Raw genomic sequence first — 71,427 nt, forward strand, 5'->3', positions numbered from 1 at the left:
TATTTTTCAGTCAAGCAGATTCATTGCTATCAGAATATTTTTGAGCCAGGTGTGATGGCTTGCACATGTAATCCCAGCTGTCCATCAAGCTGAGGCAGGAGGATCACTTGAGCCTAGGAGTTCAAGGCTGCAAGTGAGTTGTGATCACACCACTGTACTCCATAGTGGGCGACAAAGCAAGACCCTGTCTCTTGAAATATATATATATTTGACCCTAACTTTGTAGATGTTGACCAGAAGGTAGAATTCCTTAATTCTGCAGGACCAGAAGCATGAGTAGTATACTTCAGTATGTCAGTATGGCTAATATTTTAAGAATTGTGGTGTGAGATAACACAGTTAATTTGTTCATAGGCCGAGGAGTGACCTTCCTGTTTCCTATACAAGCAAAGACATTCCATCATGTTTATAGTGGGAAGGACTTAATTGCACAGGCACGGACAGGAACTGGGAAGACATTCTCCTTTGCCATCCCTTTGATTGAGAAACTTCATGGGGAACTGCAAGACAGGAAGAGAGGCCGTCCCCCTCAGGTAACTGTCTTAAATACAAGGGCTCTCAGTCAGCAAAGGAAAAAGCACCACTTGGGCATTGTGTACATACCCTACAATTTTTTATTGAGTTCTTATAGTCACCCATTCTATTTACTGTGGATCTTTATGTGAAAGTAATCCAGGATAATTCTTTTATATTTAATAATTAATATATACAGATCATTCTCTGTATATTTCAATATTTTAATCTTTCCTATACTTTTGATCATCTATATAATTAATGCTTATCATATTTCCTTCAAACCATTAGATGTCCCTGGGGCTCATAGCTTTGGTCAAGTGTCTGACCATTTTTGCCTAGATGGAGAAAGCATTTTTAATAGAAAAGCATGAATGGAAGGAAGGACAAGTCAGAGATGAAAAGGCCAAGCCCCCATATTAGGGTGAGTCCATTGGGCTCATTTCTAGAGAACTTGACATTTGATAGACATTAACCTCATTGAAATGACTGGGAATGCCCATGTTGTCACTTTGGCTGTGGGTTCTTGCAGTTGTCTTTCGGGCCTAACCTCACTTGCTCACTGGCCTTCCAGTGTCCATGCTCCCCTTTTGTTAATTTGTTTATTGCTGTGTCCCTAGCACACAGAATAGTGCTTGGCCAATAGTAGGTAGTCATTAAATTTTTTTTTTGAAATGGAGTCTGGCTCTGTTGCCCAGGCTGGAGTGCAGTGGCCGGATCTCAGCTCACTGCAAGCTCCGCCTCTGGGGTTCACGCCATTCTCCTGCCTCAGCCTCCTAAGTAGCTGGGACTACAGGCGCCTGCCACCACGCCCGGCTAATTTTTTGTATTTTTAGTAGAGACGGGGTTTCACCGTGTTGGCCAGGATGATCTCAATCTCCTGACCTCGTGATCTGCCCGTCTCGGCCTCCCAAAGTGCTGGGATTACAGGCGTGAGCCACCGTGCCCGGCCCTCATTAAATATTTTTTAGATGAATGTATTAGGTGTTCTTTAATCATATTAGTTTTATACCATTACCCTATTTTGAGGACCTGTAGCAGTTTTTTTTTTTTTTTTGAGATGGAGTCACGTGTTGTTGCTCAGTGGTACAATCTCGGTTCACTATAACCTGTGCCTCCTGGGTTCAAGCGATTCTCCTGCCTTAGCCTCCCAAGTATCTGGGATTACAGGTGTGTACCACCATGCCTGGCTAATTTTGTATTTTTAGTAGAGGTGTGGTTTCACCATGTTTGCCAGGCTGGCCTGGAACTCCTGACCTCAAGTGGTCCGCCCACCTCAGCCTCCCAAAGTGCTGGGATTATAGACATGAGCCACTGCACCTGGACTTTTTTTTCTTTTTTTTTTTTTTTTTGGAGACAAAGTCTCGTTTTGTTGCCTGGATTGGATTGCGGTGGCGCAATCTCAACCTCCACCTCCCACTTCAACATCCCAAGTAGTTGGGATTACAAGTGTGAGCCACCACACCTGGTGCATTTATAGTTTTAGTAGAGATAGGGTTTCACCATGTTGGCCAGGCTGGTCTTGAACTCCTGACCTCAAGTAAGCCACTCACCTCGGCCTCCCAAAATGCTGGGATTATAGGCGTGAGCCATTGCGCCTGGCCAGCAATTTCATGTTTTATATATATATATATATAGATCAAACACATATTGCTCTAGGATTCAAAGCCCCTTACATTGTTGGCTCTACCTTACTTCTCTGACTTTGTTCTGCTTCAAATGTTCTCTACTGTAGAGGTTAAGACTACAGGTTTTGGAGCCCAATTGCTTGAAGGCTCTGCTCCTTCTTAGCCTTTGGAGTTTAGTCAAGTTATTTATCCTCTAATACCTAGCTCAAAAAGTTGCGGGAATTAAATCAGAATGATACATATAAAGAATTTAGTAGAGTCTAAGATCTAGTAGACAAAAATATTAGCTAATGTTATCATCATCATCATCAGTGTTAGACCTTGTTCAAGTCGTTCTTTTCCTGGAATGCTATTCTTTAAGAACTAGATTAAGAAACAAATACTACACAGTAATTCGAATTCAATTATTTTTCTTTATCAGGTACTGGTTCTTGCACCTACAAGAGAGTTGGCAAATCAAGTAAGCAAAGACTTCAGTGACATCACAAAAAAGCTGTCAGTGGCTTGTTTTTATGGTGGAACTCCCTATGGAGGTCAATGTGAGTACATTCAAAAAGTGAGGGAAGCATAATGCCACCCATTGTTGACTACTCTTACTGGATTTCTTTTAACCTTCACATCTGGCTTCTCTACATGGGATAGTCGTTTATGGGGATTTTCTTTTGCCGTGGTTTAAACATGGTCAAGAACATGGTCCTGCATGATGATAGGCAAATCCTGTATATGGTTCTTAGTACTTTTATCTATATTTATCTAGGGGCTACAAAGGTAACTTATTGAACCCAGAAAAACAGTCCATTTGGGCTCTAGGAAATAGGAAGTCAGAATTCAAGGTTACTCTTGTCTGTCAGGACCTTGGGTCTGTCTCTCTTTCCGCATGGTTGCTTCTTTCTTGGTGTACACAGGCTTTCTTTCCTTGGGGCTCAACGGCCAAATATTACAGTCTCAGCTCTTGTATTCCATTACTTCCCAGTTCAAGGCCTTGGAGCTTTATTATTAGAGCGGATGTATAAATTAGGAAGGGATTTAAGGAATTAAAAAAATCATAGTTTTGGCCGGGCGCAGTGGCTCATGCCTGTAATCCCAGCACTTTGGGAGGCTGAGGTGGGTGGATCACAAGGTCAGGAGATTGAGACCATCCTGGGTAACATGGTGAAACCCCATCTCTACTAAAAATACAAAAAATTAGTCGGGCTTGGTGGCAGGCACCTGTCGTCCCAGCTACTCAGGAGGCTGAGGCGGGAGAATGGTTTGAACCCGGGAGGCGGAGCTTGCAGTGAGCCGAGATTGCACCACTGCACTCCAGCCTGAGTGCAGTCTCACTCCAGCCTGAGTGAGACTCTGTTTCAAAAAAAAAAAAAAAAAAAATTCATAGTTTTGGCACACAGTCTTATGGTTATTTCTTTTCAGCTTTGCCAGAATGGATATAGGGTTTGGCACCAGAAAAGCTTGAATCTAGACTCTGCTCACAGAGTAGCTATTGTGTTCAAGTTGCTTAATTTTTCTGTGCTTTAGTTTCCTCATCTATAGAAAAAGATTACTAAACCTACCCTGCAGGGATGTTGTGAGGATTGGGTTGGATAATGTATATAAAGTGCCTAGTATTATCCGTAGACTGCAACAGCAGTTCAGTACAAAGCTAAATTATTATTACCATCTCACCGCAGTTATATTGAGCTTCATTTTTCCAAATGTCTTTATATATCCTTGGAATATTTGCCCTTTCATTATGTCTCATCCTCCCTATACCTGTTTACTTTATAGAAAGTTCATATTTCTGTTAGATTCTTATTCGTACTCTGCGAAACCTTGATACTTTCCTCCAGCCCAGGAAGTAATTTCTTTCTTTTTATTGTCTTGAGACAGAGTCTCGCTCTGTCGCCCAGGCTGGAGTGCAGTGGTACAATCTTGGCTCACTGCAACTTCCGCCTCCCAGGTTCAAGTGATTCTGCCTCAGCCTCCCGAGTAGCTGGGACTACAGGCGTGTGCCACCATGCCTGGCTAATTTCTGCATTTTTAGTAGAGATGCGGTTTCACCATATTGGCCAGGCTGGTCTCGAACTCCTGATCTTGTGATCTGCCAGCCTCAGCCTTCCAAAGTGCTGGGATTACAGGTGTGAGCCCACACCCAGCTGGAAGTAATTTCTTTCCTGGTGCTATTGTCCTCCAGTAGTGTACATTTCTTCCTTTCCTTCCTTTACCTTTCCCCTTCCCCTTCCCCTTCCCCTTTCCTTTCTCACTCACTCTGTGGCCCAGGCTGGAGTGCAGTGGCGTGATCTCGGCACTAGACAGTCACTTCAAGTATTTACTAAAATTGGGTGCTTTAGATTTTGTTGACATTTTTCACTTCAAATGTTTTTCCCACTAGATTAGGAGTGTCATGAGTATCTTTATCATTATTACTTAGCATATTACTTTGTACTTGCAAGTATTTAACAAATATTTTAGAATAACAATACAGTTAACGTTGGTACCCCAGACAGATAAAAACCCAGCAAATCTTATCATTGTTTTTTATAGTTGAACGCATGAGGAATGGGATTGATATCCTGGTTGGAACACCAGGTCGTATCAAAGACCACATACAGAGTGGCAAACTAGATCTCACCAAACTTAAGCATGTTGTCCTGGATGAAGTGGACCAGATGTTGGATATGGGATTTGCTGATCAAGTGGAAGAGATTTTAAGTGTGGCGTACAAGAAAGGTAATCCACAAATTCAAGAAGCTAATAAAAAAGACCAAACAAAGGAAGGGTGGTAACTAAATAATTGTCTTTATTTATTTATTTATTTTGAGGCAGAATTTCACTGTCTCACTCTGTTGCCCAGCCTGGAGTGCAGTGGCATAGTCTCGGCTCACTGTAACCTCTGTCTCCTGGGTTCAAGTGACTCTCGTGCCTCAGCCACCTGAGTAGCTGGGATTACAGGCACCCGCCACCACACCTGGCTGATTTTCGTATTTTTAGTAGAGATGGAGTTTCGCCATATTGCCCAGGCTGGTCTCAAACTCCCAGCCCCAAGTGATCCGCCTGCCTCACCCTCCCAAAGTACTGGGATTGGAGGCATGAGCCACTGTGCCTGGCCTGGTGACTAAGTAGATTTCTAAGAGATGAATAAAGCCTTGGGAAATTGGAAGAAGAAGGCTTATTTTATCTAGAAACTTGGATTAAAAAAAAAAATCATTACTCTGGGATTAAAGCTGGTGAGGAAAAAAAAAGTCATGATTTATCATATAACCACAATGGGGAAGACTTGGGAAAGTAAAAGAAGAAAAATATCTTCTATCATCTTGATGTAGTCTACTTTTGGTGTATTCCTGATGTTTTGCATTTTATTGTGTATATGTGTTGATTATACTCTGACTATACATATAAAAATTCAGCAAAAATACTGTATGAAGTGGTTGTCCATGACTTAATTCTACCTTCTGCCTATTTTGATTTTTTATTCAATATAAATAATTCTGTTTACCCACTTTTATACAGGTAGCTTCTCACCTCAATATCTGGAATTGGCTTTTTTTTTTTTTTTCTTTTGAGACAGGGTCTAAATCTTTCACCCAGGCTGGAGTACAGTGGTGGGCTCTTGGCTCATTGCAACCTCCACCTTCCAGGTTCAAGCGATCCTCCGAGTAGCTGGGACTCTAGGCGTGTGCCACCATGCCCAGCTAATTTTTCTGTTTTTTGTAGAGATGGGTTTCACTGTGCTGTCCAGGCAGGTCTCGAACTCTTGGGCTCAAGTGATCCTCCCTCCCACTTTGGCCTCCCAAAGTGCTGGGATTACAGATGTGATCTACCACGGCCGCTCTTTTTTTATTTTTAAGATAGGCCCTCACCCTGTCACTCAGGCTGGAGTACAGTGGCACCATCATAGCTCACTGCATCCCTGAACTTCTGGGCCTCAGCTTCCTGAGTAGCTAGGGCTACGGGCATGTACCACCATGCCTGGCTAATGTTTTTATTATGCATAGAGACAGGGTGTCACTGTGTTGCCCAGGCTTGTCTTGATTCCTGGCCTCAAGTGATCCTCCTGCCTCTACCTCTGAAAGCATTGGAATTACAGGCGTGAGCCACTGTGCCTGGCCTGGAATTGGTTCTTTAGGATAGATTTCCAGAAGTGGAATTACTGAACTTAAAAGTGTAAATAATTCATGCTCCTCAATATACATTGTCAGATTCTCTCCAGAAGGGTTCTACCACACTTCTATTTGGAATGTTTGAGAATGTGATGTCACTCTTAAGTAGAATTGAACAAATAAAAATAGTAGCTGGACTCAAAGATTGGACAAGAATTCTAAATTCATAAAATATTGAGAATAGAAATCTTAGAATATATTTTGTTTGTAATTCAAAGCCTAATGGTCAGAAAGCAAAATAACTTTCAAGTACTTTCACTGTTTTAAGGATCTTTTAGATAAATTACCTAGCGGTTTCTTTGCCCATTGGGAAACCTCAGTCTTCCAGTTTTGTGTCCTCAGTACCTGACTTGGCCTCAGGTGGTTGCTGGTGAATGTTGATGGACTGTGGAAGTGTTAGGTTAGGTGGAATACTATGTAGGCTTGTTTGGATTATTCATACTGACTTTTTTTTTCCCCTCCTCAAAGATTCTGAAGACAATCCCCAAACATTGCTTTTTTCTGCAACTTGCCCTCATTGGGTATTTAATGTTGCCAAGAAATACATGAAATCTACATATGAACAGGTGGACCTGATTGGTAAAAAGACTCAGAAAACGGCAATAACTGTGGAGGTAAATTATTTACTTAGTTGCCAGAATATAAAATTGTATATTATTATTTTCTTGTCTGTTAATATTAAGACAGGCAAATACTGTTTTTCCGGATAAATACTAAATCCATGTGAAAAGCCAAGGAAAGATATTTCTATTTGAGCTGTATATGAGATCTGTGTTTTTATTTTTATTTTTTGTTTTTTGAGATGGAGTCTTGCTCTGTAGCCAGGCTGGGGTGCAGTGGCGCAATCTCTGCTCACTGCAACCTCTACCTCCTGGGTTCAAGCGATTCTCCTGCCACAGCCTCCCTAGTGGCTGGGACTGCAGGCGTGCGCCACCACGCCCAGCTTAATTTTTGTAGTTTTTGTAGAGACAGGGTTTCACTATGTTGGCCAGGATAGTCTCAATCTTTTCACTTTGTGATCCACCCACCTCGGCCTCCCAAAGTGCTGGGATTACAAGTGTGAGCCACCACGCCCAGCCCAATATCTGTGTTTTTAAAATTTCATCATCTGATGGCCTCATTTCATTTCAGAATAATTTGGAATTTAAATCTATCTGAATTATGTAAACATAAATCACACTTACAATTTAAACATTAGAGGGCAGCAGAGAAACCTAGTGCTTTGGGTTTAAGCTTAAAAGTGTTGAAGTTTAAAATCTCACCTTCGATTCTGATACCTAGATGAATTAATTTCACTGAGGAACAGACCTGGATATTAATCTACAGATTGGATTTTTAAGTAAATGAAAGGGCAAAACATACAGAAACTTGTTGGTTATTTGATTTCCTGTAGAAAGCTAGGGAATGGCATTTCCTTTCCAGCATTTTCCTCGTTGTCAGAAAATAAAGTTAGGTGCTCCTTAGAGAAAGGGGAGAGGCATGGGGAAATGGGCAGATCATGTTGCTTTCTGCTTTAATGACTTATTTAGGTTTTTTTCTCTCTGCAGTGGTGGCTGCAGACAGCTCTTATTAGGCTTGAGTAGTTTCCAGGAGCAAGACGTTAGAACATTAGTGTTATGCTCATTGATCATTGTGTTGTGATTTTAGTTTCCAGCAAAGCTTTACTAACTAGATGTTTTTTTTCTTCTTCTTATATAAGCATCTGGCTATTAAGTGCCACTGGACTCAGAGGGCAGCAGTTATTGGGGATGTCATCCGAGTATATAGTGGTCATCAAGGACGCACTATCATCTTTTGTGAAACCAAGAAAGAAGCCCAGGAGCTGTCCCAGAATTCAGCTATAAAGCAGGTTGGTCCTTCCCTTTATGCCAGCAAAGCTGGGGATATCAACAAATCTTCACCTTGGGCATATTTGCTCTTGGTCTAATTTTCATTCATTCAGTGAATACCAGTTTAGTTTCTTTTAGTTTAGAAATGAGAGGAAGCTACTTTTTTTTTTTTTTTTTAAATTGAGGCAGAGTCTCACTCTGTTACCCAGGCTGGAGTTCAGTGGTGTGATCTGGGCTCTCTGCCTCCCTGAGTTCAAGTGATTCTCCCACTTCAGCCTCCCGAGTAGCTGGACTTACAGGTGGGCACCACCACGCCTGGTTAATTTTTTTTTTTCTTTTTTTTTTTTTTTTGAGATGGAGTCTCACTTCTTTGCCTAGGCTGGACTGCAATGGTACGATCTTGGCTCACTGAAACCTCCGCCTCCTGGGTTCAAGCGATTCTCCTGCCTCAGCCTCCTGAGTAGCTGGGATTACAGGCACATGCCAGTGCACCTGGCTAGTTTTTGTATTTTTAGCAGAGATGGGGTTTCACCATGTTTGCCAGGTTGGTCTTGAACTCCTGACCTCAAGTGATCCAGCTGCCTTGGCTGCTCAAAATGCTGGGATTGTAGGCATGAGCTGAGCCACTGCGCCTGGCCAATTTTTTTTTTTTTTTTTTTGAGACAAGTTCTCACTTCCTTTGCCCAGGCTGAAGTGAAGTGCACCGGCGTGACCTCAGCTCACTGTAGCCTCAACCTCCAGGTAGCATGCACCACCATAGCTGACTTTTTTTTCTGGATGGTGTTTTATTGTTGATATAATTCATGTGCCACATATTACCATTTTAAAATGTACAGTTAAGTGGCTTTTAGCATAATAATCATGAGGTTGTGCCACAGTCACTACTATCTAATTGGGAAGACTTTTTTTTTATCTTCAACTTTTAGGTTCAGGGGTACACGTGAGGATGTGCAGGTTTGTTACATAGGTAAACGTAAGCAAAGATGGCTTGCTGCACAGATCATTCCATAACCTAGGTGTTAAGCCCAGCATTTATTAGCTGTTTTACCTTATGCTCTCCTACCCACCCTCCACTAACTTTATTTTATTTTATTTTTTTATTTCTAGTAGAGACCGAGTCTTGCCATATTGCCCAGGCTGGTCTCAAACCCCAGGTTCAAGCAGTCTGCCTGTTTGGGCCTCCCCAAGTGCCTGAGCCACTGCACCTGGCCTCACTTCTTTCTGATAATCAGAGTGTACATGTTAGAGCTCACTTAATCTGTCATGGCATCTCACTGTACAAATGAGGAAAGGGTGGCTCAGACCTAAGGTTACACTGACAAAATAGGTTTGATCACCCTTCTGTCATATTCTCAACTTCAATAAGTAAAGTTGGATACAGTTGGAATTGATGACTGAGGATCTTGAAATAATATTGAGGCTTATCCATTCAAGACACATTTTCCCCTTTGTAATGTTTTCAACAGGCATATCACCAAAATATGAATGTCTTTTACAGGCCTAATTGATGATGAGAAAAAGTACTTGTATTGTTGGAGCTGGTGTTCTTACATCCGTTTATTTATTGGCAGGATGCCCAGTCATTGCATGGAGACATTCCACAGAAGCAAAGGGAAATCACCCTGAAAGGTTTTAGAAATGGTAGTTTTGGAGTTCTGGTGGCAACCAATGTTGCTGCACGTGGGTTAGACATCCCTGAGGTTGATTTGGTTATACAAAGCTCTCCACCAAAGGTATGTACTTTATGCTTAGATTTTATTTAGTTTCTTTTGGGTATTAAAACAAATGGGAAATTGTACTATTTACTTTCATATAATTAGTATATAGCTATCTTTTGAGTGCTGGGATGCTAAGGGTGATTTTGAGAATGAACCTGTTATAAGACACCCCCCTCAGAACTGACACTTGAATAGAAGTGCAATCAGCAGACAGAGGTTCAAAAGGTGACTTTGGGATATAGTGTGATTTTTGAGCCAAACCTTGAAGATGGGTGGAAGGACTTAGATGGGATAGGGGTAAGTAAGATAGATAAATGCATGAGTCTAGAGGACAGGGGAGAGAAAGGGCCTGTAATTAACCTCTGTGGTTAGAGATGCTTAGGTTTGTGAGTTATAGGAACCTCTCAAGGAGGATCCTGAAGCATAGTTTACTTGATGTGGATAATTTTCCTGTAAATAAAGGTTGTTCTAAAGGTATTCCAATCACTTCCAACATGAAGACCCCAGAATCTCACCCAAATTGGCAAATCCCCCATGGTTAAAGGCTACTTACAACAATGGGGAAAAAATAACTGAAGACTGTGAATTCACCAGTTCTTAAAAAGGAAGTCCCGCCTGGCACGGTGGCTCACGCCTGTAATCCCAGCACTTTGGGAGGCCAAGGCGGGCGGATCACGAGGTCAGAATATCGAGACCATCCTGGCTAACACGGTGAAACCCCGTCTCTGCTAAAAATACAAAAAATTAGCTGGGCACGGTGGCAGGTGCCTGTAGTCCCAGCTACTCAGGAGGCTGAGGCAGGAGAATGGCGTGAACCCGGGAGGCGGAGCTTGCAGTGAGCCGAGATTGCACCACTGCACCCAGCGTGGACTACAGAGCGAGACTCCATCTCAAAAAAAAAAAAAAAAAGGAAGTCCCATAAGTGTGTGGTATAAACATTGTTTCATGAGCTTTTAGACTTTTTGATATGGTAGCCTCTAGCTGTGTTGAGCACTTGAAATGTAGGTGATCTGAATTGATCTGTGTACTGCAAGTGTAAAATACATACTGCATAACTTTTCATTATGCGGTCTGGATTTTGAAGACTTATGAAAGAATACAAAATATTGCATTGGTACCCCAGTTTGTATAGATAGTATACTGAAATGATAAGACTTGGATATATTGACTGGTGTGGTGGCTCATGCCTGTAATCCTAGCACTTTGGGAGGCTGAGGCAAACGGATCACTTAAGGTCAGGAGTTCGAGACCAGCCTGGCCAACATGGTGAAACTCTGTGAAACCCTGTCTCTATTAAAAATACGAAAACTAGCCAGGCCTGATGTCGGGTGTCTGTCGTCCCAGCTACTTGGGAGGCTGAGGCAGCAGAATCACTTGCATCTGGAAAGCGGAGGTTGCAGTGAGCCGAGATCATGCCACTGCACTCCAGCCTGAGTGACAGAGCGAGACTCTGTCTCAAAAGAAAAAAAAAGACTTGATATATTGAGTTAAAATACATTAAACTTCTTAAAGAAATCTTTTCAGTGTGTCTACTGGAAGATTGAAAATTGGAATTACGTATATGCCTCTAATGGACAAGCACTATTTAGACAGTGCTCTTTGTAAATTTGCCTACAGGACAGGGACCACTGTTCTAGAAGCTTTAAAAATTGCCAGAGGTCGGCCGGGCGCGGTGGCTCATGCCTGTGATCACAACACTTTGGGAGGCTGAGGCAGGTGGATCACGAGGTCAGGAGTTTGAGGCCAGCCTGACCAACATGGTGAAACCCTGTCTCTACTAAAAATACAAAAAAATTAGCCGGGTGTGGTGGCGCGTGCTTGTAATCCCAGCTACTCAGGAGGCTGAGGCAGGAGAATTGCTTGAATCTGGGAGGTGGAGGTTGCAGTGAGCCGAGATTGTGCCACTGCACTCCAGCCTGAGCAACAGAGCAAGACTCTGTCTCAAAAAAAAAAAAAAAAAAAAAAAAAAATTGCCAGAAGTTGTTAAATTGAAGTGCTAAGGGACCTTCTCCCTCATGCCCCCAGGCTTATAACCACAATTGCTAGTGTTCACTGACCTGCATAGGCTACTCAGGTGTTTGTCTCTCTTTTTTGGTTTAGTGTTATTTATGTATTTTACTTAAATAGGATGTAGAGTCCTACATTCATCGATCCGGGCGGACTGGCAGAGCTGGAAGGACGGGGGTGTGCATCTGCTTTTATCAACACAAGGAAGAATATCAATTAGTACAAGTGGAACAAAAAGCGGTACAACTATTCTTACCTTTCATTAAGCAAATGTTGAGTTTAAAGTCAGTCTTTGGTTTCTTCAATTTTTATCCACTCTAAAATATTTTTATTTCTAGTGTGTGGCAATGACTGAAAGCTTACTGTTAGGTACATATGTTGTCCTGTGATAAAAGGCCCATTCTGAAGTAACTTTGCATTTGAAAACAGTGGTTTTGTTTTCATATGTTTGAAAGGCAGTTTTCAGACAATGATAATATGAACCAGAGATAATTAAGATTGAGGGGCTATAGGAATTGCTTGAAAATCAAATGAATTCGGGCATGTCAAAAGGATAAAGGGGAGAAGAGACTAATTTTTCCTCCAGAATTGGAATAGTGTGTGTAGATTCTTGCCCCTTCAGGAGCTTAACTCATCTCCTTCCTCTTGAGTGGACTGCACTTAGGGACTTGCTTTCAAAGAATAGAGTAAGGTGGGGAGTGAGGACTTTACCGTGAAGAGATGAACAAACACTACCTGGGCCCGCTGATTGTGGGTCACGTCATCAGCGATAGGCACATAGGCATGTGCCCCGATAAGAGATGGTGAGGCAAGCATTCACGCTGGGTATTCCTCCCCCAAGAATATAACCCTGAGCATGAGGAAAATACCAGACAACCTCAAATGGAGGGACATTCTACAAAACTGTTGACCAGCACTCCTTAAAACTTTCAGTCATGAAAAACAAGGAAAGAAGGAAAGACAGACATGGAATAAAGTCTGGGGTTTGGTTAATAGTTTAGCGATGTTGGTTTCTTAGTTGAAACAAATATACCTTAACAGTGTAAGATGTTAACAGTAGCAGAAACCTGGAGCTCTCTGAACTGTCTTTGTAGCTTTTCTGTAAATCTAAAATTGAAAGTTCATTTTTTAAGGTAATAAATACATTTGGCCTAAATTTAAAAAATTAGGGAACTACTTTATCTTATTGGAAACAATTGATGGCCATTGTACATTAAACTGTGGTTCATTTTCCTGTAGGGAATTAAGTTCAAACGAATAGGTGTTCCTTCTGCAACAGAAATAATAAAAGCTTCCAGCAAAGATGCCATCAGGTATGTCCCCTACTACTGCTATGGTCTGTTTTAGTGTTTGTTCAAATACTGCATGTCTTTGTACAGTAATAAGATTTGACTTTTTAAAAATTTATTTTTTAAATTTTTGAGACAGGGGTCTCACTATGTTGCCCAGGCTGGTCTCAAACTCCTGGGCTCAAGCAGTCCTCCCACCTCAGCCTCCCAAGGTGCTAAGATTACAGGCGTGATATTCATTCCTGTCCAATCCTGTTTACCAAAGGAAACCACTATTAAAAGTTTGCTTTGTCTAGGATATTTTAAGGGATAATATCTTAGGTATAGTATAAGTGCTTCTCACCCACTGGCTGATTAGACCACAGATTACATTCCAAATCTACGTTAATCCAGTTCCTCACCTGGTAGGATGAAAGTTGATTGTTTCATTAATAGTAAATGTCTAGATGGTGAGGATTGGGTTAATTAACCATTTGTCAAATGGAGGTGCTGCTGACATTGGAGGCAAGAGAATTATTTTTTATGGGATTGTCCTGCAAATGGAAGGATATTTAGCTGTCTAGGATCCGTGGCTGATTCCCCTGTGCAGCATACTCAGGGTAGGTAGGGTTGGCATTATAAAAACCAGAAGCCATTTTCCAGATGCCTCCTGGTGGTGACCTACATTCTCTGTTGAAGAACCACTCAGTTTGGGCATCATTTTTATAGTGGTTTCCACAATTACTGTAAATGCTTATTTAAAAAACAGACACAGGGAATCCATGATCAAAGGAAATCCTGGATGTCAATCAGCATGTTAATAGTTCAGGAAAGTTTTGTAAATGAAAGAGTTTTGGGCCAGGCGTGGTGGCTCATGCCTGTAATCCCAGCACTTTGGGAGGCTGGGGTAGGTGGATTGCTTGAGCTCAGGAGTTCAAGACCAGTCTGGCCAACACAGTGAAACCTCATCTCTATAAAAAATACAAAAATTAGATGTGATGGCACATGCCTGTAGTCCCAGCTACTCTGGAGGCTGAGATGGGTGGATTGCATGAGCCCAGGAGGTTGAGGCTGCAGTGAGCTGTGATTGTGCTACTGTACTCCACCCTCGGTGGCAGAGTGAGACTGTCTCAAAAAAAAAAGAAAGAGAAGGAACGAAGGAAGAAAGAAGACAGGGAAGGGAGCAAAGGAAGGATGAGTGTTTTTGTTGTTGTTGTTTTTGAGACGGAGTCTCACTCTGTCGCCCAGGCTGAAGTGCAGTGGTGCAATCTCATCTCACTGCAAGCTCTGCCTCCCGGGTACACGCCATTCTCCTGCCTCAGCCTCCCGAGTAGCTGGGACTACAGGCACCCACCACCATTCCCGGCTAATTTTTTGTATTTTTAGTAGAGACAGGGTTTCACCGTGTTAGCCAGGATGGTCTCAATCTCCTGACCTCGTGATCCACTTGCCTCGGCCTCCCAAAGTGTTGGGATTACAGGCGTGAGCCACCGTGCCTGGCCCGGAAGAGTGTATTTTAACTGCATTTTTCAAATTTATTTTAGCATGGCGTGTTTTTTTTAAGTGTCCTACAGACGGGGTTCCCTTGGGTGCCAGTTAAGTTAGATGGCGAAGAAGTAGAATGGGACAAAGATGCTGGTGGTATACAACAAACAGCCTCCAGAGTGCCAGCCCTGACGCTGCTGCATGTCACTTTCTACCCTTTTACTGGATGATCTTTTTTAACTTTGAATGGGACATTTATTATTGCCAAGATAATAGTGACCCCCTTAAAAATGTGCAAATAGTTCCATAAACGTCCTTATCATTTTTGTAACTGACTTTGGAGGTCTTTTTCTTATTTCTTTTTTTTTTTTGAGACAGAGTCTGGCTCTGTCGCCCAGGCTGGAGTGCAGTGGCACGATCTCGGCTCACTGCAAGCTCTGCCTCCCGGGTTCCCGCCATTCTCCTGCCTCAGCCTCCCAGGTAGCTGGGACTACAGGCGCCCGCCACCACGCCCGGCTAATTTTTTGTATTTATTTAGTAGAGATGGGGTTTCACTGTATCAGCCAGGATGGTCTCGATCTCCTGACCTCGTGATCCGCCCACCTCAGCCTCCCAAAGTGCTGGGATTACGGGCATGGGCCACCACGCCTGGCTTCTTATTTCTTTTATTTTCTTTTTTTTTAAAAGAGATGGGGTTTCTTTTTTTTTTTTTTTTTTTTGAGACGGAGTCTCGCTCTGTCACCCAGGCTGGAGTGCTGTGGCCAGATCTCAGCTCACTGCAAGCTCCGCCTCCCGGGTTCACGCCATTCTCCTGCCTCAGCCTCCCGGGTAGCTGGGACTACAGGCGCCGCCACCTCGCCCGGCTAGTTTTTTTTTTGTAGTTTTTAGTAGAGACGGGGTTTCACCATGGTAGCCAGGATGGTCTCGATCTCCTGACCTCGTGATCTGGCCGTCTCGGCCTCCCAAAGTGCTGGGATTACAGGCTTGAGCCACCGCGCCCGGCCGAGATGGGGTTTCTTAAAATGATTGTGTGTGGCACAGTCATAGCTCACTGCAGCCTCAAGCAATCCTCCCACCTCAGCCTCCCAAGTATTTGGGACTACAGGCATGTGCTACCACACCCAGCTTTTTTTTTTCCAACTTCAGAATGGAAATAGGTATTTTCTGATCCTAAAAGTAACACATGCTTCTTGTATAAAAACTCTTGACATTATTCATCATCACATCTAATGGTAGTATAACATTTTATTATATCTGTTTTGTGGCTTATATAAGCAGTCCAGATGATGCACATTTTAAAATTGTTTATACTTTTTGTATATCATAAGTAACACCGTGTTGAACTTCTTGTTTTATTATTTCCTTAGGATAAAATGGTGCGGTAGGTGGTAAATTAGAATTACATACAGTCAAAGGAATGGATGTATTACTATAGAAATATGATTATTATACACTGCATCAAAATAAATGTGTTACACATGTGAAAGATTTGCAAAGTTATTCATTTATCTTGAGATGTCTTAGAAATGAAATCTGTTCACTTCTAGTATCCTTTTTCCTAATACACTCTCAAACAACAGGCTTTTGGATTCCGTGCCTCCCACTGCCATTAGTCACTTCAAGCAATCAGCTGAGAAGCTGATAGAGGAGAAGGGAGCTGTGGAAGCTCTGGCAGCAGCACTGGCCCACATTTCAGGTGCCACGTCTGTAGACCAGCGCTCCTTGATCAACTCAAATGTGGTAAGGTTCTGCGGCACATTCCTGACGCTTCATAATTTGGGGTATGAACAGGATGTGAAAGGGTTTCATTTAAACTTCCCAGTTGTTTTCACTTTCTCATGAAGGTAGTAAAGTATTAATTGTATTTTACAATTTCTGGCCGGACATGGTGGCTCATACCTGTAATCCCAGCCCTTTGGGAGGCACAGGCGGGAGGATGGCTTGAACCTACAAGTTTGAGATCACCCTGGGCAACCTAGTGATACTCTGTCTCTACAAAAAAATAAAAATAAAAAATTAGCTGGGTGTGGTGGCATGCTGTGGTCCCAGCTACCTGGGAGGCTGGGACGGGAGGAGGGAGGATCACTTGAGCCCAGGAGGTTGAGGCTGCAAGGATCCACGATGGTGCCACTGCACTCCAGCCTGGGTGACAGAGTGAGACTCTGTCTCAAAAAAGAATAGAACCAATAATTCCCGTGTTTAAACACACACACACATATATACACATACATGCAAATCCATAGAGGCAGAAAATATGAGTGGTCCCCAGTGGCTGTGTGGAGGGAGGAATGGCAGTGGCTAGTAATGGACAGAGGATTCTTTTGGGTGGATTATGACATGGCTGTAATTTTACATAGTGCTGAATGGTTGCAGATCTTACCAATATACTAAAATAAAAAACACTGGATTGTATACTTTCAAATGGTGAATTTTGTGGTATGTGATTTTTAATCGTTTTAATCCTAAAGTAGCCCAAACATATATATGCATAAATGCATATAATACATTTAGGCAGCATACCTAGAAACTTTAGAAGGTGTATACTTTTCCTGTAAATTCAAATTTTTATTGAGATAATTGTAGCTTTACATGTAGTTGTAAGAAATAATACAGAGAGATCCTTCGTATACTCTACCCAGCTTCCCTAAATGGCAAATGTATTTTGTAAAAATATAAAATTTTGGAAAACTATAATACCACAACCAAGATATTGACATTCAGTCTTACTCAGAGTTCCCCAAGTAAAACCAGAGACTGTTTTGTGTGAGGTGTATGTTTTTAGGAATAACTTTTCAAGAAATATTATTTAGAATCACAAAAGCAAGTATTTACCAGTTTAGGTTTATTTTCAGCACTTTAATTTTATTCCCCTTTCTTCTGTAAGGGTTTTGTGACCATGATCTTGCAGTGCTCAATTGAAATGCCAAATATTAGTTATGCTTGGAAAGAACTTAAAGAGCAGCTGGGCGAGGAGATTGATTCCAAAGTGAAGGGAATGGTTTTTCTCAAAGGAAAACTGGTAAGGCTGGGGTCTCTTGTAACCTTGATGGGGCTTTATGTGGGCAGGAAAACATAAAGTGGTGTGGGTTCTTCCTCTTCTGTGGGAATGCTGCATCTCTTCACTCTCATCTTCCCTGGGTAATCTCATCTGTGATCCTCAGTTGCCACTCTGCCACTGATAACTACTGTACCTCTATCTCCAGCCTGAACCGTTCTCCTAACAGTGCCAGACTGGATCCAGCTGCTTCCCTGACATCTCCACCTAAATAGCTTATTTAAAGTAACTTTTTCAGAATCTTTTTTTTCTTCGCAATGCTGTTCTAGCACTGGACTTATTCAGAATCTTGAATTCAAATTAAAAATGAAAAATTTTGCTTCCTAAACCTGGTATTCTTTCTTCTGAGGACTTCTCTTGGTTAATGCCATAGACTTATCGCAAGGATCCTCAAACATTTTGGTTTCACAATCCCTTTAGCAAATGTTAGGGACCCCCAAAAGCTTTAGTTTATATGGGTTGTATCTATTGATACTTACTGTATTAGAAATTAAAACTGGAACTCTAAAACACAATATCATGTTCCATTAGCCATCAGAGCAATGATTTTATCACGTCATATAGTGTCTAGGAAACTCCACTGCACCCTTGAGAGAATGGGTGTGGAAAGGAGAGCATTATTATGAAGATAATTTTGACTTGGCGAAGCCCCTAAAAGATCTCAGGTTTCCAGGTGTCTACTGGCCTAGTGAACCAATTAGGTTTATCTTCAGCTTATTGCATGTCTAACCATGTTGTTTATCTCCACAAAACTCCACAAAACTTGTGGGATAAAGTCTCAAGCCTTTCATAGGAGGGTAAGATCCTTCATGTCTTGGCCTCTGCTAGCCTTACAGCTTCATTTCTACGGACACCATTTACTCCAGCAGTGCCCACTACACCATGTTTATCTCATCCTCAGTGCCTGCTGAACCTACTATTTATAGTAATCTTTTGGCCGGGCGCAGTGGCTCATACTTGTAATCTCAGCATTTTGGGAGGCCAAGGTGGGCGGATCACCTGAGGTCCGGAGTTTTAGACCAACCTGACCAACATGGAGAAATGCTGTCTCTACTAAAAATACAAAATTAGCCAAGGATGATGGCGCATGCCTGTAATCTCGGCTACTTGCAAGGCTGAGGCAGGAGAATCACTTGAAAACCCAGGAGGCAGAAGTTTCAGTGAGCCGAGATTGCGCCATTGCACTCCAGCCTGGGCAACAAGAGTGAAACTCCGTCTCAAAAAAAAAAAAATTTTTTGTATATATATAAATCGTTTCCTCCAAAGTAGCTTTTATGAATTTGCTTAGCCTTAAATCTTACCAAGCAATGTTAGGGGCATCTTTATCTGTACTTCAAAGTCTTTAGGACACACGTTTATGCAGGTAAACTTTTACCTTGCTGTGTTTGCTTACGGAGAGCCTCAAGAACACTCAAAGGCAAAAACTGTTTTCTAGTTACCTCTATCCCCAGTGAATGCCTGGGATTATACTCTACTTCGTAAATATGTAAGTGAAGATTACCATGAATGGCAAAATCCACCAGTAGGTGATGATACCTATGTTATGATTGGGTAAATTTTGGGGTGAAAGGGGTGTTCCTTATAAAATATTGCAGTTGAAGACAGCAGGGAGAGGAGTGCCTATATTAGTTAATACATAATTTGACTATATTTTTAGATGATTTCCTCGATTGGAGAGGATGGCACTTAATATTAAAGATGGTGTTCTGGCTAGGTGCCATGGCTCACACCTGTAATCTCAGTATTTTGGGAAGCTGAGCTGGGAAGATAATTCTTGAGACTGGCCTGGGCAACATAGTGACACCCTGTCTCTACCAAAAAAAAAAAAAAAAAAAAAAGGCCAGGTGTAGTGGCATGCACCTGTAGGAATTCAAAGTTACAGTAAGTTGTTAATTGCACCACAGTACTCCAGCCTAGGCAGTAGAGAAAGACCCTGTCTTAAGAGGAAAAAAAAAAAGATGGTGTCCTGTATTATTTTTTTCATACTCTTACAGAAGGCTGAATTAAGAAAAACTAGACAATTAACAATAGAAGATCACTTGTTTTTCTGCTTTTAGTTAGGTCATTCTGAATAGCTGGCATTGCTTTTCTGATGGAAGGCAGTATATAGTTTAACTACAGGTTTTAGAGCCATACAGACCAGATTTTAAATACTTTCTCCATTTGATAGCTGTGGGGCCTTAGACTAGTCAGTTAACCTTTCCAAGCCTATTTGCTCAGCAATAAAATGTAGCTAATAGCCACTAGAGAGTTAGCATGGTGTAATAGCTAAGACTCTGTGTATAGTTAGAAAGTTCTAAATCGTTTGGAGTTTTTTTTTTTTCAATATTCCTTGTCTTTCTGCAGTGTACTTTTGCCAGCTGTAATGTATTAGCTTTGGTCTAAAGTTCATCTAAAATTATACCTGGTGGTTTTTTTGCTTTATGTTTTTTGTTTTCTCTTTTTCACAGAATACGTGGTCTTTTAAAGGGAATATTTTGTTGTGCGTTGGTTGGATTAACTTCCATTTGCTTTGATTTCTAGGGTGTTTGCTTTGATGTACCTACCGCATCAGTAACAGAAATACAGGTATTCTTTTCTCTTAGATTTTAAAGTTAATGTACCTAAATTGTAGAATGTTAATTATGAAAATAGAGAATAATAGATTGGGAAACAATAGTTCTGGTTCCTTTAGTAAGAGACAATTGATAATTAAATTTTGGAATATTCCCTCCTAGCTTTTTAATTCTGATACTTTTGTAGTTGAACCCACCTGGTTTCTGTAATTCCTTTATACAAAGTTGTGAACGATATCCAGCTCTTCCCGCCCTTTAACACTTACATATGTTATAGAGGTTTTGTATATGTGTGTGTGTGTGCACATGTGTGTGTGTGTTTTCAGAGTCTTGCTCTGTCGCCCAGGCTGGAGTGCAGTGGTGCAGTCTTGGTTCACTGCAACCTCCGCCTCCCGGGTTCAAGCGATTCTCTTGCCTCAGCTTCCCAAGTAGCTGGGATCATAGGCCCACCATCACCCCTGACTAATTTTTTGTATTTTTACTAGAGATGGGAGTTTCGCCATGTTGGCCAAGCTGATCTCGAACTCCTGACCTCAGGTGATCCACCCACCTCCCAAAGTGCTGGGATTACAGGCATGAGCCACCACATCCAGCCTACAGGTGTTCATAGACATTTAAAATTGTTACATCTTTATTCAGTACTGTGAGAAATGTGTGCTTAATATGTTTGTTTTATTACCTTTGGCTGTAGATACCCTGTAGCAATTGAGTTGAATAAATGGTTTAATAACTTAATAAATGAAGTAGTGATGAGGGCTATTTCTCATAATAAAACTATATTTTCCCACACTTTAATGACACTGGCTTTTGGACCATGATGGTTGGCCAGTGTTATTTTTGACCAGTGACTTGTTAAGCACTTATGTTACCACCTTTTCTTTGAAAAAATGGAAAAATTTTGTTTTTCTCATGCTTTTTAAAAATTGAATAGTAATTAAAGCACATGAAAACAAAACGTTCTCTCACAGGAGAAATGGCATGATTCACGACGCTGGCAGCTCTCTGTGGCCACAGAGCAACCAGAGCTGGAAGGACCACGGGAAGGATATGGAAGCTTCAGGGGTCAGCGGGAAGGCAGTCGAGGCTTCAGGGGACAGCGGGATGGAAACAGAAGATTCAGAGGACAGCGGGAAGGCAGTAGAGGCCCGAGAGGACAGCGATCAGGAGGTGGCAACAAAAGTAACAGATCCCAAAACAAAGGCCAGAAGCGGAGTTTCAGTAAAGCATTTGGTCAATAATTAGAAGATTTATATAGCAAAAAGAGAATGTTTGGCAATATAGAACTGAACATTATTTTTCTTACAAAGTTAAAAGCACATTGTGCCTCCTTTTGACCACTTGCCGAGTCCCTGTGTCTTTCCGACACAGACAAGCTTCATTTAAATTATTTCATTTGATCATTATAATTTATAACTTTATTGCTACTTCTTCAGTTTTTCCTTTTGAAAGGTGTATGAATTCATTACATTTTTATTCTAATGGATTATCTGTAGATTAGAAGATAAAATCAAATGTGTATCTGCCTATACTTTGTGAGTTCACCTGTCTTTATGCTCAAAAGTGTCCCTTAATAGTGTCCTTCCCTGAAGTAAATACCTAAGGGAGTATAACAGTCTCTGGAGGACCACTCTGAGCCTTTGGAAGATTTCCTCAGCCACCTGCCGAACAGTTTCTCATGTGATCCTATTGTTTGTCTACTGAGACTTAATACTGAGCAATGTTTTGAAACAAGATTTCAAACTAACCTGGATTGTAATACAGTTTATACCAGTGTATGCGCTACACTTGGAAGATGTAGTACGTTTGATATAGATTACCTATACTTATGTTCATTTTGATACATTTTTAGCTTCTCATTATAAGGTGATTCATGCTTTAGTGAATTCTTCACAGATAGTATATATAAAAGTACATTTTAACAGAAAGCCAGAGTCTTTAAGGAATTTCAAATGTATAAGGTGGCTCCATAGCTTTATTTATAAGTAGGCTGGATAAATGGTGCTTAAAATGATAATGTACTCCACTTCTTCCTATTGGAAGATTAACATTATTTACCCACAGGATTTAAGGGAGTAGGGGTTGCAGATTAGCATTGCCAAAGAGTATGTAAAAAAAAAAAAAAAACCAAACCACTGGAAATAATCAGATGCAAAAATGTAACAAATTCATAACTGGAGAGCAAAGAGAACAAGTATGATTTGCATGATAAAGCATTGTTTTAATGGTGAAAACTTCACAGATCACTAATGTTTCTAGAGGTTAACTTCAAGTGGACAAGTTGGGGTTTTTAGGTAGTCAGTGGCCTAGTTTCTAAAGCTACACTATAGGGTCTGTTTGTTAAACTGAATCTCTGTTGAAAGTTTGTTTTAGCTGCTTGGAGGCTTCCTTTTAAGACAAACTGTATGTGATTAAGTTGTTTTAAGGGAACTGAAGAACTTGATGTAACCCCTGGCCAGATAACTCTGCCTGATTTCTCAGATACTATTTCTCTGGGAAACATTCTACATAGCACAGGAGCTTAAGAGTGGCATTATCTTCTTGCCTTAATTTCCAGAGATTATTTCTGTACTGAGAATCCCGGAACTACTATGCTAGGAAATTTAAAGCCGCATGGTCTGTCTGGTTTTCATTTAATTATTGTGAACACCTAGAATCTTTCTAGGTCCTGATTTCTCTTGCTTAATCCAGTCTTTATCTCTAACTGCCCCTTATTTGATCACCATGTACTAGGGGCTCTGATAGCCAGCTCAGCTCCTGATCCTTGAGGCAACATCCTTTTTCTATTTGAACTTCAGTTCTGTCCTTGAATCCTGACTAGATATTTCTTGCCCTCTGGTCTCAGAATTCTCTTGGCTTTTATTCATTGATCCACCTGCCAGTTTTATCACTTTACCCTTGTTCCTCATGATTTGCCATCAAGCCATGGGTATTAGGTGACAGTGTAATTTATTAGATTCTGATTTTGCCCAAATACTAGGCATGCTTTAATAACAACTGAACCTTTTCACTATTTGGATAGGCATGGGTACCTTATCAAGCAGATTAAAAGGATATGGTACCTGTCCTTTAGAAAAGAACAGCTAAAACCTTGTTGTGGATTATGGATTTAGCATAAAGAAAAATAATCCAGCATAAATTAAGAGTAAGAGGGAAGATTAATAGAAATTTCACTTTATATAACTTAAAACATGGCTATTTCAATAAATGAAACTAAAGTTTCTCCTGGATCCCAGAATTCAACCTGTATTTATAAATGTATAATGTATTTAGCTACTTTTTGGTTTAAATGAACTTGTTGGGTTAGCTTGGTAAATGTTACAATTTTTACTATTTTCTACAGAGAAAATATTTTCTAATTTAAGTTGGAGCTATCTGTGCAGCAGTTTCTCTACAGTTGTACATAAATGTTTTTACTATAAAATGAGCTAATGTATAAAATACTACTCTATACCATAATAAAGATAGTAATACTTGATTTTGGTGGCTTTTGTTTTCTAAAATGAAAATAGCTTGAAATATTTATTATAAAAATAATAAAAGCTAGATATAAAAATCTAAAGAGAAAAAAAAAACCAGTCACCCTTATCTAATATTTTAGTGAGCAATCTTCCACATATTCTTTTATAAAATTGGAATCATTTGATTTTGTGAATTGCTTTTCCCCCCTCAACATGTTGTGCACAATTTTGTACAGGCCTACATGGACATTTTTGATGACTACATGTTATCTTGTATAGATATGCCACTGCACATTTAACCAGTACTTGATGGCCATGTTGATTATTTCTAATTTTTCACCATTGTAAACAACCCTAAAGTTAATATCTTCATATACGTGTTTGCATACTTGTCTGTCACCTTAGGATACGTTTACTAAAGGTAGAACTGCAGCTTTGAACTCCTGGGCTCAAGTTATCCTCCCTCTCAGCCTCCCAAGTAGCTGAGACTACAGGTAGGTACCACCAAACCTGGATAATATTTAAATTTTTTATAGAGGTGGAGTCTCATTCTGTTGACCAGGCTGGTCATGAACCCCTGGCCTCACGCAATCATCCTTCCTTGGCCTCCCAAAGTGCTGGGATTATAGTGTGAGCCACCATGCCTGGCCTCTTCTAATTACCTGTCATGAGATGGATCTCTAGTCATTGCATTATGGTTTATGTATTTAATATGTTTAGTGTTTTCCCTATACCAGGGCATGAATTTTTGTCTTTTTTTGAGATAAGGTCTCTATCTGTTGTTACCCAGGATGGAGTGCAGTGGCATGATCATAGCTCATTGCAGCCTTGAACTCCTGGGCTCCAATAATCCTCTCACTTCAGTCTCCCACAGAGCTAAGACTATAGGCATGTGCCGTCACACCTGGCCAATATTTCTTTAAAAATGTTTTTTGTAGAGCTGGGGATCTCACTATATTGCCCAGGCTGGTGAATTTTTGTCCATTTTTTACTGCTGAATTTCTGGCACCTACAACAGTGCCTGGCAAATAACAGACACTCAATAGTGAACAAGTGAACAAATTTTTTTTCTTTTTGAGGCAGGGTCTCTGTTGCCCGGGCTGGTCTTGAACTCCTGGGCTCAATCAATCCCATGACCTCGGCCTCCCAAAGTGCTGGAATTACAGGTGTGAGCCACTGCACCCAGCCCAAATCATTTTAAATGTACTGGGAAATGCATTGATAGGAGGCCAAACTGGCAACAGGACTGCCTGTTAGAAGTAATCAGATGATGGCCTAAACTAATGGAGATAAAAAGATGTACACAGAGCTCTTTAGTAGGTGGACTAAGCAGTACTATTTGGTTTTAGGTTTAATGACAGAAAAGGCCTGGTGCAGTGGCTCACACCTGTAATCACAGCACTTTGGGAGGCCAAGGCAGGCAGATTACTTCAGGTCAGGAGTTCGAGACCAGTGTGGCCAACATAGTCCCACCATCTCTACCGAAAATACAAAAATTTAACCAGGTGTGGTGGTACACACCTGTAATCCCAACTACTCAGGAGGTTGAGGTTGCAGTGAGCCGAGACCACGCCAATGCACACCAGCCTGGGCAACAAAGCAAGACCCCATCTCTACAAAAAAAAAAAAAAAAAAATGCAGGAAATCAGCCTGGTGGATGGTGGTGCCATTCACTGACATGTAGAATTGCAAATGTGGCAAATTTGGTATGGGAAGGAAGGGGCATGTGAAGAGGAAGATCATACATTTAGACTTGAACATACTGATACACAGCAGCTATTGAAACATTCAGGTGTGATTGTTCTAGCTGGATGTTGGATATTCCAGTCTAGAACTCTGGAGAGCCATCTGGCCTGGAGACAAAGTGGGAGTGAGCAGCACATGTAATGATAGACCTGGAAATGGATGAGATCTCCCAGGGATAAGGTTTAGGAAGGAATTTTTAGGAGCATTAACATTTAAAGGATAGACGTTTAATTTTATTTATTCTTCAGAATAATTCTGTAGAGGTAAGTAGTAGTATCATTCAGATTTTACTATGGCAAACCTGAAGCTTAAAAAAGTTAACTTGTCAATTAAGAAAGCAGGTCAATCTGAGGTTCACATCATATGTATATGAACTTCCAAAATCAATGCTCCTTTGTATGTCTCAAAGCACTTTACACAGCTGGTGCATAATAGTTAAAATCTTATATCACCCCTCCCCATTTGACTTGATAACTTAGGAAGGTAAAAGGCATGAGGTGGCTTTCACAGCTGTGGGACTTAGCTCTTGTTACGTTGGGCAGTTGTACAGATTCCTACAACCTGTATTTCAGGGTTGAAGTGAAAGTATTTGTCTATCACTGAGTGTTTTGTGTATTTATGGCTCTCGATCAAGATATTATATGTTGATAATAATCAGCTCTCGGCTACATTTCAATCTTTTTTTTTCCTTTTATTTTACTTTAAATTCTGGGATATATGTGCAGAACGTGCAGGTTTGTTACATAGGTATACATGTGCCATGGTGGTTTGCTGCACCTATCAACCTGTCATCTAGGTTTTATGCCCCGCATGCATTAGGTATTTGTTCTAATGCTTGTGTTTTCTTTTTTTCTCAGGCAGTCTTGCTCACTGTAACTTCCACCTCTTGGACTCAAGCGATCCTTCCACCTCACCCTCTGTGGTAGCTGGGACTACAGTTGCGCGCCACCACACCCGGCTAATTTTTTTAAAAAATTGTAGAGATGGGTCTTGCTATGTTGCCCACTCCAGTGGGCATCCCAAAATGTTAGGATTACAGATGTGAGCCACCACGTCTGTCCTTTTTTATTTTTATTTTTTATTTTTATTTATTCATTTATTTTTTGAGACGGAGTCTCACTCTGTCCCCCGGGCTGGAGTGCAGTGGCCGGATCTCAGCTCACTGCAAGCTCCACCTCCCGGGTTCACGCCATTCTCCTGCCTCAGCCTCCCGAGTAGCTGGGACTACAGGCGCCCGCCACCTCGCCCGGCTAGTTTTTTGTATTTTTTAGTAGAGACGGGGTTTCACAGTGTTAGCCAGGATGGTCTCGATCTCCTGACCTCGTGATCCGCCCGTCTCGGCCTCCCAAAGTGCTGGGATTACAGGCTTGAGCCACCGCGCCCGGCCCTGTCCTTTTTTTAAAAAAGAAAATTTTATCCAGTGACAGGCTGGGGTATATACACTTAATGTCTAAAGGTTTTTGCCTTTCAGTTCATATCAACGCGAGTAGAGTTAGCTAGCTATGTTTGTAAAAAAATATTTCGGCATGCTTCGTTAAAGTAAGCTGAAATTAAACATTTATATAAATCCATCCTCACAGGGTCAATCTATATCACAGGGTCAATCTAGAGATAAACTCTCCGCTGCAGGGGGCGGGGAAGGAGGCGGGAACACCCTCATTGACAACTTCATTTCCATGAGAATGGTTGCTGTGGTGATTGCTACGTCTTCCCATTGGCCACTGCCGAGCGTATTGCGGTTCTCCGGACGGGTTTTATTGGTTCTCGTTCCATAGCGGCCGCAACGTGTCGAGAGCCGTAAGTAAAGTGTCGCAAAGCAGAAGGAAGGCGGGAGTCCCGACTGCAAACATTGAGGAAAGCTATGGCGAACGTACCGTGGGCAGAGGTCTGCGAGAAATTCCAGGCGGCGCTGACCCTGTCGCGGGTGGAACTGCAAAAAAATCCGGAGAAGGAACCGTACAAGTCCAAATACAGCGCCCGGGCGCTGCTGGAAGAGGTCAAGGCGCTGCTCGGCCCCGCGTCTGAGGACGAGGATGAGCGGCCTGAGGCTGAGGACGGCCCGGTTGCTGGTGACCACGCCCTGGGGCTGCCGGCTGAGGTGGTGGAGCCCGAGGGGCCCGTGGCCCAGCGGGCGGTGAGGCTGGCGGTCATCGAGTTCCACCTCGGGGTGAACCACATCGACACGGAGGAGCTGTCGGCGGGGGAGGAGCACCTGGTGAAATGCCTGCGGCTGCTGCGCCGGTACCGGCTCTCGCACGACTGCATCTCCCTCTACATCCAGGCGCAGGTGAGAGAGCGAGCCCGGCCAGGCCGGCCCCTGTCGACGAATGGCGAGGGATGGGGAGGAGCCCCTGCCAAGGCCAAGGGCAGAAGTTCTAAGGCGCAATTCGTCCCCGCGTTTTTGAAGCTCTGGACTGAGTCCCAGAGAGCGTCTGTGGTCTTCAAAAAAGCCAGTCTTAAGGACGTATTGCCTTGTAACTAGATCTCCCACAGTCGTCCCCAAACTCCCTGTCCACCCTCGTCGCCCACTCCTACATCGTCATGCGCTTTCCTCTCCACCAGTCCAACTCCTGTTCATTCTGTTGAGAAAATCCAAAGTAATTTAAATCTTAACGTCTCAAGGAAATGACAATGACCTGAGTACATTCTTTTTTGGTTTTGATTTTGTCTTTTTCTTGGAGATGGGGTTCTTACTGTGTCGCCCAGGTTGGAGTTAAGTGGCACCATCATAGCTCATTGCAGCTTCCACCTCTTGGGCTCAAGCAATCCTCCTGCCTCAGCCTTCATAGTAGCTGGGACTACAGGCACACGCCACCATTCTTGGTAATTTTTTAAATTTTCTGTAGAGATGGGAGTCTCACTCTATTGCCCAGGCTGATCTTGAACTCCTGGACTCAAGTGATCCTTCTGACTCGGCTTCCCAAAGTGCTGGGATTACAGGCCTGAGCCGCTGTGCCTGGCTCAGAATACATTCTTAATTCAAAATAAAGTGTCCAAAATCTTCAGCTTCCTTTCTTACCAAATTCATTTGTTTGCATCTTAGGGAATTCTTTCCCGTTCTTGAAAACCTATTTCAAGAATCACTTCCTTTAGTATTAATAACTTTCTTGGGACCATTTTGAGCCAAACTGATCTCTCCTTCCTACCTTTGAATTCTTATAATACTTTTTGTATATACCATTTATATGGTACTTGGTTTATTAAATAAATCTGGGCAGGGCACAGTGGCTCCCATCTGTAATCCCAGCATTTTGGGAGGCCGAAGTGGGAGGATGGCATGAGGTCAGGAGTTCAAGACCAGCCTGGGCAACAAAGTGAGACTCTGTCTCTAAAAAAAAAAAAAAAAAGGCAAAAGAAAACCGCACAAAACTAGCCAGGCGTGGTGGTACACACCTGTAGCCCTAGCTACTGGGGAGTCTAGGCTGAGCTGGGAGGATCACTTGAGCCCCTGGAGGAGCCGTGATCATGCCACTGCAACTCCAGCCTGGGTGACAGAGCAAGACCTTTTCTCAGCAACAACAACAAAATCCACATCAATATTCTAAAATAATATTGGTCAACACCTGTGAAAAGAAAGGGTGAAAAAAAGAAAAATACTTCAAAAAGTTAAAATAATATTGGGACAGGTGAATATGGATGTTCATCAAAGCAGTGTTGATTTTTTTTTTTTTTTGGAGACAGAGTCTCGCTGTCTCCCAGGCTGGAGTGCAGTGGTGCAATCTCGGCTCACTGCAGCCTCCGCCTCTCGGGTTCAAGCGATTCTTCTGCCTCAGCCTCCTGAATAGCTGGGACTACAGGTGCGTGCCACCATGCCCGGCTAATTGTTTGTATTTTTTATAGAGATGGGGTTTCACTGTGTTAGGCAGGATGGTCTTGATCTCCTGACCTCGTGATCCGCCCTCCTTGGCCTCCCAAAGTGCTGGGATTACAGGCACGAATCACCACACCCGGCCAGTGTTGATTATTAAAGAAGAAAAACTGCAGGGCTGAGGCAGGAGGATTGCTTGAGCCCAGGAGGTCAAGGCTGCAGTGAGCCAAGATCATGCCACTGCACTCCAGCCTGTGCAACAGAGTGAGACCCTGTCTCAAAAAACAAAGAAAAGGAAAACAATATAAATGTCAGTAGGAATATGATTAAATTCCATTACATCCAAACAGAAGAACAGTACATAATTATTAAAAATAATAATTTATATTTTAAAAAATTGGCAATATGAAGAGGGAGGGAGAAGACTGTAAGCCATGTTTAGAATTATGTAGAAAAGGCCGGGTATGGTGGCTCACACTTGTAATCCTAGCACTTTGGGAGGCTGGGATGAGATGATCACTCGAGCTTAGGAGTTCAAGATAAGCCTGGGCACATAGTGACACCTATTTTTAGTCGCTACTAAAAATAAGAAAAAAAAATTATTCCAGACATGGCTGCTTCCCTAGGCAGTATGTTCTTTGGGCAGCCATCAGAGCCCCGACCACCACCAGGGCTCTGGGACCAGGCTTCCCTTACTTACGGGCAGCTCCAGGGGCTCTGAGACCTTCTAACAATACTTTGGTGGACGATATGGAGTCATCTTTCCAGACTTGCTTAGCCTCTCCGGTAAGTCAGGATTATGTCAATGGCACCAATCAGGAAGAAATTGAAACTGGTGTTGATCGGTGTATATACAAGTTTCTGGATATTGCAAGACAGAATGTTTTTTTCCTACAAAAAAGATTGCAGTTATCTGTCCAGAAACCAGAGCAAGTTATCAATGAGGATGTCTCCAAACTAAGAAATGAGTAACATTGGAGACATGCTCTGGTCCAGAAGCACTTGACAAAGCTAAGGCATTGGCAGCAAGTGCTGGAGGTCGTCACCTGCAGCACAAAAAGCTAACCAACATCCGTCAAGGCTCCTTGGTCTACCTTCAGCAGGCATTCAATATCCCTGCACTTCTGAAGTGCACCTGAGCAAAAGGGTAAACGCTGTGGGCCTGAGAGTGGTCTGGTGTGGGAGACAGCCCCATGCAGATGGTTTGCCACACATCCCTTCTCGTAGACTTGGCATTTTGGAAGAACTCTTTGACAGAGAATGAGTTGATTTTAGTTTCATGCTCCCACCTAAAATTTTTTCAGTATTTTTGTAAGCTGTTAATTTCTTGAGTACTTTATTTGTAACATGCCTGTACCTTGGGTAAACCAACTTAACTTTTTTTGTCTTAGGCAAAGTTTAGACTGTTTGTATGATGATACAGTTTCTTTTTTATGTGGGTTTTTTTTTTTTTTTGCTTGTTTTTTATTTTTATTTTTGAGACAGAATCTTTCTCTGTTGCCCAGGCTACATAGCAGTGGCACCTTCACAGCTCACTGCAACTTCCACCTTCCTGGCTTAAGCGATCCTTCCACCTTCGCCTCCCAAATAGCTGGGACCACAGGTGCATGCCACCATGCCCGGCTAATTTTTGTATTTTTAGAGAGACGGTGTTTTACCATGTTGCTCGAGCTGGTCTCGAACTCCTGAGCTCAGGCAATCTATCCACCCCAGACTCCCAAAGTGTTGGGATTACCGGTATGAGCCACCGTGCCTGGCCTTTTTAAATTTTTTGCATGACTTTTCATCTTTTTATGTGTGTTTCTCATTTGTTTGATATGAGGGAAAAAATTCTAATAGCTTGAGAATCAAAGGGATGAGGATTTTGGTTGTAGGCCTTTTATAATACCCCTCAGTGGTGGTGTAGAAAAATAGGTAAGCTTTTTCTGTTTCAAGACTTCAGACTACCTCAAGAAGAACAATCTATTGCAACAGTATTTGTAATGCTTCCAGACGGCTCAGAAGAGGAATTTTTTTTGTAAATGGGTTGGAAGAGGATTAAAATATCCTGGGTTAGTGTAGTAGTATTACAGTAGGATCCTTAGGTTGATGCTGACTTTTATTTGGGGTAAGCTTATATTTTGTGTGGCATTTATTTACTTTTTTTGAAGAGGAGGATGTAGTAGGAGCAGTGTTACAAATCAGTTTAAGTAATGGAGTAGACCCTGTTCTCAGTAGGGGTATAGGTGAGTTATGAGGGCTAAAGCTTGCTCTGATGGTCTCTTTTTGTTTTGTTTTCTTTGGTTTTATCTTTTTTGTTTTACATTTGGGGAGGGGAGAGATTTTCCATTAAGGAAGAATTTGCTAGTGGATTTGATTCCAAGGGCCTGGGGTATCACAGTGGGGTTGGGGAGGGGCTGCAGGGTGATCCTTGGCTACTGACCCTCCACAAAGAGTATGTGGTGCCCCTGCCCTTTGAAGATAATTTGCTCTCTTGTTAGTTTTGCAGGCCACCTCAGATTCTCTGTTGAATTGCTGTTAAGAAATACAGACCAGCGTTGTTTCTGGGCTCTTGTTGGGCGAGATTTTCCTGAGTTTTATGTCTCTTCTTAGTTCACATCGTGTTACCCAGAACAAATGCTTCACTGTCTTCTGAACAGGCAGTACTCCTGTGGCTCTGTGTCTTGGCTCGTTTAGTTTTCTTCAGCCTTGAAGACTGCTTCCCACACTTACTGACATCCACTCATGTTCCTGGTATGACCTGGATTGCTGCCTGGTCCCTGCAATATCCCAGTGCTCTTTCTGCTGCATTCTCAGAGCACAGGACTTTTCTCTTTTCTGCTGACCTTGCTTGGTTCTCCCTTGTGGGTTAGTAATTTCTGTCTGTCTCTTTGCCCCTCACTAATTGTTCACCCATGAGAGTTAGGTATTATTCCTTTTAAATATACAGGGACCATATATAGTCTTTATCTTTTATACATGATACTTATTACTCAATTTTATGTGTGCAAAGTATCTGGCACATGGACCTGTGATTAGTAGCCTGAGGTCGACAAATGCATAGGTTAAACAAATTTTTTTTTTTTATTTAATTTAATTTTATCTTTATAGAGATGGGGTCTCACTATATTGACCAGGCTGGTCTCAAACTCCTGGCCTCAAGTGATCCTCACATCTCGGCTTCCCAAAGTGGCAGGATTACAGGCATGAGCCACTGAGCCCAGCCTAAACAAAGCTTTTAAAAGCTCCTGCAACCTCAAGGTTGTTAACCTGGTCATCTCTTGGTAATTAGGAAGTCTGATTGGCTGCTTTAGATTTCTTAATTAAAAACCTAAATAAACTGATTAAGTTTTAGGCATTCTTTCAAAGGTTTCTCAGTGAAAAGATTGGGAACTATTCTGTTTGGTGCTTTGTGAAAATATTTTGAATTAATGTATGTACCAGTTATTGCCATTTCTTAAGTCCAATATGTTTTTCTGGTCAAATAAATAGCAGCTTTTCAAAGACAAATTAGCAGGGTGTGGTGGCGTGTAGTCCCAGCTACTCAGGAGGCTGAGGTGGGAGGACTACTTAAGCCTGGGAGATCAAGGCTGCAGTAAACTATGATGGTGTCACTGTACTCCAGCCTGTGTAACAGAGTGAGACCCTGTCTCAGAAAAAAAAAATAATAATAATTGGTAGAATGATCCTATTTTTGTATAAGACTATGTATACACATACACACACATATTTACATTATATATACACATATAATAAAAAGTTTACGTGTGAATATATACAAATACATATATATGTGTGTGTGTATGAAAGAGTTTTGCAAGTATCAGTTCATGGGAATTCATGATATTCTAACTGCTTTGTCTTAATCTGGTGTCTTCTCCTTGGGGAACTACAGAACTTGGCTTTACATTATTTATCAAAAGAGATTGATCTTACATTAGATTATCAAAAGAGAATTCTGCCTTCTCTGGGTTCCAGGTGGCTTAGGAATAATTTTTATCTGGTATTCCTTCTGATCCTTGTTATTACCGATATATACTGGCACTACCAGCTTGATTTTAGTAAAATTTCTTGGGAAATTAGTAGATTGCTCTCCCCACTCCAGGTTATATATGTATAAGGCGTGCTTTTTGTTGTTATTGTTCACAGCTTCGTTGAGTTGCAATTGGCATATAATAAACTGCACTTTTTTTTTTTTTTTTTTTGAGTTGGAGTCTCCCTCTGTCACCCAGGCTGGAGTGCAGTGGCAAGATCTTTGCTCACTGCCTCCCAGGTTCACACCATTCTCCTGCCTCAGCCTCCCGAGTAGCTGGGACTACAGGTGCGTGCCACCACGCCCAGCTAATTTTTTGTATTTTTAGTAGAGACAGGGTTTCATCTTGTTAGTCAGGATGGTCTAGATCTCCTGACCTCGTGATCTGCCTGCCTCTGCCTCCCAAAGTGCTGGGATTACAGGCGTGAGCCACCGTGCCTGGCTTTTAATTGCACATATTTGTAACGGTACAATCTGATGAGCTTTGATACATGTGTTTTTTTTTTTTTTTGAAACGGAGTCTCGCTCTGTTGCTCAGGCTGGAGTGCAGTGGCGCATCTCCGCTCACTGCAAGCTCTGCCTCCTGGGTTCATGCCATTCTCCTGCCTCAGCCTCCTGAGTAGCTGGGACTACAGGCGCCCGCCACCACTAATTTTTTTTTTTTTTTTTTGTATTTTTAGTAGAGACGGGGTTTCACCATGTTAGCCAGGATGGTCTAGATCTCCTGACCTCATGATCCACCCGCCTCGGCCTCCCAAAGTGCTGGGATTACAGGCATGAGCCACCGCACCTGGCCTGACATATGTATTTATACCTGTGAAACAATCACTGCAATCAAGATACGAACATACCTGTTACCACCAAAAGTTTTCTTGTGCTCCTCTGTAGTCCCTCCCTCTCTCTATATTCTTTGCCTCCCTTCTGCTTGCCCTAACCCTGCATTTTGTAGATTTTTATTTTATTTTAGAGACAGAGTCTTACTGTGTTGCCTAGGCTGGCCTCAAACTCCTGGGACCATGTGAACCTTTCACCTCAGCCTCCTGAGTAGCTGGGACTATGTAGAAATTTATTTTATTTTATTTTTGGAGACAGGGTCTGGCTCTGTCACCCAGGCTGGAGTGTAGCGGCAGGATCTCGGCTCACTGCAACCTCTGCTTCCTGGGCTCAAGCCATCCTCCCAAGTAGCTGGGACTACACAGTCATGCCACCACGCCCAGCTAATTTTTGTATTTTTTGTAGAGGCAGGGTTTTGCCATGTTGCCTAGGCATCAAGTGATCTGCCTGCCTTGGCCTCCCAAAGTGCTGGGATTACAGGTATGCACCACTGTACCCAGCCTAAGTAGAATTTTATGTAACTGAAATCATATTGTATATACTCTTGTTTTGGTATACCTTTTTTCCACTCCACATCATTATTTCATTCTGTATCTACTGAGCTGATCATGTCTTTTCATTTTCAGTCTGTTAATAGGGTGGATTACACTGATTTTTGTAAATGTTAAACCTTGCATTCCTGGGATAAACTCCATTTGGTCATAACGTATTATCCTTTTTATATATTGTTGAACTGAATTCACTAAAATTTTGTGTAAAATCTTTGCATCTGTGTTCATGAAGGATTTCAGTCTGTAGTTTTCTTGTTATATCTTTGGTTTAATATGATATGGGAAGCGTTCTGTCCTTTTCTCTTTTCTGGAAGTGTTTGTGTAGTGTTGGTGTTAAACTTCATTACATGTTTGACAGAATTTACCAGTAATACTTTTTTAGCTGTTTTTATTTTGTATTTTACTTTTCTCCTTACCTAGTTTGATATGATGGCAAGGATATGATATGTGAAAGATGCCAGACCTCCCATTGTAGCTTTTCTACCCTTAGTAGAATTTATATTGTATTTAAAGAATGATTCACATAAAGACTGGGCACAGTGGCTCATGGCTGTAATCCCAGCACTTTGGGAGGCCGAGGTCGGTGGATCACTTAAGGTCAGGAGTTTGAGATCAGCCTGGCCAACATGATGAAACCCCATCTCTACTGAAAATACAAAAATTAGCCAGGTGTGGTGGTGGGTGCGTTATCACAGCTACTCTTGAGGCTGAGGCACAAGAATCCTTGAACCCGGGAGGCGGAGGTTGCAGTGGACGGAGATTGTGTTACTGCACTCTAGACTGGGCAACAGAGCAAGACTCTATCTCAAAAAAAAAAAAAAAAAACAGGTAATAATAATTCAAATAAAATGTCAACAGTGATTATCTCTGTGGAGTCAAACTTAAAAAAAAAAAAATCCAAAACACCAAACCTAATTTAATTTTAAAAATAAAGGCAGGCCGGGTGTGGTGACTCACGCCTGGAATCCCGGCACTCTGGGAGGCTGAGGCAGGTGGATCACCTGAGGTCAGGAGTTCGAGACAAGCCTGGCCAAAATGACAAAACCCCATCTCTACTAAAAATACAAAAATTAGCTGGGCGTGATGTTGGGCGCTTGTAATCCCAGCTACTCTGGAGGCTGAGGCAGGAGAATAGCTTGAACCCTGGAGGTGTAGGTTGCAGTGAGCCGAGATCGTGCCACTGCACTCCAGCCTGGGCGACAAGAGTGAAACACTGTCTCAAAAAAATAAATAGGCCGGGCGCGGTGGCTCACACCTGTGATCCCAGCACTTTGGGAGGCCAAGGCGGGTGGATTGCCTGAGGTTAGCAGTTAGAGACCAGCCTGGCCAACATGATGAAACCCCATCTCTACTAAAAATACAAAAATTAGCCAGGCATGGTGGCAGGCGCCTGTAATCCCAGCTACTCGAGAAGCTAAGAGAGAAAAATTGCTTGAAGCTGGGAGGTGGAGGTTGCAGTGAACCGAGATCACGCCACTGTACTCCAGCCTGGGTGACAGTGAAATCTCAAAAATAAATAAATAAATAAATAAATAAGTAAGTAAGTAAGTAAGTAAGTAAGTAAGTAAGTAAATAAATAAAGGCATTCTAGATTCCTTACATGGTCCTTACCTTCAGGACCTTAATAGGTTATGATCCAGAAGAAGAATTTTAGTCATTTTTGGACATACTCTAGGGTCTCTATTTGGTTTCAGATTTATCACATACCAAGAATTGTTGCTTTCTGTGGCATAGTCTACCCTGGATCTAGCAGGCCAAACACAACCCTGTCCCAAAAATAGAGTGTGACTAACCAGTTTCTGGTACTATGTGAGTCTCTAGACTACCTAGGTTAGGTGCAGTGTGCTGCAGTGGGGCATAGTGGTGTCATGGTCAAAGGAGTTTCCCAAGCACTGTCTATCATCAAAGGAGAAATAAGTTGAACTAAAGAGTAAGGAAAGCCTGGACGCAGTGGCTCATGCCTTTAATCCCAGCACTTTGGGATGCCGAGGCGGGAGGATCACGAGGTCAGGAGATCGAGACCATCCTGGCTAATACAGTGAAACCTCGTCTCAATTAAAAAAAAAAAAATACAAAAAAATTAGCTGGGTGTGGTGGCGGGTGCCTGTAGTCCCAGCTACTCAAGAGGCTGAGGCAGGAGAATGGCATGAACCTTGGAGGCGGAGCTTGCAGTGAGACGAGATGGTGCCACTGCACTCCAGCCTGAGCGACAGAGTGAGACTCCGCCTCAAAAAAAAAAAAAAAAGGAAAAGGTGACTTGTACGTCTAAGATCAGGAAATTACATTCAGTAAGTTATTAGGAAGGCAGAGCCCTTTGTATTAGTCCATTCTCATATTGCTATAAAGAACTACCTGAGACTAGATATTTTATAAAGAAAAGAGGTTTAATTGGCTCACAGTTCCACAGGCTGTACAGGAGGTATAGCTGGGGAGGCCTCAGGAAACTTGCACTCATGGCAAAATGTGAAGGGGAAGCTCAAACATCCTACATGGCTGGAGCAGGAATGGGAGAGAGCAAAGGGAAGTGATATACACTTTCAAACAACCAGATCTCATGAGAACAGCAAGGGGAAATCCACCCCCATGATCCAGTCACCTCCCACCAGGCTTCTCCTCCAACACTGAAGATCACAATTCAACATGAGATTTGAATGGGGACACAGAGCCAAACCTTATCACCCTTCAAGTCTCTGTTACTTATGAGGTTTAATAAGGTCATCTATTATGTCAAGCCTCTATTACTTATGTAGTTTAATGAGGTTCTGGAAAGGACCTCGTAAGTAACAGAGGAGAGAACTATCCAATCTCACAACATTATCAGTATGACCTATAGTCCTGGATACTGAGGACTGATCAAGTCACGTAAAAAAAAAATTATACAATGGATATATTTTGTGAAGCCAGAAGACCAAAGTGCTATGTTCCAGTGGAATGATCAAGTCACTTTTATTTCATTTTTCTTCAAATAGAGACAAAGTCTCACTGTGTTGCCCAGGCTGGTCTCGAACTCCTGGGCTCAAGTTTCAGCCTCCCAAAGTGTTGGGATTGTAGGCATAAGCCACTGTGCCCAGCCAAAATATATATATTTGTTTGTTTGTTTGTTTGTTTGTTTGTTTGTTTGTTTTTGGAGACAGACATCTCTCTGTTGCCCAGGCTGGAGTGCAGTGGCACAATCTCGGCTCACTGCAACCTCAACCTTCTGGGTTCAAGCGATTCTCCTGCCTCAGCCTCCTGAGTAACTGGGATTACAGACGTGCACCACCACACCTAGCTAATTTTTGTACTTTTGGTAGAGATGGGGTTTCACCATGTTGGTCAGGCTGGTCTTTTTTTTTTTTGAGACGGAGTCTCGCTCTGTCGCCCGGGCTGGAGTGCAGTGGCCGGATCTCAGCTCACTGCAAGCTCCGCCGCCCGGGTTTACGCCATTCTCCTGCCTCAGCCTCTGGAGTAGCTGGGACTACAGGCGCCCACCATGTCGCCCGGCTAGTTTTTTGTATTTTTTTTTTTTTTAGTAGAGCTGGGGTTTCACCGTGTCAGCCAGGATGGTCTCGATCTCCTGACCTTGTGATCCGCCTGTCTCGGCCTCCCAAAGTGCTGGGATTACAGGCTTGAGCCACCGTGCCCGGCCCTGTCAGGCTGGTCTTGAACTCCTGACCTTGTGATCTGCCTGCCTCGGCCTCCGAAAGTGCTGGGATTATAGGCGTGAGCCACTGCACCCGGCCCAAAAGATTTTTAAAACAAAATGTGTGATATAGTAATATATATACTTCTTTATTAATACATTATATAATGTATCTAATATCTTTGATGATTTTAAAGTAATGATGAGCATAAATGATATTTTGAGATATCTGCTAACTATATAATAGTTTTTTTTTTTCATTTCTATTGTTCACAAAGTCCCAGGTCCTATAATACTGCTACAGTTTCTTTCCTGTGTTCATAATGAAAAGAAATGCTATATTTTAATAGGAGATTAGTGATTAGTATTTTTATTAGTATTTTAGATTAGTATTTTTTTTTCCCTTTCCAAATTCGTGGACTCTGAATTCTCTTTATGGATGCCTTAGGGGTCCTTAGACTTGAGGTTAAGAATTTCTGCATTAAAAACTCTATTTCCTTAACCTGTTCCTTCCCTAGGGGAGTGGCAAAAGATGGTAGAAGGCCAGCCTCAGAAGTATCCTTGTGCCTTAAGGACTGACTATTCCAAGGGAAGTGAGGTAGACTAACTCCACTACATATATACTTTTTTTTGAGACAGAGTCTCACTCTGTAGCCCAGGCTAGAGTGTAGTGGCATGATCTTGGCTCACTGTAACCTCCACCTCCTGGGTTCAAGCCATTCTTCTACCTCAGCCTCCGAGGTAGTTGGGATTACAGGCATCTGCCACCACACTCGGCTAATTGTTTTTTTTTTTCCAGTAGAGATGGGGTTTCGCCATGTTGGCCAGGCTGATCTCGAACTCCTGATCTGAAGTGATCTGCCTACCTCGGCCTCCCAAAGTGCTGGGATTACAGGTGTGAGCCACTGTGCTGGGCCCATATATATAATTTTTTGGTTTTGGTTTTGTTTTTGAGACAGAGTGTTGCTCCATCGCCCAGGCAGGAGTGCAATGGTGCGATCTCGGCTCACTGCAGCCTCTACCTCCCAGGTTGAAGCAGTTCTCGTGCCTCAGCCTCCCAAGCAGCTGAGATTACAGGCGCATGCTACCACTCCCGGCTAATTTTTGTGTTTTTAGTAGAGATGGGGTTTCGCCATTTTGGCCAGGCTGGGCTTGAACTTCTCGCCTCAAGTGATCTGCCTGCCTCGGCCTCCCAAAGTGCTAGAATTACAGGTGTGAGCCACCACACCCAGCCTATTTCTTTTTTTAAAAAAGGTCTCTGGATAGTATTTTGAAAGCATTATATGTTTCTGATCCATCTTGGTCTATTATCTCAGAAATCTCACCATGGCTTAGCTGATTGCCCCATACTCAAAGGCCGACATCATATTGTTGACCTGCTGGGGCTCGCAGTAATACTTGAAGGCTGGGATGCCAGGAGGATCCATTTCCAGCTTACTCACGTGGTTGTTGGCAGGATTCAGTTCCTCACAGGCTTTTTGATGGAGGGCCTCAGACTGTTGACCTCTCTCATTTCCTTTCCATAGGGGCCTCTCCATAGGGTGGCTCACAACATGGCAGTTGGCTTCCTTAAGAAGGAGCAGTCAATTGGCTGGACGCAGTGGCTCATGCCTGTAATCCCAGCACTTTGGGAGGCCAAGGCAGGTGGATCACAAGGGGTCAGGAGATCGAGACCATCCTGGCTAACACAGTGAGACCCCGTCTCTACTAAAAATACAAAAAATTAGCCAGGTGTAGTGGCGGGCATCCGTAGTCCCAGCTACTCGGGAGGCTGAGGCAGGAGAATGGCGGTAACCCGGGAGCGGAGCTTGCCGTGAGCCGAGACTGCACCACTGCACTCCATCCTGGGCAACAGAGCGAGACTCTGTCTCAAAAAAAAAAAAAAAAAAGAGCAGGCAATAGCACCTAAAATGGAAACCAAGGGTTTTGTTAACTAATCTTGGAAATGACTTTCCATCACTTCTGTGATAGTCTAGTTGTTAGAAGCACATCACTAAAACCAGCCTGTACTCAAGGGGAAGAGATTACGTAAGAGCATGAATACCCCGAAGCAGAGATCATTGGGGGTTGATTTTAGCAGCTACCTGCTGCACTACATAAGGTCAATATCATTGTGAATAATTAATTGGTAATCCAACTCCACTATTTGGTTGGTAAGTATTGACTTTAAAACTATGAAATTTACTTTAATTGGAGGTCTTATATCATTGTTTGTTTCTCTTTTTCTTTATTTTCCAGAATAACCTGGGTATTTTGTGGTCTGAAAGAGAAGAAATTGAAACTGCACAGGCTTACCTAGAGTCATCAGAAGCACTATATACTCAGTATATGAAAGAGGTATGTTACATGTCAGATAATTTTTAAGTTTTGATTGAAACTAGTCAAGAATTGATAGTAAGAATCCCTCATTCGTAATATTGGTGTGACTCTTCACTGTGCCCAGGAACTTCTTTATAGAGCTATCTGGGAAGTCACCTAATAGCTGAAATTATTGCATATTAAAGACTTCAGGATTTTAAAAAAATAATTCTTGGATAGGACATAATGGCAACCTAGTCTAAATACCATTATAAAGGAAATATTATTCTAATGTTATCCTAAAATACTATTTGCATGTTTTTGTATTTATAATTTAAATATTTTATTTTGGTTTTCCATGAAAATAGCATTATTTGAAGGAAACAAGAACTACTTTAACAAAACATCTGAAATCTTTGAAGCAATGGTTCTCAAATGTTAGCACCCATCAAAATCTGGAGAGCTCGTGAAAGCAGAGCAGACTGGGCATCCAGGTTCTGATTTAATAGTTCTGGGGTGGGGCCTAGGAATTTGCTTTTTTGTTTTTTGTTTTTTTTTTTTTTGAGACGGAGTCTCGCTCTGTCGCCCAGGCTGGAGTGCTGTGGCTGGATCTCAGCTCACTGCAAGCTCCGCCTCCCGGGTTTACGCCATTCTCCTGCCTCAACCTCCCGAGTAGCTGGGACCACAGGCGCCCGCCACCTCGCCCGGCTAATTTTTTGTATCTTTTAGTAGAGACGGGGTTTCACCGTGTCAGCCAGGATGGTCTCGATCTCCTGACCTCGTGATCCGCCCGTCTCGGCCTCCTAAAGTGCTGGGATCACAGGCTTGAGCCACCGAGCCCGGCCTTTTTTTTTTTTTTTTTGACATGGAGTCTCACTCTGTCACCCAGGCTGGAGTGCAGTGGCAGGATCTCGGCTCACTGCAAGCTCCGCCTCCCGGGTTCACGCCATTCTCCTGCCTCAGCCTCCTGAGTAGCTGGGACTACAGGCGCCCGCCACCACACCCGGCTAATTTTTTGTATTTTTAGTAGAGACGGGGGTTTCACCATGTTAGCCAGGATGGTCTCAATCTCCTGACCTTGTGATCCGCCCACCTCAGCCTCCCAAAGTGCTGGGATTACAGGCATGGGCCACCACGCCCAGCCGGAATTTGCATTTTGAACAAGGTCCTGCCTGGGTGATGCTTATGCTGCTGGTCTAAGTACTATACTGTACTTTGAGAACCACTGCTTCAGGGCAATGGTTTTTCAATGATTTTTTTTTTTTTTAAGCCCGTGAAACCCTTCTGAAAATACAACATATAAAAATTGATTGAGTTACTCTGGTTAAGCAGGTTAGAAGGACCCAGAGCCCAATCCACTACAGATTCTTCCTCCTCCCCACTGCAGTAGTACAAAAGAGATGCTGTAGAACTTCTAGGGCTCTGGGGAGCCAACACTGAAGACTCTCACTTTAGGGTCACAGCCTGCAAAGGTGACAAGCCACTGTGTTACCATCTGTTTCCTTAATAAACTTGTTTTAATATGAAAGGGAAATTATCAGGCACAATATTTTCTTATGGATTACTATTTGTCACAGCTATCTGCTTTAAAAATCCATTAATACGGCTGGGCATGGTGGCTCATGCCTGTAATCCCAGCATTTTGGGAGGCCGAGGCAGGTGGATGACTTGAGGTCAGGAGTTCAAGACCAGCTTGGGCAACGTGGTGAAACCCCATCTCTACTAAAAATACAAAACAGCAGGCGTCGTGGCACACTCCTATAGTCCCAGCTACTCCGGAGACTGAGGCAGGAGAATCGCTTGAACCTGGGAGGCAGAGGCTGCGGTGAGCTGAGATCACACCACTGTACTCTGGCCTGGTCGACAGTGAGACCCTGTCTCAAAAAAAAAAATCTATTAATAAAATGCTTTTATAACATTAAAAAACTTGGAATAACATTAGATATCACATAAAAGAGACTAAACATACAAAATTATGTTTGCTAAATTCAGGCATCAGAATGCTTAACTACAAAAGGATATAAGAAGCTTGGTATGCCTGTAATCCCAGCACTTTGGGAGGCTGAGTCTGGAGGATCACTTGAGCCCAAAAGTTTGAGATCAGCCTGGGCAACACAGCAAGGCCTCGTCACTACAAAAAATTAAAAAATTTGTCAGGTGTGGTAGCATACACCTGTAGTTTTAACTAGTTGGGAGATTGAGGCAGGAGGGTCACCTGAGCCCAGGAGTTTGAGGTTGCAGTGAGCTATCATCGAACCACTGTACTCCAGCCGGGGTGACAGAGTAAGATTCTGTCTTTATTTATTTATTTTTTTCTTTTTGATACGTAGTCTCACTCGGTTGCCCAGGCTGGAGTGCAGTGGTGTGACCTTGGCTCACTACAACCTCCACCTCCTGAGTTCAAGTAATTCTCCTGCCTCAGCCTCCCAAGTAGTTGGGATTATAGGTGCCCGCCACCATTCCCGGCTAATTTTTTATTTTTTTTGGAGACCAGGTTTCACTGTGTTGCCAGGCTGGTCTTGAACTCCTGAACTCAAGTGATCCGCCCACCTCAGTCTCCCAAAGTACTGGGATTACAGGCATAAGCCACCATGCCCAACCTCGTACTTTGGCATTTTAACTTTCTTCCTGAAGTACTAACAAGAGCAGAGTGCCACAAGGCCAAATAGAGATGTTAGTCTCCCCTTTCTTGCTTTTAGGCTCACAGTCTTGTATGTGAAATTGTTAATTTAAAATGTAAAGGCTGAGGCTGGGCACGTGGCTCACGCCTTTAATCCCAGCACTTTGGAATTGACCAAGAAGTTCAAGATTAGCCTGGGCCACACAGTGATACTCTTGTCTCTATAAAAACTAAAGAAAAATTAGCTGGGTGTGGTGGTGTGTGCTTGTGGTCCCAGCCACTTGGGGGGCTGAGGTGGGAGGATGGCTTGAGTCCAGGAGGTCAAAGCTGCAATGAGCCAGGATCCTGCCTCTTCACTCCAGCCCAGGCAACCAAACGAGACCCTGTCTCAAAAATAAATAAAATGTAAAAGCTGAGTGCGGTGACTTACACTTATAATCCCAGCACTTTGGAAGGCTGAGGTAGGAAGATTGCTTGATGCCAAGAGTTCAAGACCAACATGAGCAACAAAGCAAGAACCCGTCTTTTCAAAGAAAAAAAAAGTTACTAAACATCAATAGTATTTCATAAAAATAGAATTTATATGGAAACATAACACATATAGTGAAATTCCTTATGCTTAGTTGTACCTCTATTTCAGTTAAAAGAAGATACTGATTTGACTGTTAATATTACTTATGAAGTGTGAAAGCCATAACAGTGAAGTATGTACATAAAATAATATATTGATTCCCCTCATCTAGACAGGGGTATGCTTGGTAAGCAGCCCTCGGCATTGTTGAGGAGTTCTCTGAAGAATTACTTATCTATTGGGTTTGCCTTGGGCCTTGCTTCCTGTCTTAGTTGTTTTTACTTTCTGTGAATCCTGGGAGCACAAGTTGTGATGCTTTTAGTGTTCACATCCAGAATGTAAAATCATATTTTTATGGGAAGCTTTGTTCCTTTTTGAGTTTAATAAATTCAGTTGAAAGCAAGAGTATGCTTCTAGATGGGACTATCCTCATAGAAGTAGAATGAGGCAGAGGTTAGGTAGTTCTGCTCTTTTGGAAGACGTAAGAGGGGGTTGTAAGTGATTTATAAATATTAACTCACTTAATCCTCATGAGATAGATACTGTTATTATCCTTATTTTATAGATGAAAAAACAGAAACACAAGAGATCAAGTGACTTGCCCAAGGCAATAAATAATGGAATCTGGTTTTAATGTCCCTGTATTGAAAGGGGGTAATATACTTTTCTTATTTCCTTGAGAAAAAAATATCAGAATAAATATTAAAATCTGTCATTTGATTTTTATTAGTGGTCAGTTTAGAATACTACTACTCTAGAAACATATACATTTTTCTTATTTGTTTTGCTTATGCAGGTTTTTAACAGAGCCCTTTTACCAGACAAAATTGCAATTTGACATACTTAAAGAGGGGTCAGGCACGGTGGCTCACACCTGTAATCCCAGCACTTTGGGAGGCCGAGGCAGGCAGATCAAGAGATCAAGACCATCCTGGCCAACATGGAGAAACCCTGTCTCTACTAAAAATACAAAAATTAGCTGGGGGTGGTGGCACATGTCTGAAATCCCAGCTACTCAGGAGGTTAAGGCAGGAGAATCGCTTGAACCCGGGAGGCAGAGGTTGTAGTGAGCCGGGATGGCACCACTGTCCTCCAGCCTGGTGAAAGAGCGAGACTCCATCTCCCAAAAAAAAAAAAAAAAAAAAAAACTTAAAGAGGCTGGGCACAGTGGCTTATGCCTGTAGTTTCAGTACTTTGGGAGGCTGAGGCAGGAGGATCACTGGAGGCTAGGAGTTCAAGACTAGCCTGGGCAACAGAGCAAGACCCCCATCTCTAAATAAGTAAATAAGAATTTAAAAAAAGAAAAAACAGAATACTTAAAGAATTATATATATCTAAAAGCAAATTGGTGAATTTTTTGCATGTTTGCAGTTTAACTGCAACAACAGTAAAATTTTGTCAAATGTGAACTTACAGGGTATCTTTTATTTGTTTGACTCAGATTTTATGGTTAAGAAAATTACTTGGCTCACGCCTATAATCCTAGCACTTTGGGAGGCCAAGGCAGGTGGATTGCTTGAGCCCAGGAGTTCAAGACCAGTCTGGGCAACATAGCGAAACCCTGTGTCTACAAAAAAATACAAAAATTAGCCAGGCCTGGTGGTGCACACCTGTAGTTTCAGCTACTCGGGAGGCTGAGGTAGGAGAATTGCTTGAGGTGGGAGGATCGGGAGACGGAGGTTACAGTGAGCCAAGATTGTGCCACTCCACTCCAGCCTGGTGACAGAAACCCTGTCTGAATAAATAAATACAAATTAAAAAAACGGAAAATTACTTTTTTTTTTTTTTTTTTTGAGACGGAGTCTCGCTCTGTCGCCCGTGCTGGAGTGCAGTGGCCGGATCTCAGCTCACTGCAAGCTCCGCCTCCCGGGTTTACGCCATTCTCCTGCCTCAGCCTCCCGAGTAGCTGGGACTACAGGTGCCCGCCGCCTCGCCCGGCTAGTGTTTTTTTTTTGTATTTTTTAGTAGAGACGGGGTTTCACCGTGTTAGCCAGGATGGTCTCGATCTCCTGACCTCGTGATCCGCCCGTCTCAGCCTCCCAAAGTGCTGGGATTACAGGCTTGAGCCACCGTGCCCGGCCAAAAAATTACTTCTTGAGTAACATGAAAATGAACTAGGAAAAAATGAAATGTATTTTGGCTTGTAAAAGTTGATTTCTCCAGGTCCTCCAGAAGAGGGTACTTGGTGTTTACAGTTTAAAACTTTAAAGAGCTTTCGTTTTTCTTAATTGTAGGTTGGGTGTCCTCCTCTTGATCCTACTGAGCGTTTTCTTCCTGAAGAAGAGAAACTTACTGAACAAGAGAGATCAAAAAGGTGAGTAGGTGTAGAAATCAGCCCTTGCAAATATTTCCACATAGCATAGATAAGTGATTATTCAAAAAGGCACTTATAAAGGTTACAGAATGGGGATTCTGACATGAGTAAAACCTCCATTTACCGCTTATGTGTTATGTGACCTTGTTCAAACCTGAGACTCAGTTTCCTTATCTGTCAAATAGATACAATAAACAAATCCAACTCAAAGGGTTGGTGGGAGGATCAAAATAAATATGTATGAAATTTATTTATAAAACGTAAACCATGGGCTGGACACAGTGGCTCACGCCTGTAATTCCAGCACTTTGGGAGGCTGAGGCGGGTGGATCACAAGGTCAGGAGTTCGAGACTGGCCTGACTATTATGGTGAAACCCCATCTCAACCAAAAATACAAAAGCAGGCACGGTGCTTTTTTAGCCAGGCACGGTGGCAGGCGTCTGTAGTTCCAGCTACTTGAGAGGCTGAGGCAAGAGAATTGCTTGAACCCAGGAGGCGGAGGTTGCAGTGAGCTGAGAGCGCGCCACTGTACTCCAGCCTGGGCAACAGAGTGAGACTCTGTCTCAGAAAAAAAAAAAAGTAAACCATTACACAAATATTGGTTTATTTTTTCTTTACAGATTTGAAAAGGTTTATACTCATAACCTATATTACCTAGCTCAAGTCTACCAGCATCTGGAAATGTTTGAGAAAGCTGCTCACTATTGCCATAGTACACTAAAACGCCAGCTTGAGCATAATGCCTACCATCCTATAGAGTGGGCTATCAATGCTGCTACCTTGTCACAGTTTTACATCAATAAGGTAAGCATCTTGAAGTAGTTATCTAACAGAGTACCAATAGTGAGTATAAAAATAGAACTAGTAGTACCTTGAAAATACCATCTTTTAAAAACAGGTAGCTTATATTTTATGATTTGCAACTGGACCTGAAAATGCAGCTCAGGTTGCCCGTGTACTAAAATTTTGTAGCTTTTTGTTGTATGAATTATTTTAAGTTTTAAAATACTGAGTTTTTTCATAGTTTTTCATGTTACCTAAGACCAGTTCTTTTTTTTAACATAGGCACGCTATCTCAACTCATTTTAGTGAGGTATTACCTTAAATTGCAAATTTTATCTTGTAGATATATCTTTATCTTTATGTAATGGTAATCTCATAACTCTTGAGAATTTCACTGAGGAAGTTGACTGTTAAATGTGGGCTTTGATAAAAGCATGTGATGCATTTCAGTTATTTTTCAAAATTAACTCTGTAATAATTTTTTAATGTTGGAAATATGTCTGCTGAGTTCCAAAGTTCTAGGTCTTTATGACATACTTCTTTTGGATTGTTAAACAGGGACAATGTTTTTGAGCTTCTGAATTGTTTATCAGAATTTCTCATAAAAATTTAAAAAAGCATTGCTCACATCATGTTGATGTACCCTTAATTGACCCATTTATTCCTTTAATCCCTAAGAGTTTTTAATGCTAAAATAATTTTACACCACCTTTTCTAACCAGATTTTCCTATTAATCCTTAATAAGACATCTCGGCAATATAAATTACTTTTATTTATATTTCTAATTCGCAAGCCTCTATGAAATTTTGGTAATTCTCTGCTTATCAGAGTTCCTTCTTTCATCTCTTTGGTAACCTGCTGCCTTATTCTTGGGCCTTTATCCTTTTTGAGCATTTCGTTAGCGTTGGTTCTGTAAATGCGCCCTATGATTAAAGTATTGTCCCACAGAATTTCATTCAGAAAAGCTATTAGCAGGAGAGAAAGGGCTGTGGTGACTGCAGCATCGCTTCTAGGACTTTGGTCTAAGATCAAGTGTGTAAGTAACGCTACTGCATATATCAGAGCATTCAGTTAACTAATTCTCATGAATCCATTTCATTGTCCTCATCCAAAGTGTTATCCAGTGCCTCTGCTTGTGACATCTTTTTTACAGCTGTTGGAGGCCCCTTGTTCATTCTGTTTAGCAACTTTAAAATTATGTATTCACTATGACTTTAATTAATACTTAAAACTCCATGGATATTGGCAGTACTAAGATATCTAGATATTAAAGTATGATTTAAAATTTAAAGTTGTTAAGCATTACTTATGTGGAGCATGCAGTAATTTTCATGAGACCTCCCACACCCTGCACTTTTATTTTTTGCCAAAATCTTTTTTAAGTTTTTGTTAAAACCAACTAAGTCGTATTGCAAAAAGAGGGATTTGAACCATGTTTTTAAAAATGCAATTGTCATTTATATCATTGTCATCTTCATCTGATTCCAGTGATGAGGTTTTGCTACGTGGTGAATCCCTACCTGGCAGCTGCTAAAGTCCCACATTTACCAGCCACCTAGAGAGCATAAGATACTCACTGTTCTAGCAGCGATTGCTCACAGGGAGCCAATCTGGACAAAGCTGAAATGATGATAATGGTTAAGGGATTGGATTATAGAGAGATAATTAAAGTTGCATTATATAAACTCTAACTTTCTTTTGGCTTTTAAGATTTAACACATTTTTATCTATAGATGTTGCTGGGCCAATACTTGACGTGCCCAGCTATTCTCAAGATGGCTTCTGAATTTGCCATAATGGAAAGATACATTTAATGCTGCGATTTTAAAGTTATAGCCAACCATTTAAAGCCTTTCAGGTATTACTATAATTAAGTAGACATTCTATTTAATGAGGGTGGCTTCCAACTAAAAGTTGGACTTTAACTTTGAACTTCTGCTGGGTGGTCCTTTGACTTACATGACAAATACAAAATGTTTCTGTTAATAAGGAGATCTTCTCTAATTGTTTGAGAAGTTTGCCACGCCCAGAAATGAATTATGAAGTCTTCAAGAGTGTTGGTAAAGCAGTTCCATAAAGTTCATCTGTAGAAATCTGTTGACTTTAAAACTTGGTGGGAAGCCTTATTGTATGTAAGTTTTAAAGATTTTAGAACACAGGAGTCTCTCCTTATCCAAATTTATCCTAATTGCCTTTGTATAGTAGGATGTAAAAGGGCTCTATAAACCTAATAAAAATTAAATCTTCAGACTGGGCAAGGTGGCTTACATCTATAACCCCAGCACTCTGGAAGGCCAAGGTGGGAGCATTGCTTGAGGCCAGGAGTTGGAGACTTGTCTAGGCAACATAGAGGAACCCCAGAATTAGGCTTGGTGGCATGTGCCTATAGTCCAGCTACTCAGGAAGCTAAAGGTGGGAGGATCCCTTACGCTCAGGAGGTTGAGGCTGCAGCGAACTATGATTGTGCCACTGCACTCCAGCCTTGGGCTAGAGTGAGACCCCTATCTCGTAAGGAAAAAAAAAATTCAGTCCTGACACAATGTAAATAGTCTAAGAATTTATTGTGCGTGGGAGGTTTGGCTCTTTAGACTGAACCTAAAGGACTTTTTGAGACAGTTTAAGTCTAGGATGACAGCCATTCCTGTATATCTATTGATTAAATAAGGAGAGCTAACTTTCAATTGGCAGTTGTCTTTCAGCCCAAGTGGATTATTATTAAGAGTTTGGGGGCATTAATATTTTAACCTTTGAGGTTACATTTTAACCAGATAATACGATAATATGTCTTTTATACCTTCTGAATGATCTGCAAGTCTATAGGGCCTCCTTTGTAGTATTTTTATCTGATTTTATACCTTTTCCCATATTAAAAGCAATTATGCAAGTATCAGTTGCAAATAAAGCTGTATGATAGCATTCACTGTTGTTTATTTCCCCAATAGCTATGTTTTATGGAGGCCAGGCACTGTTTATCAGCTGCTAATGTCATTTTTGGTCAAACTGGAAAGATCTCAGCCACAGAAGACAGTAAGTTTACCTTTGCATGTTTTACATAGCTTTTAAAAAAGTATTTTATTTTGAAATTATTTTAAACTTTTGAAAAGTTGCAAGATCAGAAGAGCGATCATATGCCCTTCTCCTAAATGCACCAATTTTTAGTATTTTCCTCGCTTGGAATCAAATTTTATTTTTCTCTCTGAACCACTGGAGAGAAGGTTACATACATTAGGCTCCTTTACTCTTTCATACTTCAATGTGTATTTCCTAAGAAGAATATCTTTTTACATAATCATAGATCATTTATCAAATTCAAGAAATGTAACATTGGCTAGGCATAATGGCCCATGCCTGTAATGCTAGATTTTGGGAGGCCAAGATGGGAGGGGCCAGGAGTTCAAGACCAGCCTGATCAACATAGTGAGACCCTATCTCTATGTTTTTAAAGAAATTAAAAAAACAAAAGTAACATTGATACAATTCTTTTGTCTACACTGCATATTTCTGTTTCATCAGTTGTTGCCATAATATTCCTTCTAGCATTTGTTTGCCAGTACTGGATTATACAGTTCAAGATTGCATATTGCATTCAGTTGTCACATCTTTAGGCATTTTTTTTTTTTTTTTTTTTTTTTTTGTGAGACGGAGTCTCGCTCTGTCGCCCAGGCTGGAGTGCAGTGGCCGGATCTCAGCTCACTGCAAGCTCTGCCTCCCGGGTTGTGCCATTCTCCTGCCTCAGCCTCCCGAGTAGCTGGGATTACAGGCGCCCGCCACCTCGCCTGGCTAGTTTTTGTATTTTTTAGTAGAGACGGGGTTTCACCATGTTAGCCAGGATGGTCTCGATCTCCTGACCTCGTGATCCGCCCGTCTCGGCCTCCCAAAGTGCTGGGATTACAGGCTTGAGCCACTGCGCCCAGCAGCATTTTTCATCCAGAATTGTTCCTCAGCCTTTCTTTCCCTTTCATCACTTAACATTTTTGAAGAATATAGGCCAGTTATTTCATAGAATTACTGCCAACTGGGGTTTGTGTGATGTTTCCTTATGCCACGATTCAGATGATACATTTTTGGTTGGAATACTACATGCATAAGCGATGTAGCCAAATATCCATCTTTTTAAGTATAGTGTTTCATTTAGTCTTAGAAAATCACAGTTAACATGTATCTTTGAGCCATTTAACAGGTTTTGTAGTAAGTTTATCATTTTCTTTAAAAATAGTTTATTTTTAAAAATAGTTTGATTCTATAACTCACAGTTGAACAGTTTCCAACCTTCTTATGATGTTTTAGATTTTGAAACATCACGTCTTCCTTACAAATGGACATTCTAATTGTGGATCTGAAAAGTGCAGAGGCTCTTAAGAGTTAAAGGAATGTACATTATCAAAGTAAATAGTTGCTTTCTCCCCTAATATATTAGCTACATTGAATTAATTATAGATTAGTTGAAGTCTAAGAGGCACTTGTCTCAAAAAATGAATAAAAACTAAATTGCTGAGATATTATTACTATATTTTATTTAAAATAATATTGTGAAATTTTTTTTACTCTTCAAAATAGCTGAAAAAATGACAGTGTCCAGTGTTTTCAAAATGTTCTTATTGAGCATTCTCATATGTTGTTGGTTGGCGTATTTGTTGAAAATAATTTGGCTATATGTTGTGAATTATTTAAAATTGTGTAAACTCTTTTACTCAGTAAATTCCACTTCTAGGAACCTGCCCTAAGGAAGTAATCCAAAATCCAGGCAGATTTTTGCACAAATATATTCATGTTTCGAGTGTAAAAAAATGTACATGTGTGTGTAAACTTTCTAAACATTTGTGTTGAGGGCTGACTTTCAATAGATTGCAGCAAGAAAGCTGCCCTGCTGTGTATGACACTCTGACCCAGAAGCAGGTCATCTGAATAGTTTAGCACCAGGTTCTCCACAACCATGGGTTGTGTGACATAGAGGTTTTTGTGATAGTACAGATATGGAAACAACAAATTCCGGGTTAGAATTAGAAGAATGGCTAAATAATGGAATATCTATTTAATTGTATATAATGGTGTACTTAAAAATGAAGCTAAGAGTTGATAATGATATGAGTAAAGTGTTTGTAGTATGAGAAAGAAATATGCAAAAATAATAGTGAGCGCTTCTGGATAGTAGGATTTGGGGTGGATCTTTCTTCCCTTTTCCCCAAGCCCCCTGCTTCAGTAAAGATCTGTTACTTTTGTAGTCAGGAAAAAGTGATATAAAAAAATTACAGTACCCGATGAAAATTACAGTTGTGATCATTAATTTCAACAAATCACATGTACATTTTAGCTCCTGAAGCTGAAGGAGAGGTGCCAGAGCTTTATCATCAAAGAAAGGGGGAAATAGCAAGGTGCTGGATCAAATACTGTTTGACTCTCATGCAGAATGCCCAACTCTCCATGCAGGTAATGCAGTCAGAAGTTGCCTTTTTTCTTTCTTAAATGAGGACATTGTAAGTAAAAACTCATAGTGGGGATTGTGCTCATTGGGGTCACATTGTGTTTAATATGAAAGGCGTGTAGAATGTTTTCATAAATATGTCTTTCTTGGTTTTAAATTGTACTCATCAAATTGATTGAATCCAGGAGGCAGAGGCTGCAGTGAGCCAAGACTGGACCACTGCGTTCCAGCCTGGGCAACAGAGCAAGACTCCATCTCAAATAAATAAATACATAAATACATAAATAAATAAAATCTTACTTATTATTCAAGGCCTATCTTAAATACTACGTCTTCCTTGAAGACTTCTCTTTGGTTAGACTATAAGCTTCTTGAGAGCTGGGAACTATGTCATATTCTTTTTTTTTTTTTTTTTTAAAGACAGGCTCTCGCTGTGTTGCCCAGGCTGGCGTGTGGTAATATAGTCATGGGTCACTGCAAGCTTGATCTCCCCAGCTCACACAATCATCCCACCTCATCCTGGGAGTACAGGCATGTGCCACCATGTCCAGTTAATTTTTAAATTATTTTGTAGATACTGGCTCTCACTATGTTGCCAAGGCTGGTCTTGAACTCTTGGGTTCAAGTGATCCTCCCGCCTTTGCCTCCCAAAGTGCTGGGATTATAGGTGTGAGCCCCTGTGCCTGGCCTAACTAATCTTTTTTTTTTTTTTTTTGAGACGGAGTTTTGTTGTGTTGCCCAGGCTGGAGTGCTGGAGTGCAGTGGTGTGATCGCAGCTCCAACCTCTGCGTCCCGGGTTCAAAGGATTCTCCTGCCTCAGCCTCCCGGGTAGCTGGGATTACAGGTGCCTGCCACCATGCCTGGCTAATTTTTGACTTTTTAGTAGAGATGGAGTTTCACCATGTTGGCCAAGCTGGTCTTGAACTCCTGACCTCAAGTGATCCACCCATCTCGGCCTCCCAGAGTGCTAGGATTACAGGTGTGAGCCACCACACCTGGCCAAGGCCTTACTAATCTTTATATACTTCTCAGTGTTATCTTACACACAGCATGGACTTGATAAAAGCTAAAAGGGTAGACTTTGAAGAAATAGCTCAGTAATAGTTCAAGAATAGAAGCAGAAGTGATGGCAATGAAGAGCATGGGCTCTGGAAACATACTAGGTAGGTATGAACTCCAGCTCTGCCGCTTCGTAGCTATGTCTTTGTGGCAATTTACTTAATATATTTTTGCCTCTATTTCCTCACAAATAAGTTGGAGATAATAGTACTTAATACTGTTGTTATGAGAGTTAAATCAGTATATATTAAGGCCTCAGAAAAGTGCCTGAGACATACTAAGTCCTTAATAAATGTTAACTACCATCATCATTATTAATTTATAACCAATCCTAGTTTCTAACCACTAGGGAGGATAATAAAATTAATCATTTAGTTGCAATATACTAATTGTAGATACATAGGAAGCTTTCCTGGGGGAGTCATTGTGCTTTTGTTTTTTTATATGTGTGTATTAAAGTATGATAATTTTTTTTTTTTTTACATGGGACTCTGCTTGATAAAAGTATAATAATCTTTAGTGGTTGTATTAGTCCTTTCTCACACTGCTAAAAAGAATTACTTGAGGCTAGGTGCAGCGCCTCATGCCTGTAATCCCAGCACTTTGGGAGGCCAAGGTGGGTGGATCACTTGAGCCCATGAGTTTGAGACCAGCCTGGACAACATGTTGAAACCCTGTCTCTACCAAAAAATACAAAAAATTAGCCAAACATGGTGGTGTGCACCTGTAGTCCCAGCTACTGGGGAGGCTGAGGTAGGAGAATCACTTGAGCCTGGGAGGCAGAGGTTACAGTGAGCCAACATTGCACCACTGCGCTCCAGCCTGGATAACAGAGTGAGACCCTATCTCAAAAAAAACAGAAAAAGAACCACCTGAGACTGGGTAATTTATGAAGAAAAGAGGTTAATTGACTTACAGTGCCTCAGGCTTAACAGGAAGCATGACTGGGAGGCCTCAGGAAACTTAGAGTCATGGCAGAAGGTGAAGGGAATCAAGCATGTCTTACCGTGGCAGAGCAGGAGAGAGAGAGAGCAAAGGGGGATATGCTACACACTTCAAAACCATCAGATCTCGTGAGAGAGCTCACTCACTACCACAAGAACAGCAAGCAGGAAATCTGCCCCCGATGATCCAGTCACTTCCCACCAGGTCCCTCCTCTAGTTTGACGTGAGATTTGGCCGGGGACACAAATCCAAACTGTATCAGTGGTAAATAATGTAGAACCTTGTGAAACTACTAAACAAAAGAAAACTAAACAAACCAACACATCAGAAGCATAGGTCTTGAAGAGATAAAGATCATTTTAGAGGTTAGAGGGTGAAGAGGAGGCATATTAAGGAAAGACAGGAAGTAGGGAGAAGAACTATGGGCTTTATGTCTGGAGAATTTGGAGCCAGGAAGAGCTGTCAAGTTGCTTCTGGTCAGGTAAGGAAAGCTGGAAAAGGAGGGTTGCAGGGACTCTTGGAGCAAAACAGTAGGCTAATTTAAGAAAGCATCCTAGAGAGAACATGTAGATAAACAAGCAGCCCAGGAAGGAAGGAAGTATACAAGGTTTAGACACTTATGATCTACATTTGAAGTAATTGTGTCAAGCATAATGCACTATGATTTGACCCTTACCTTTCATTCAGTTGATGTTTCTAGTCTGGGAACTTAGAACTTCATCACTTGGTTAGTTTAAACTCACATATTTGCCATGCTACTAAATTACTCAGATTTTCCTTAAACCCAATTTGGTTTTTGAGATGGGGTTTCTGTCACCCAGGCTGGCGTACAGTGGCATGATCTCCACTCACTACATCCTCCACCTCCCCAGCTCAAGCAGTCCTCCCACGTCAGCCTGCCACATAACTGGGACCACAGGTGTGTGCCACTGTGCCCGGCTAATTCTTTGTATTTTTGTTAGGACGATGTTTTACCATGTTGCCCAGGCTGGTCTTGAACTCTTGAGCTCAAGCAATCCACCCATGTCAGCCTCTCAAAGTGCTAGGATTACAGGTGTAAGCCACTGCGCTCGGCCCTGACTTTCTTTTTTAACCTTAACTTCATCCTGTATTAGTGTATTTATCTGAAAGACCTTTAGTTCAAGCTTTTTTTTTTTTTTTTTTTTCTTAGACGGAGTCTCGCTCTGTCACCCAGGCTGGAGTGCAGGGCAGTGGCGCGATCTCGGCTCACTGCAAGCTCCGCCTCCTAGGTTCACACCATTCTCCTGCCTCAACCTCCCGATTAGCTGGGACTACAGGCGCCCGCCACCACACCTGGCTAATCTTTTTGTATTGTTAGTAGAGATGGGGTTTCACCGTGTTAGCCAGGATGGTCTCGATCTCCTGACCTTGTGATCCACCCACCTCGGCCTCCCAAAGTGCTGGGATTACAGGCGTGACCCACTGCGCCCGACCCAGCTCAAGCTTTAAGACATACACATATTTATTCAATTAAGTATTTTGCTAAACCTGTGCTAGTCATTGGCCAAGGATACTATGATGGACAAAAATGAACCTAGCCTTTGACTTCATGTAAAAGTACAATTTTGCTAAGTTCCACAAAGGCGAGACACGTGGTATCAGAAGGCACGATAGGAGGAACTAACAAGCAAGCTCTGGGGATGAGTAAGTAGGAGTTACCTAGCCTGAAGAAAAGTAGGCACACCATGCCAAGGAGCTGAAGCAGCATGTTTAGAAGTTCTGTGGCGTAAGGGAGGATAATGTCAGAAGGGATGGAGCAAAGCCTGTGAGGTTGCAGCTGAGGGAGAGGGAGTGTGATATAAGGTAAAGTTACAGTTAGAAAGGGGCTGGAGCAATCCAGGCTTTGAAGCATTGTTGTCTTCATCTTCTGAGCATTTGGAAACCTTGAAGGGTTTGTGGAGAGATCACTAGTGAGACAGTGTCAAGTGAAAAGAAGAAAAGGCCTTGGGATCTGTTATTTAATTTTATTGGTCAAGAAGAGCTTACTCTTATTTCTTAACCACCTTAGTTATTCTTAGTTATTCCCCACCCCCAAGAGGTAGAGGAGAAAACTTTAACTAGGAAGGTAGATTTAACTTTGTTCATTTTGATGTCTTTAAGAGACCTAGAGCATTTCTCTCTATTTCACTAAATAACTAATAGCATAAACATGGTAGCATTAATCTTAATGGCATCCTTGTGAAATATTTTTGTGATGTAGATTACAGTCTGTTTGTTTGTTTGTTTGTTTCTTGAGATGGAGTCTTGCACTGTCACCCAGGCTGGAGTGCAGTGGCACGATCTCCACTCACTGCAACCTCTGCCTCCTGGGTTCAAGCGATTCTCCTGCCTCAGTCTCCTGAGTGACTGGGATTACAGGCCCCTGCCACCATGCCTGGTTAATTTTTGTATTTTTAGTAGAGACAGGGTTTCACTGTGTTGGCCAGGCTGGTCTTGAACTCCTGACCTCGTGATCCGCCCGCCTTGGCCTTCCAAAGTGCTGGGAGTAATGCATCACATGTATATAATGTTTCACAATTCTCAAAGTACTTTTACAGGTAGCATTTATCTTATTGGAAGGAGTAACTGTAAATGAATTTCAGTTCCTCAGAATAAATGATATGTAAGCAGCTTGTCTATTTAAATCCTTTTTTTTTTTTTCACATTTCTTGAGTTTTTAATATAACTGGAAGAAAGAAAGAAGTTTTCAAAGGTGTTTAAGACTATGATACCCTTCTAAACCAGGCTGGAAAGTAAGAGACTTTTCTAAAAAACTCTGAAGTTTGCTTTAATATTATTTAACAGCAGGAGGTGAGTGTACTACTTAACCATAATTTATTTATTTTTCCTTCAGGACAACATAGGAGAGCTTGATCTTGATAAACAGTCTGAACTTAGAGCTTTAAGGAAAAAAGAACTAGATGAGGAGGAAAGCATTCGGAAAAAAGCTGTGCAGTTTGGAACCGGTGAGCTGTGTGATGCCATCTCTGCAGTAGAAGAGAAAGTGAGCTACTTGAGACCTTTAGATTTTGAAGAAGCCAGAGAACTTTTCTTATTGGGTCAGCACTATGTCTTTGAGGCAAAAGAGTTCTTTCAGATTGATGGTTATGTCACTGACCATATTGAAGTTGTCCAAGACCACAGTGCTCTGTTTAAGGTGCTTGCATTCTTTGAAACTGACATGGAGAGACGGTGCAAGATGCATAAACGCAGAATAGCCATGCTAGAGCCCCTAACTGTAGACCTGAATCCACAGTATTACCTGTTGGTCAACAGACAGATCCAGTTTGAAATTGCACATGCTTACTATGATATGATGGATTTGAAGGTTGCCATTGCTGACAGGCTAAGGGATCCCGATTCACACATTGTAAAAAAAATAAATAATCTTAATAAGTCAGCGTTGAAGTACTACCAGCTCTTCTTAGACTCCCTGAGAGACCCAAATAAAGTATTCCCTGAGCATATAGGGGAAGATGTTCTTCGCCCTGCCATGTTAGCTAAGTTTCGAGTTGCCCGTCTCTATGGTAAAATCATTACTGCAGATCCCAAGAAAGAGTTGGAAAATTTGGCAACATCATTGGAACATTACAAATTTATTGTTGATTACTGTGAAAAACATCCTGAGGCTGCCCAAGAAATAGAAGTTGAGCTAGAACTTAGTAAAGAGATGGTTAGTCTTCTCCCAACAAAAATGGAGAGATTCAGAACCAAGATGGCCCTGACTTAATCCTTGTTTTTAAAGAAAGGAAATGTGCATTATTGAAGTGATCTTTTTCCCTAGTCAAACAGGCCCAATTCCATTGTGATATTTACCTTTATGGCCAGGTGAGTGCAGTTTGAGCTTGAGATACAGTCAACTGAGTGTCTGCTAGGATCCTAAGGAACATAAAGTTAATTAAAAACTTACACCTAATTATGTAAATTGCCTTGTTAAAGACATGTGATTTGTATTTTAGATGCTTGTTTCCTATTTAAATATAGACATTTCTACCCTCAGTTTCTAAATGTAGATTATTTGTTGGCTAGTACTTGATAGATTCCTTATAAGAAAAAATGCTGGGGAATGTACCTGGTAGACAAGCCTGTTACTATATTAAGATTGAAAAAGTAAGTTCTCTAGTTACTCCTTCTAAAATATTTGATTTCCTAAATTCCCCCCACCCAAAATCTTTCCCTTTTGAAAATACTAAAAACTAAGTTATGTTACTATAAAGTGTAAAATGGTTTGTCTTAATTATAGGAGAAAAAGGCCTTGTTGGAAATAAAATAAACTGACTTATTTCACTAATAAAAACTTCCATTTCCTCTTTTGTTTTCTTGTGAGCATTGGTTTTGTTTTTTGATACCTCAAAGATACTAGCTTATTTGAAGCTAGAGAAGAGTATTTCTTCAATAACATTGCATAGTTAGAAAACATTAAAATATCATTCATGGCTGAGTGTGGTGGCTCATGCCTGTAATCCCAGCACTTTGGGAGGCCGAGGTGAGAGGATCACTTGAGGCCAGAGTTCGAGACCAGCCTGGGCAACAAAGTGAGACCCCCATCTCTACAAAACATACAAAAATTAGCTGGGGCATGGTGCCACCTGTCTGTAATCCCAGCTACTTGGGAGGCTAAGGTGGGAGGATTGCTTGAGCCCAGGAGGCCAAGGCTGTAGTGAACCATAATTGCCACTACACTCCAGCCTGGGTGACAGTAAGACCCTGTCTCAAAATAAAATATATTATTCACTTAGTAAATATTTATTGAGCTACTACTATGTCCCAGGAAACCTTACTGACTTATTTCTCGTCAGAGGATCCTGACATGTTTATAAACTTCTAAGCACTGTTGAGAAAGGATATATTTGTCATAATTAAACCTTGCTAAAGTGTGTTAGTCATTTTAAGAAATGCGGGAATGAAATGAAGTTCCTCTCCAGTGTATTGTCAAGATCAGTCGTAACATTTAATATAGAGAATAGCTCTATGTGTTAGCTTGCCTGTTAAAATTGTTTCTGAAAGCTTAGGTCTGGGTCAACGCTAAGATTCTGTAACATTTATGTAAACACACACACACACACACACACACACACACACATGAAAATCACCTTGCTTTCCCTTTGAGATCAATTTTCCAGGAAGAAAATTATTTGAGTATAACAGTCAGAAATGTGTAATTCACTCAATATTTAACTGATATGTATTCAAGTCTTTACTAAGGTCAGGCCCTGCTCTCACTTTTCTAATCATAGAGGATATGATGATTAACAGGATAAACAAGGACCTGTTCTCACAGACTGAATAAACAACTAAGATAATTTCAGGCCATAAGGGCTGTTAAGAAAGGAAAACTGAAATGGTAACCTTTTTTTTTTTTTTTTTTTTGAGATAGAGTCTCACTCTGTCGCCCAGGCTGGAGTGCAGTGGTGTGATCTCGGCTCACTGTAATTTCTGCCTCCCGGATTCAAGCAATTCTCCTGCCTCAGCCTTCCGAGTAGCTGATATTACAGGTGGCACAACACCACACCTGGGTAATTTTTTGTATTTTTAGTAGAGGTGGGTTTCACCAGGCTGGCCAGGCTGGCCTTGAACCTCTGACATCAAGTGATCTGCCTGCCTCGGCTTCCCAAAGTGATGGGATTACAGGTGTGAGCCACCATGCCCAGCCTGAAATGGTAAACTTTTAATGGAAGGGGTGCTGTCTTAGCTGTGGTGATCTGGAAAGGTCTTTGAGAAGGTGGGAGGTGACACTGAGCTGAGAACTAAATGGGGGAAGAAAGCAGCCAGGTCCTCTTTAGGTAGGGTGTTCTGGGGCTGGAACAAGCTCAGGAAGGAGTTTGGCATGAGAAAGACCAGAGTGGCTGGAGCAGATAAGGGTGAGCAGTGCGGGGAGCAGTGGGGAGTCCAGTTGGAGAGGGCTTTGTAGATCAGGGTAAGGAGTTTGGATTTTATTCAAGGTGCAGTGGGAACCTTCATGAAATTTTAAAAAGGGAAGCAGCATGATCTGATTGGAATTTTTTTTTTTTTTTTTTTTTTTTTTGAGACAGAGTCTCGCTCTGTCGCCCAGGCTGGAGTGCAGTGGCGTGATCTTGGCTCACTGCAAGCTCCCCCTCCCGGGTTCACGCCGTTCTCCTGCCTCTGCCTCCTGAGTAGCTGGGACTACAAGCGCCCGCCAGCACGCCTGGCTAATTTTTTTGTATTTTTAGTAGAGACGGAGTTTCACTGTGTTAGCCAGGATGGTCTCAATCTCTTGACCTTGTGATCCACCCACCTCGGCCTCCCAAAGTGCTGGGATTACAGATATGAGCCACCACGCCCAGCCTCTGATTGGAATTTTTAAGAAACTACTCTGGCTCTTGGGGCAAGGGAAGGGGAAAAGGGCAGCCGAGAACCAGAGGAAGCAGAGAAACAAGTGAGTTTCTGTTAAGATTAATCCAAGTGAGAGATGAAAGTAGTTTGGACTAGGATGAGGGAGTAGAGATGGAGAAAAGTGGATAAATTCTGGATGTGTTTTGAACACGTTAGAGGGTAAAGTGTAGAGCATGAGGGGAAAAGAAGAGCCATATTAAGCTGAGGAAGTATGGAGGCAAAACATGTTTTATGGGGGATATGTGGGTTTAGAATTAAGAGTTTTGGGGGAGGTTCCAAGATGGCCAAATAGGAACAGCTCCAGTCTATAGCTCCCAGCGTGAGCAACACAGAAGATGGGTGATTTCTGCATTTCCAACTGAAGTTCCGGGTTCATCTCACTGGGGCTTGTTGGACAGTGGATGCAGCCCACCGAGTGTGAGCCAAAGCAGGGTGAGACAGGGAAGCACAAGGGGTCGGGGAATTCCCTTTCCTAGTAGGGAAGCTGTGACAGATGGCACCTGGAAAATCGGGTCACTCCCACCCTACTACTGTCCTTTTCCAATGGTCTTGGCAAATGGCACACCAGGAGATTATATCCTACACCTGGCTCGGAGGGTCCCACGCCCACAGAGCCTCACTCATTGCCAGCACAGCAGTCTGAGATAGAACTGCAAGGCTGCAGCGAGTCTGGGGGAGGGGCGCCTGCCATTGCTGAGGCTTGGTTAAGTAAACAAAGCAGCCGGGAAGCTCAAACTGGGTGGAGCCCACCACAGCTCAAGGAGGCCTGCCTGCGTGTGTAGACTCCACCTCTGGGGGCAGGGCATAGCTGAACAAAAGGCAGTAGAAACTTTTGCAGACTTAAACGTCCCCGTCTGACAGCTTTGAAGAGAGTAGTAGTTCTCCCAGCACGGAGTTTGAGATCTGAGAGTGGACAGACTGTCTCCTCAAGTGGGTCCCTGACCCCCAAGTAGCCTAACTGGGAGGCACCTCCCAGTAGGGGCAGACGGACACCTCACACGGCTGCGTGCCCTTCTGAGCCAAAGCTTCCAGAGAAATGATCAGGCAGCAACATTTGCCGTTCTGCAGTATTTGCTGTTCTGCAGCCTCCTCTGGTAATACTCTGGTAAACAGGGTCTGGAGTGGACATCCAGCAAACTCCGACAGACCTGCAGCTGAGGGTCCTGACTGTTAGAAGGAAAACTAACAAACAGAAAGGACATCCACACCAAAACCCCCATCTGTACGTCACCATCATCAAAGACCAAAGGTAGATAAAACCACAAAGATGGAGAGAAACCAGAGCAGAAAAGCGGAAAATTCTAAAAATTAGAGCGCCTCTTCTCCTCCAAAGAAACGCAGCTCCTCACCAGCAATGGAACAAAGCTCGATGGAGAATGACTTTGACAAGTTGAGAGAAGAAGGCTTCAGACGATTGGTAATAACAAACTTTTCTGAGCTAAAGGAGAATGTTCAAGCCTATCGCAAAAAAAGCTAAAAACCTTGAAAAACGATTATACAAATGGCTAACTAGAATAGCCAGTGTAGAGAAGTCCTTAAATGACCTGATGGAGCTGAAAACCATGGCACGAGAACTGCATGATGCATGCACAAACTTCAGTAGTCGGATTTGATCAACTGGAAGAAAGGGTATCAGTGATTGAAGATCAAATGAATGAAATGAAGTGAGAAGAGAAGTTTAAAGAAAAAAGTAAAAAGAAACAAACAAAACCTCCAAGAAATAGGGGACTATGTGAAAAGAGCAAATCTACGTCTGATTGGTGTACCTGAAAGTGACGAGGAGAATGGAACCAAGTTGGGAAACACTTTTCAGGATATATTATGCAGGAGAACTTCCCCAACCTAGCAAGGCAGGCCAACATTCAGATTCAGGAAATACAGAGAATGCCACAAAAATACTCCTCGAGAAGAGCAACTCCAAGACACATAATTGTCAGATTCACCAAAGTTGAAATGAAGGAAAAAATGTTAAGGGCAACCAGAGAGAAAGGTCAGGTTATCCACAAAGGGAAGCCCATTAGACTAACAGCAGATCTCTCAGCAGAAACTCTACAAGTCAGAAGAGAGTGGGGGCCAATATTCAACATTCTTAAAGAAAAGAATTTTCAACCCAGAATTTCATATCCAGCCAAACTAAGCTTCATAAGTGAAGGAGAAATAAAATCCTTTACAGACAAGCAAATACTGAGAGATTTTGTCACCACCAGGCCTGCCTTACAAGAGTTCCTGGAGGAAGTACTAAACATGGAAAGGAACAACTGGTACCAGCCACTGCAAAAACATGCTGAATTGTAAAGACCATCGATGCTAGGAAGAAACTGCATCAACTAATGAGCAAAATAACCAGCTAACATAATGACAGGATAAAATTCACATATAACAAGATTAACTTAAATGTAAATGGGCTAAATGCTCCAATTAAAAGACAGACTCGCAAATTGGATAAAGAGTCAAGAGCCATCAATGTGCGTATTCAGGAGACCCATCTCATGTGCAGAGACACACATAGGCTCAAAATAAAGGGATGGAGGAAGATCTACCAAGCAAATGGAAAACAAAAAAAAAGCAATGGTTGCAATCCTAGTCTCTGATAAAAGAGACTTTAAACCAACGAAAATCAGAAGAGACAAGGCCATTACATAATGGTAAAGGGATCAATTCAACAAGAAGAACTATCCTAAATATATATGCACCCAATACAGGAGCACCCAGATTCATAAAACAAGTCCTTAGAGACCTACAAAGAGACTTAGCCTCCCACACAATAATAATGGGAGACTTCAACACCCCACTGTCAACATTAGACAGATCAACGAGACAGAAAGTTAACAAGGATATCCAGGAATTGAACTCCACTCTGCACCAAGTGGACCTAATAGACATCTACAGAACTCTCCACCCCAAATCAACAGAATATACATTCTTCTCAGCACCACATCGCACTTATTCCAAAATTGACCACATAGTTGGAAGTAAAGCACTCCTCAGCAAATGTAAAAGAACAGAAATTATAACAAACTGTCTCTCAGACCACAATGCAATCAAACTAGAACTCAGGATTAAGAAGTTTACTCAAAACTTCTCAACTACATGAAAACTGAACAAACCTGCTCCTGAATGACTATTGGGTACATAACGAAATGAAGGCAGAAATAAAGAGGTTCTTTGAAACCAATGAGAACAAAGATACAACATACTACAATCTCTGGGACATATTTAAAGCAGTGTGTAGAGGGAAATTTATAGCACTAAATGCCCACAAGAGAAAGCAGGAAAGATCTAAAATTGACACCCTAACATCACAATTAAAACAACTAAGAAGCAAAAGCAAACACATTCAAAAGCTAGCAGAAGGCAAGAAATAACTAAGATCAGAGCAGAACTGAAGGAGATAGCGACACAAAAAACCCTCCAGAAAATCAATGAATCCAGGAGCTGGTTGTTTGAAAAAAGTCAACAAAACTGATAGACTGCTAGCAAGACTAATAAAGAAGAAAAGAGAGAAGAATCAAATAGACACAATAAAAAATAATAAAGGGATATCACCACCAATCCCACAGAACTACAAACTACCATCAGAGAATACTACAAACACCTCTATGCAAATAAACTAGAAAATCTAGAAGAAATGGATCAATTCCTGGACACATACACCCTCCCAAGACTAAACCAGGAAGAAGTTGAATCCCGGAATAGACCAATAACAGGCTCTGAAATTGAGGCAACAATTAATAGCCTACCAACCAAAACAATTTCAGGACCAGACGGATTCACAGCTGAATTCTACCAGAGGTACAAAGAGGAGCTGGTACCATTTCTTCTGAAACCATTCCAATCAATAGAAAAAGAGGAATTCCTCCCTAACTCATTTTATGAAGCCAGCACCATCCTGATACCAAAGCCTGGCAGAGACACAACAAAAAAAGAGAATTGTAGACCAATATCCCTGATGAACATTGATGCAAAAATCCTTAATAAAATACTGGCAAACCGAATCCAGCAGCACATCAAAAAGCTTATCTACTATGATCAATTCGACTTCATCCCTGGGATGCAAGGCTGGTTCAACATATGCAAATCAATAAACGTAATCCATCATATAAACAGAACCAAAGACAAAAACCACATGATTATCTCAATAGATGCAGAAAACAAGATAAGATTGGCATGGCTTTGTTTTTGTGTGAGTGTGTTTGTGTTTGTGTTTGTTTTTGGCTTGACTCAGGATTTAAAAACTGAACTGTGAAGGTGACAGCAGTTGGTTGGAGTGAGCATCCCCCAGAGTTCTACAATGTGGCCAAGGACTTTGACTGTACATTGTTCTTTTTTTTCTTTTTTTAATATTTATTTTATTTATTTATTTGTTTTGAGATAGAGTCTTACTCTGTTGCCCAAGCTGGAGGGCTTTGATGTGATCTCAGCTCGCTGCAACCTCTGCCTCCCAGGTTCAAGTGATTCTCCTGCCTCAGCCTCTCGAGTAGCTGGGACTACAGGCATGTGCCACCATGCCTGGCTAATTTTTTTTTTTTTTTTTTTTTTTTTGTAGTAGAGACGGGGTTTCACCATGTTGATCAGGCTGGTCTCAAACTCTTGACCTCAAATGATCTGCTCTCCTCATCCCTGAAAGTGCTGGGATCACAGGCATGGGCCACCGTGTCGGGCCACATTGTTCTTTTTTTAAATAGTCATTCTAAATACCGTGAGGTGCATTGTTACAGGAAGTCCCTTGCCCTCCCAAAATCCAGCCCACTTCTGTCTAGGGAGAATGGCCCAGTCCACTCCCAAGTCCACACAGGGGAGGTGATAGCATTGCTCTCGTGTAAATTATGTAATGCGGGCCAGGTGCAGTGGCTCACACCTGTAATCCCAATACTTTGGAGGGCTGGGGGGCAGGGAGGATCACCTGAGGTCAAGAGTTCGAGACTAGACTGGCTAACATGGTAAAACCCTGTTTCTGCTGGAAATACAAAAAATTAGCCGGGCATGGTGGCATGCGCCTGTGATCCCAGCTACTCGGGAGGTTGAGGCAGGAGAATCACTCGAACCCAGGAGGCTGAGGTTGCGGTAAGCTGAGATCGTGCCATTGCACTCCAGCTTGGGCAACAAGAGCAAAACTCCGTCTCAAAAAATAAAAAAATAAAAAAAATAAAAAAAATAAAAAAATAAAAATAAAAAAATCATGTAATGCAAAATTTAAAAAATCTCCCGCTTATACTTTTTTATTTTGTTTCATTTTGAATGATCAGCCATCATGGCCCCTCTTTTTTGTCGCCCAGGTTCAGATGTATGAAGGCTTTTGGTCTCCCTGGGAGCGGGTGGAGGTGTGGAGGCAGCCAGGGCTTACCTGTACACTAACTTGAGACCAGTTGAATAAAAGTGCACTCCTTAAAAAAAAAAAGATAAAATTCAAGTATAACAGGCAGTGGCCTTAAAACCAGTCTTTATCCCAATAGCCATTAACATACTCTGCTATTTGTCATTTGCTCTCTGTAGTGACTTGTTATATTTTAAGGCTGTGTTTTCGTTGGCTGCTTTGCAGTCCTGCCCTCTGTTCACATAGCCTGTGCCACAAACACTGCTTTCCCTGAGCCTGGCTTCCCAGAGATAGTTGTCTTCCAAGACCTCAATGCCCCTTTGCACTTAAAATTATCGAGGACACCAAGATTTTTTGTTTATGTATGTTATATATTTCTATATTCACCCCATTTGAAATTTAAATGGATACATTTAAATAATTTATGTTAAAATAATAAACCCATTGCATTTAAAGATAACTTTTTGTTTTTGGTTTCTGAGATGTATTTATATATAAATATATATTTGTAAATACATTTTTATATATACTGGTCTCGCCATGTTGCCCAGACTGGTCTCAAACTCTTGGACTCAAGCAATCCTCCTACCTCAGCTTCTCCAAAATGCTGGGATTACAGGCGTGAGCCTGTAACTAAACTTGAGGCATGAGTCTGTTTCTAAGCTTGCCATAGACACCTTCAGTGCATGTCTGCTTTTTGATTACCACAGTCACTAATCATGGGTTATAAAAATATAGAATTCAAATATGTTAGGGCAATAATAAATTATGTATAGATGCATTCATGTCACAGTACAAAAATGAGCCTTTCAGTCATTTTGCTCTCTAGATAGATGTAATCTTTTTTTAAAAAATTAATTGCTTTCATCTTGAGCCTGGGAGGTCAAGGCTGCAGTGAGTCATGATTACGTTACTGCACTCCAGCTGGGTGACAGAGAGAGACCCTGTGTCATAAACATAAATAAATAAGTATTTTTAAAAAGATTCTAAAGCTGAACATGGCGGCTCACATCTGTAATCTCAGCACTTTGGGAGGCCAAGGCAGGAGGGTTGCTTGAGACCAGGAGTTCGAGACCAACGTGGGCAACATAGGGAGACTCCTGTCTCTACAAATAAAAATCAAGAAAAATTTATTGGAGGTCACAATGTCTACTACTATTTTTAAATTATTTTTTATTATTAGGCTTTGAAAAAAAATCTAGGATGGGAAAGCATAATTCAAGAAAGCAACCAGGAACTATGTGTCAAGGAGAAATCCCAAAGAAAGTATAGCTTTCGTTAAGCCTCACCCATATAACTCATAATCCAACCAGGGTCTTTTTTTTTTTTTTTTTTTTGAGATAGGGTCTCACCCTGTCACCCAGGCTGGAATGCAGTGGCATGATCTTGGCTCACTGCAACCTCCGCCTCCCACGTTCAAACGATTCTCCTGTCTCAGCCTCTGGAGTAGCTGGGACTGCAGGCGCCCACAACCACACCTGGCTAATTTTTGTATTTTTAGTACAGACAGGGATTTCACTGTGTTGGCCAGGCTAGTCGAGAACTCCTGACCTCAGGTGACCCTCCAGCCTTGGCCTCCCAAAGTGCTGGGATTACAGGCAAAAGCCATCTCGCCCGGCCCCAACCAGACTCTTTAAGCCAGTAACCTCTTTCTCAGGAAGGTCATGACCCAATATTAATTCTTCATCTACAGGAAGTGACAAGAGGGCTTTATGCATGTGCTGTGTAAAAATGGGGTTCAAAATGTAGTTAATAGAAACAGACCTGAGAATGTGCTAGATGATTATGAGTCGCCAAATCTGACGTGACCTGCAGCAGCCACATACCAACTCTATCAGTATAGAGCTCTTTCTCCACACTTCCTTCTGAATTATCTCCCCCACTTTTTCTCCACTGGTTATCTTAATCATTTTGCCTTTCCTGTTACCACTCTAAGTCAGGTTTTGTTATCAGAAGAACTCATCACCCTTTAGCTATCTATACTTTTGTGTGGATGATTTTTATGCTTTAAATTTACCCAAAACCTATTGCTTGGACACTAAGAAAATGGAACAAACATGCAAGAAATGTTAACAATGAAAACAGAATAATTTCCAATCTGCTCCACTGATTGTGCAAAACTGTAGGATGACTTTATGTCAAAATCATTGCCCTTTTAGACTCAAGAGTTTTGAACTCTGCTTCCAAAGAGTTAATTCTTCATATGTGTTTTCTGTGCGCGGAGCCCATAAAATCTAATTACATTCCACTTATATATAAGGAGAAATGACTCCCAAATTCGTCTGGAAAAGTAGCTTTTTTTGTTGTTGTTGTTTTGTTGTTGTTGTTGTTTTGTTGTTGTTGTTGTTTTGAGACAGAGTCTCGCTCTGCTGCCCAGGCTAGAGTGCAGTGGCGTGATCTTGGCTCACTGCAGCCTCCACCTCCCAGGTTCAAGCGATTCTCCTACTTTGGCTGAGTAGCTGGGACTACAGGTGTGCACCACTGCATCTATCTAATTTTTAAACTTTTAGTAGAGATAGGGTTTCACCATGTTGGCCAGGCTGGTCTCAAACCCCTGACCTCAAGTGATCTAACTGCCTTGGCCTCCCGAAGTGCTGGGATTACAGGCATAAGCCACTGAGCCCGGCCAGGTTTTGTTCACTGAGGATGTGCCAGTGTCCCAAGTTGTAAAAAGTTAATTCCATAGGCTTGCTTCTTTCCTTCCTAGTTCAAAAATCACATATATCTTATCGTAGGAATACACTAAGGTGTGGATACTAAATATAGAAAGTATGTTTGGGATGATCTGACTTGAAATATGGTTGTTTTAAATGGAAATCACTTTGTGTTACATTGGGGTGCATAGAGAACTAGGCCGAACTCTCAGAGCAGCTGATAAGGTGCTAGAGAAGCGGGGTGCAGTGGCTCACGCCTGTAGCCCCAAAACACTGGGAGGCCGAGGCAGGTGGATCACTTAAGGTCAGGAGTTCGAGACCAGCCTTGCCCACGTGGTGAAACCCCATCTCTATTAAAAACACAAAAATTAGCCGGGCGTGGTTGAGGGCACCTGTAATCCCAGCTACTCGGGAGGCTGAGGCAGGAGAATTGCTTGAACCTGGGAGGCAGAGGTTGCAGTGAGCCAAGATTGTGCCACTGTACTTCAGCCTGGGGTGACAGAGCAAGACTCTGTCCCAAAAAAAAAAAAAAAAAAAAAAAGAAAAGAAAGTGAAAGTGCAAGAGGCCAAGATGCTACTAAGCTGACACAGACAGGTCTCAGCTATGAGCTCCAAATTTAAGTATTGATTGCTAATTAATCTGCTTCTCACATGGGCAACTCTGTGTTCCCAGGTAAGCAGCAGGGATTTGTTTGTATCATTCAATTATTTAATGATACTTACAAATTTAACTTAATAGGGCTGGGTGCGGTGGCTCACGCTCCCAGCACTTTGGGAGGCCGAGGTGGGTGGATCACAAGGTCAGGGGTTCCGGACCAGCCTGACTAACATGGTGAAACCACGTCTCTACTAAAAATACAAAAATTAGCCGGGTGTGGTGGCAGGCGCGCCTGTAGTCCCAGCTACTCAGGAGGCTGAGGCAGGAGAATTGCTTGAACCTGGGAGGCAGAGTTTGCAGTGAGCCGAGATAGCGCCACTGATTCCAGCCTGGGTGACAGAGCGAGACTACGTCTTAAAAAAAAAAAAAAGGCCAGGCGCAGTGGCTGAAGCCTGTAATCCCAGCACTTTGGGAGGCTGAGACGGGCGGATCACGAGGTCAGGAGATCGAGACCATCCTGGCTAACACGGTGAAACCCTGTCTCTACTAAAAAATAAAAAAAACTAGCCGGGCGTGGTGGCGGGCGCCTGTAGTCCAGCTACTCCGGAGGCTGAGGCAGGAGAATGGTGTGAACCCGGGAGGCAGAGCTTGCAGTGAGCTGAGATCCGGCCACTGCACTCCAGCCTGGGCGACAGAGTGAGACTCCGTCTCAAAAAAAAAAAAAACCCAAAACACCAAATTTAACTTCATAATAATATATAATGATATGCTGAATAATGGGGATAACGTTACTTAACATCATAATTTTAATATAGATTGTATCCACATTCAATATAAGGCATTATTTCTTAGAGTCAAGTCCCAGGACTATGTGCATCAGAAACATTTAGTGATACCTATTAAAATGCAGATTCCTAGGCTCTGGCCCAGACCTAATGAGAAACTCCGGGGAGTGACGTCCGGGAATCTATGCTTCAGCAGAACCCCATGTGATATTTATGTACATTAAGGTGCTAGAACCCCATGCTTCTGGAGTTAAGGAAACTCAAGCTACAGAGTATTAGAAAAGCTTTTACAGGGAGAAGCATCTGAACCAGAAAGTTATTCCCAAGGGGAACCCAGCCGGGGACAGAGGGACACAATAAATGTCCCCAGCTGCCTTAGGAGCCTAGGAGCTGCAACCCTCTCCTTCCCTGGAGCTCCCTGTACTGGGAGGAGAATTCTGTGTGCATCCCAACTGGAGGCTGAGCCTAGTAACCACAGCACTGGGTCTCTCAGGGACCTAAGGGGAGGTCTCTGAGATGAAAGGTAGGCCCTCTCTAATGACCCTTGAAGAATATTCTAGATTGCTTCAAGGAAGGTGAGAAAAGGAAAAGAGATTGTTTGACTAGGATCACAGATTGGGCAGGAGTCATTCCTGGGGCATTTGAATGGAATTACCCAAATAGTTGTCCCAGGGCTGTGGTAATTAACTATTTCCTCAGCAATCTAGAGCTAGGACCATCTCTAGGAAACTGCAAGTTTGGAGTAGAGCAATACTCCAGGATTCCCTCACTTTGGTTACCGGACCAAACTGAGGGTCTGGCTGCCATTTCTCATGGCCCAATAATGAGACCCAGATGAACTGGGGAGGAAGAGAGTTTTTATTTCTGCAACCAGTGACAGGGAGAAGGTGGAGAAATTATCGCCAGACCAACTCAAAACTACAAAGTTTTCCAGAGCTTATATACCTTCTAAGCTATATGTCTACGTGTAAGTGTGCATTCATCTGAAGACCTAAGTGATTAATTTCTTTTAATCTGTAACTAAGGTGTGAGTCCTGAAGACCTTCCTCTGGAGCCTCAGTAAATTTAAATGAGTCCAGGTGCTGGGGTGATTAACTTGTTCTTGTCTCCTGCTAAATCACAGAGGTTTGGGGAGTTCCTTTAGACCCCCAGTAAACTTGTTTGTGGACATCTGGGGAGTTCCTTCAGATTCAAAATAAAACTTGTTTAATCCTAAATGGGTCCTGTTAAGAATTCCTTCTTTATTTTGTCATGCTTTAAGGCCCAGGAAAGGCCTAGGCAAAACTCTTTGGGCTTTTGTTACACCCCAGCCTTTATCTAAGAAAACCGGCTTCTAATATTCACCTTAACCAGTCAGTCAGCACTGAAACAGTTGTTATGGAGGCCTGCGTGAGTGAGGCCTGGCCTGCCACACTTTAACATCCCATGAAGGGTTATGTTCCGGTGATGTCCGGTTAAAACAAAAGCTGAATGCCTGCTTATA

General features: G+C 41.9%; 2 protein-coding genes and 1 pseudogene across 3 annotated transcripts in view; all 3 read left to right on the plus strand.

Moving 5' to 3' along the window:
- The window catches only part of DDX21 (DExD-box helicase 21), a 30,959-nt gene extending 7,290 nt beyond the window's left edge, over positions 1 to 23,669 (plus strand). The window contains exons 4-15 of the mRNA XM_023205058.2: positions 355 to 533; positions 2,563 to 2,680; positions 4,662 to 4,847; positions 6,746 to 6,891; positions 7,977 to 8,126; positions 9,678 to 9,839; positions 11,952 to 12,071; positions 13,071 to 13,144; positions 16,165 to 16,324; positions 17,469 to 17,603; positions 20,163 to 20,207; positions 21,163 to 23,669. Coding sequence (XP_023060826.1) covers positions 355 to 533; positions 2,563 to 2,680; positions 4,662 to 4,847; positions 6,746 to 6,891; positions 7,977 to 8,126; positions 9,678 to 9,839; positions 11,952 to 12,071; positions 13,071 to 13,144; positions 16,165 to 16,324; positions 17,469 to 17,603; positions 20,163 to 20,207; positions 21,163 to 21,432 — 1,745 coding nt within the window. The 3' untranslated portion in view covers positions 21,433 to 23,669. The remainder of the gene's footprint in view (positions 1 to 354; positions 534 to 2,562; positions 2,681 to 4,661; positions 4,848 to 6,745; positions 6,892 to 7,976; positions 8,127 to 9,677; positions 9,840 to 11,951; positions 12,072 to 13,070; positions 13,145 to 16,164; positions 16,325 to 17,468; positions 17,604 to 20,162; positions 20,208 to 21,162) is intronic.
- A 3,494-nt stretch (positions 23,670 to 27,163) lies between these two features.
- Positions 27,164 to 58,531, plus strand: KIFBP (kinesin family binding protein). Of its 2 annotated transcripts, XM_023205056.2 has the most exons (7): positions 27,164 to 27,685; positions 40,464 to 40,562; positions 45,949 to 46,028; positions 46,650 to 46,833; positions 49,756 to 49,840; positions 52,125 to 52,240; positions 57,094 to 58,531. In XM_023205056.2, exons 1-7 carry the CDS (start codon positions 27,260 to 27,262, stop codon positions 57,967 to 57,969), a joined length of 1,866 nt encoding a protein of 621 aa, XP_023060824.1. In that variant the 5' UTR covers positions 27,164 to 27,259; the 3' UTR covers positions 57,970 to 58,531. The 2 variants fall into 2 exon arrangements, with proteins under 2 accessions (XP_023060824.1, XP_023060825.1); XM_023205057.2 differs by lacking the exons at positions 49,756 to 49,840; positions 52,125 to 52,240.
- On the plus strand, positions 29,411 to 30,565 carry LOC111537918 (annotated as a pseudogene).
- Positions 58,532 to 71,427: the final 12,896 nt, after the last annotated feature.

This window comes from Piliocolobus tephrosceles, chromosome 9, assembly GCF_002776525.5.
Source record: "Piliocolobus tephrosceles isolate RC106 chromosome 9, ASM277652v3, whole genome shotgun sequence".
NCBI lineage: Eukaryota > Metazoa > Chordata > Mammalia > Primates > Cercopithecidae > Piliocolobus > Piliocolobus tephrosceles.

What these genes read in the sequence shown, in the direction of transcription:
- KIFBP (XM_023205056.2), top strand. Translation starts at nt 27,260, where the DNA reads ATGGCGAACGTACCGTGGGCAGAGGTCTGCGAGAAATTCCAGGCGGCG. An exon ending in GAACAAGAGAGATCAAAAAG is followed by an intron (nt 46,029 to 46,649) that starts GTGAGTAGGTGT and finishes TTTTCTTTACAG; the next exon opens with ATTTGAAAAGGTTTATACTC. An exon ending in CACAGTTTTACATCAATAAG is followed by an intron (nt 46,834 to 49,755) that starts GTAAGCATCTTG and finishes TTTCCCCAATAG; the next exon opens with CTATGTTTTATGGAGGCCAG.